This window comes from Mytilus californianus, unplaced genomic scaffold (assembly GCF_021869535.1).
Source record: "Mytilus californianus isolate M0D057914Y unplaced genomic scaffold, xbMytCali1.0.p SCAF_3, whole genome shotgun sequence".
In the NCBI taxonomy this organism is placed as follows: Eukaryota; Metazoa; Mollusca; class Bivalvia; order Mytilida; family Mytilidae; genus Mytilus; species Mytilus californianus.
The window spans coordinates 90,906,067-90,978,155 of NW_026262679.1; the positions used below are offsets into that span (position 1 = coordinate 90,906,067).

At 31.9% G+C, this 72,089-nt stretch overlaps 1 protein-coding gene across 2 annotated transcripts; it reads left to right on the forward strand.

Moving 5' to 3' along the window:
- Positions 1–11,721: 11,721 nt before the first annotated feature.
- On the forward strand, positions 11,722–47,922 carry LOC127735391 (uncharacterized). Of its 2 annotated transcripts, none has more exons than XM_052245554.1 (5): positions 11,722–11,844; positions 27,600–27,651; positions 37,916–38,183; positions 41,548–41,654; positions 45,238–47,922. In XM_052245554.1, exons 1-5 carry the CDS (start codon positions 11,825–11,827, stop codon positions 45,652–45,654), a joined length of 864 nt encoding a protein of 287 aa, XP_052101514.1. In that variant the 5' UTR covers positions 11,722–11,824; the 3' UTR covers positions 45,655–47,922. The 2 variants fall into 2 exon arrangements, with proteins under 2 accessions (XP_052101514.1, XP_052101513.1); XM_052245553.1 differs by lacking the exon at positions 11,722–11,844 and adding an exon at positions 21,843–22,474.
- Positions 47,923–72,089: the final 24,167 nt, after the last annotated feature.

The following is a 72,089-nucleotide window of genomic DNA, read 5'->3' on the forward strand; positions in this document are numbered from 1 at the left end:
TATGTCATAACAACTGTGACCTATGAATTATTTTGTAATTTTTCAACACAAATTCCCTGCAAAATGACTTAAAAGGACATACTGATATGAAACTGTATCGAAGAACAGTACGGAAACCAAGCTGGAGGAAGGGGGAAATAAAATATACTTTTTTTTCTCCAAATATCATCGAGCTGATTTTCGAGAAACACATTGATGCATGTGTGTGTGTGTGTGTGTGTGTGTGTGTATGAGCGCGGGCACGTGAAAGAGAATATAAATGAAATAGCATGCAGGTTATTGTAACTGATCAAACAAAGTTGTGTATATAGAAACGTAGATATTGTAAGCATATCCTGTCGTGCATGCATCACATTCTAGAGTCTTTATGCCCTCGTACTGCTTCTCTTAGTATAATGTGACAATGCAAGTATAAAAACTATTAAAGGGTTTAGAGGAACAATGTGTCTCGCTTGAGGTTGTTACGATCAGTGTAAAAATGATACGTTTACTAACAAAAACTAAGTCCATATTTAAAAAAAAATATTTTTCCCCCATAGATGCTATTTCTTGATCACGAAGAAGTTTCTTTCCAAGTTTCGTAACATTCCATGGAGATTTGACAAAGTTATTGATTTCTAAAAAAATTATAAATGTATGTTAATGTATATAACTGCAATATTTAAGTCCATTTGTCAGTAGAAAACTGGAAAAGGAAAAAAAATACATTTTTTTAAATTTTGCTTCCAATGAAAAAAGTCTTAGTCATTAAAAAGCTTCTGCCCGAGTTTCAGTCAATTCTAAAAAGATTTGACAAAGTAATTAATTAAAAAAAAAGTTAAAATCAGATTGTATCTAAATGGTAACTGCAAAAAATGGGTCCATTTATCAGCAAAATACGGAAAATGTAATATAAATATAATCAAAATGATGCTCTGGATACTGTCTCTTGGTATTTTTTTATTATATAAAAAAAAGTGAAGCGATGTAAAAATGAGACAAATAGTTTTTTGGGTTCAACTGCAACGTCTGTCATGCTACCATTTTATTAATGATACAAAATTTGGTATATTAAAAATCCATTGTTTGTAGAGCCACTTTTTGGTCCATTTTGGTCATATAGCTCTCCAACTGTTTCGGTTCTGTATACATCATTGGCTTCTAAATATTTGGCTCTGGGCATTCCTGATGAAGACAAATCCAGTAAAGCGCGTCGGAAGCATGAAATTTATAAAGTGTTGTTTTGTTTGTTTTTTATTTTTTCCCCTTCAAAACACCTGACATACATGTTTATCAGTACTGACATATTTCAATCGTTTCATCAAATTTAAAATTGTTATTATATAACATTCGATGTCATAAAGATATAAACAGTCCTAAATACCTACTACATGTATTATTAGTAATACAATATTTGTATTCGTATCTGATTCTTTGAATTCTATCTCAACTGGAATTTACATCTTATACGCTTTGTATCTTTTCCGTGGCACTTGACCTATTCTCTGCAGGAACAGTGACTAAACAAAAAGCATTCACATCAATACTGATAAAAAGAGCAAAGTAAGCTGGTATTTTGTAAAACAAATGCAAAATATATTACCAGATAATAAACAAAGTCACTTAGATTCCATTCACAATACGTCAAATACATTTTATTAACATTTTCTTGTACAGTAAATCAAGTTATATTACAAATTTGAAATATTTGGCAATCTTCAATGATAAAAGTCAAACAAAAGTTAATGTGATACAAAGGATCGGTATAATTGTAGTGATATCATTTATATATATTTACCACCCGAGACTTTATTACAGGAACAATGCATAGAATTTTAATTTCGACAAAGAAAAATCCATGAACTCCGATGATCTGAATTATGCTCTCGTATATGGGTTTAGATAGTTTACTTTTTAATTCTAGTGATTTTTGGAGTTACATATACAAATGGGGTTACAGGAATATGCATTTATAAGTTCTGCCTAGTATTCAAATTCCTTTCCTTAATTTACCTTTCATACAGATCCCATGAGTTGCGAAAACAATACCATGAACAGTATACATTTAATATATATTTCGTGAGCCAGGTCTAACAATTGTTGTGTTTCATAACAAGTATTAAACACGATCACATATTTCCTTTAACCGTAAACATCTTCCCATTATTTCAAATCATACAGACTCATTTGCAATAATGAAAAATATATAGATCAAAGAAAAATGCAAACCCCAAGTTTAAATTATCCTTTATTGGCCATTTCACCGTTAATCTTAAAGCAAGTCAGCTGCTTTTTCAGCCCCATTGGCTTTAATGCTTGTGGCAATTGACTGAGGCTAATTTCATTATTTAAATGTTTGTGGACACTTGAGGTGACGAAAATTACCCAAATAACAAACGTTGAGCCGACTTTTGTGATAACTTGATCCATAGATTACGGACATTTGGTACAATTAAGGTCATTTATTAAACACCTTTTATCAGCCTCTTGGGTTATCAGACGTCTCCGATAGCCACTTTCCATTTGACCTTTTGAATATGTCCAAGGAAGGTATTTATCCTATATAACTAACATTAATTGAGTTTTAAAAATCTCAGTAATGTTTTATCTTATCATTAAAATCCCATTATCATGGATAACATTCTCAGCTAAAGTGGTACAAGCTTGTTCGGTCTATGTAAATTCCAGAGACATCTTGAACCATCCAGGAGCTTTCGTCGAAGTATCGACCCGGGACACCAGGAGAAAATTTTTTGATCAATTAAAAAATCGAATGTCATTCCAATCGTCTATATGTCACGAATTCTACTTAGCTCTGTCAATTTAAAAACATAAAATGTGCCTGGCACGATTTGGTTTTGACAGAAATGGCCGATTATATGTCAACTTTCTGTCTTTTTTGTCATGTCACTGTTGCTGATTAAGTAACTTAACCAAAAATTCTGGACCGCGAATTATCGTTGTCTTCTAACTCATATTCGTCAATTTTTTTTGACTTTCCAATGTTGCTTACGTTTGAGCTATTCAATTTTGTTCATCGATTCTTAGTTGATCCTGCTACGTCATAAGAGACTTAATATAATTCGCATTTCACCCGAAGATACGTCAAAGAAAAAATGAAAAAAAAATCTAGACATACATATGTCTGTTCAGAAAAACTAACTTTATTATACTACAATACTCGTTAGATGTGACCATGAACTAAGTTTATAGATGATGTTAAACAAGGATGAATGTCCTGAAAGTCAGGTATTTTCCATTATATGCCAACGTTATTTTCCCATATTTGTTTATTTTACTGGTTACATCAGGTGATTTTTGAAATCTTGATTTCTTGAGCCCACGGACGATCTGTCTATATTTGATGTTGTTTGATTGACAGGGTAAATGTTATCATCTTATCAAGTCGTTCACGGGTAAGTGTTTACACAGAGTGATATGACTCGATGTAATGATACCCTGGTGAACATCACACTGTGGGATTCATGATAAATAATTTGTGTTCGTGCCAAAATGGAAAACTGTCTGAACATCTGTGCTTGTCGACCTGTGGGTCTGTCAATTTGATTTCAGCACAATGATCAGCGAGACTTTACGATAACTTACGAGAAATTCAATAGTCAAAAGCAAATACTGTCTTATATACAAAGAATTGTCGAAAAAGAAGTTTTAATGGCTAGCAATGTTTTAAGTGAAAGAAACATACAATTTCTATAATTGAGAAATTGAAGGTGTCGAAGGTGGCGTTTGTTTTCAAATATTAATACATAGTTTACAATTTCCTTTATAAGAGATATGATATTCTCTTTTATTTTCCGAAAATAACCCACATTCTAAAGCCTGCAGGATATTTTCGTCAACATTGTAAAAGACAAAACATTATTTTTGTATGCGCGAACAAAACAATTGAAAACGTATACAATTTCCTCCTTTGGGAGAGTGATAAAATTGAGAATGGAAATGGGGAATGTGTCAAAGAGACAACAACCCGACCAAAGAGCAGAAAACAACTGACGGCCACCAATGGGTCTTCAACACAACGAGAAAATCCCGCACCCGGAGGCGGGCTTCAGCTGACCCTATACAAAAATGTGTACTAGTTCAATGAAAATTGACATCACACTAAACTCCAAAACATATAAATGAACTAAAATTAAAAAACATACAAGATTAACAAAGGCCAGAGGTTCCTGACTTGGGACAGGCGCATAAATGCGGCGGGGATAAACATGTTTTGTGAGATCTCAACCCTCCCCTATACCTCTAGCCAACGTAGAATAAACAAACACGCAGCAATACGCACAGTAAAACTCAGTTTAACAAAAGAAACTAAGGAACATGACAATGATACATAAATTATCAAAGGACTACTAGCAGTCACTGACATGCCAGCTCCAGACCTCAATTTAACTGATAGAAAGATTATGTCTTCATAATATAAAAATCAAGCACATTCCCTCCCGTTAGGGGTTTAGTATCATACCATCATAAAATATATGAGAAGAATATAACCCGTATCATGCAAACAAATGGTTTTAGAATAAATGTGTTTATTTCCGATGCAAAGACCCTATGAGTGAATCAATATTAATACCATAATATGCCATCTTTAATGACCTGACAACAGTATCGTAACTATATCCCTTCAGAATAAGTCTGTTTAAAGGTTTGGTTAGCTTTTGAGGTGAATGTCGACATTTTTGTGCTTTGTATAGAATATTACCATAAAAGATTGGATGTGAAATACCAGAACGTATAAGATGTCTGCATGTTGATTTATATTTTTGAATGATGTCCTTGTACCGATGATAAAATTTAGTAAATTTCTTGACTAGTTTGTGATATCGAAAACCCTGGTGTAACAAAACAATTGTAAACGTATACAATTTCCTCCTTTGGGAGAGTGATAGTATGTATATCTCTACATCAGTTGACAAAATATACTTAGAGAATTTACGTTTCGGCATTGTATATAAATTTTTTGTCTACTATACCCGATAAAGAAAACTCTTTTAAGTGATCCGTAGATGACCGTTGGCAAATGTATGGTTATTCCTAATACACCCTTGTTTTCAATTGACAAGAAAAAGTATCCACTCTTTCTGCTGATTCATGTCATTTTCAGAGTCATCAATCATTTATAGAAAAAGTAAAACAACAAAAATACCGAACTCCAAGGAAAATTCAAAACTGAGCGTCCCTTACCAAATGGCAAAATTAAAAGCTCAAACACATCAAACGAATGGAAAACAACTGTCATATTCCTGACTTGGTACAGGCATTTCCTTATGTAGAAAATGGTGGATTAAACCTAGTTTTATAGCTAGCTAAACCTCTCACTTGTATGACAGTCGCAACGCAAAATACCGATTTCCATAGCTTGACAAATGTTACTGGAATGATATCATCCGGTACGAAGATTCAACATCTTTGGAACCTCCCCCCCCCCCCCCCTTTCCCTCCAAAAAAAAAACAAACAAAAAACTGAGAGGATGCAAATCGAACAAGATTCTGCATGCACACAATCATGTAACATAGGGTAAGAGAGAGAAAGGAGATTTTAAATATGGTGCACCTTTTTTTATCACTCTAAATGCATAGAAAGTCATTGCAACTCATTTTAAGCCCCGTCTACGATCGTAAGGGCATTATGTTTTTCCGAACTGTGGATCTGGATCTGTCGTTAGTCGTTCTGGTTTCTGGTAAAAATTAGTTTACCATTAAGTTATTGTAACGGCAACTTGAAACTTAGTACGTGTTAAGTAGGCTATATGACCTTATATATAGTTCATGATGCATAAAAATATGTAGTACATTTCGCTTTCTCGTAAAACCCGGATATTGGACATTATACACAAAGTATGTTTATGTTAAATAAATATTCTGATAATTCATGTCATGTAAATAATGAATGCTAAAAATACGGAAATTTTCAGTTCGTCACCAATGTATGCTTGTGAAATGATAAAGAGCTTCAAGTGAGCTTTGCTAAGTCTACATTCTGGTGAAAAAAGTCCGAGGTATTGCTGGAAAAATATTTTCAGGACATCGTGTTTAATTTTAGTTTTTAATACTTTAAGCTGACGACTCGAAACTATATATATATGTGTTATGCTTTATATAAACTCCAAAAGTTTTTATTATATTAACTCGCATAGAAATATGAATGAAAAGTGATTTTTTTTACATCATTGAATTAGGCTTCTTTAGATTTAAGTCTCTAGTAAACAAGTACCCCGGGACAAGTACCCATGCTAAGAACAAGTTCTACAACACATCGAGTTAATAAATACCAGGTCACGAACAAGTAAAATATCAATTAGTATACATGTTATATTATCATTGCTAAATGGGTTCATTCTTAAGGAAGATTATTCCTCACGAAGGAAGAAATCCGCGTATCCATGTTTATTTATCATTGCTATCATGGGGGATAGACACATCTAAAACAATTTATAAAATATGCCGAATCAATGACAGGTTGCTTTGGTAACTTTCGTGCCTTTTCCCCTGATATAGAAGGGGAAAACGTAGACATCACACATCTGCCTTAAGCACGACATGATTTATTTTGTCGGAAAACAACTAATTAAACAAACGCAGAGAGAATTTGAGGTTAACTCTTTGTTGATTGTACATGTAGTATACAAATTAATTTTCTAGCATTTATGTGGACCGCTACTTGCATTGTCCCCCGTGTGAATCAGAATTCATCAAATATAAAATAAGGAGATGTGGCATAATTGCAAATGAGACAACTAGCCACCAGAGAACATGAACAGAACATTCCTTCAACACTGAGCAAAATCAAAACCGTATAGAAAGCTATAAAAGGCACCGACATGACAAAATATAAAAAAAAATCAAACGCGAAAACAAACGGCCTGATTTATGTACAAAACAATAAACGAAAAACAAATACCAACGACATCCACAAAATTATATGCTCCTGACTTGGGACAAGTTTATTGTATTGTTGGTTTACTGTCTCTTGGTTGTGTTCACCTTTTCTGTATGGTCTATAATGCAGATTAATTGCAGCCATTTTGTATAAAATTCGTAAGGGTTCCGCAGAACCCAGAGTCTCGCCTACTTAGCTGTTGTCTATGTTTTAGTGTGATAGGGGAATGCACATACTACAGTAATAAATTTACAGTTAATGAAATAAAACGTTTGAAATGTATGAAAAAAGTTATGCTTGTAAAAAATTAATATATTCGAATACATATATCAAATCGAAAGGGGTCAGTATATTTTGAAAACCCATTATATTGTGAAAAACCATTAAACTCGAAAATTTATATATAATATATAAAAGATTTAACGTCTTGGTATCATTTTTCCAAACAAAAAAAATAGCGAAAAAATTATAACTTCGGAGAAAAAGAATTATAACTCAACCAATATACCATAATGAAAAGTACACAAATTAAATATAGGCGTATACTAGTATACATTATTTGACGTTGCAAGGATCTGAAGTGAAAACATGGGATTTGTTTACATAACATATAGTTTCCCATGCCTGTCCAAGTGCAATATATATATATGGTAATATACTACTATACGATTTTTTTATTTCATATTCAACCAAACACGTATAAACTGACAGTTTCAGTTTTTTTAAATACTAGTTACTTGATGAAGTCTATAAAAATGACCAAGGAATCATAAAAGAGTTCAAGTGTAAATGGATTTCCTATCATTTATCATTTTTATATAATCATACTGATCAAATAGTTGTGTCACTAAATGGTACCTTAGTGTAACAGGATGCGGTTTCAAGGGAACTTCCATAAACAAAATTCCTTGAATATCAATATTTACAGATAACTTTGTAAAGTTATTGCCCATATTCATAAAAAAAAAAGTGTGGCTTACAAAGATGTAAACGTGAACGATACAGCAACACAACGTCACAGTGGATTCGGTTGTTCATCTTTTGATGTTTTGGTTAGATATAACTCGAGGTTTAATATTTCAGACAATGGTTTCGTTACAAGGGCTTAAATTCCGTTGTTCAACTTCTGTTCGACCTGTTGTTAAGGTTTCATTGAATGTTCAGATTTATAAACTATTTCCCTGATTAAGGTAGATGGGGTGTCTAAACTATAATCCATAAAAAAAATTTAATAATTTGCCAAAATGTAGTTTATATCATGCTTATTTAAAAAAAATAATAAAGAGAATGGGTCACGGGGCTTATTTTCACGCTACAGGTTGTTCAAAATTGACAGATTTTGTATAGATTATGCATTGAAAACCCAATTTTCTGTCATAAAACGAAAACTACACCATAGAATTTTGAGATAAAATATGAGACGATAGCTCTAATATTATGCTTTCAGATAAGAAAAAGAAAAAATGGGGTCACGGGACCCGTTTTCTTGTTACATAATAAAATAGGTAAATTCCTAACACATTCTATTGTAAAAGTAACTTTATCTGAATGATCTGCCCTTTCATTTGAGTTGCCTCCCCTCATGTGGCAAAGTTGGAAAAAATTGAATCTAACAAAAGTATTCTGTTTTTTGTAAAATACAACCATAAATATGATAAAACATGTCATTTTCTATATTGAATTGAAAATTCTTACACATGAATTACCTACTACTCTCAAAATTGGCACATTTTATTAAAGATCTAGACCGATTGTTTTCTGGTATTTCAAAATCCAAGATGGAGGAAGACACCCTATCTACCTTAAAGAAAGCTGTTTTGTTCAGTAAATATGATTACTTGTGTTGCATCATCAATGTTGCATTCCATGAGCAATGAGGCTGTTGTCAAAATAGTTGAGTACGGTTTGTATGCTCGAACTAAGTTTACATGTGTTTTGTTTTGTGACTGTTGTTTGTCTTTCATCGTTTTTTCTTTTTTGTTATATCATCCATCCTATAGTGAATGTTTCGCCATTTCTTATGACATATTTGTAAATTATACGAACAGTTGAGTTGCAAGATTGAACTTAGATGGTTTTAGTTCTACTTTTATGTCTCTTTTGGTTAAATATAGGCCCCAAGTATTCATCTTTGACGGTCCTCAATTTGGGATTTTGAAAGTAAATCAGAAATGCATACCAAACACAAATAAACTTTTGACACAGTGTTATGTCTTAATGTTGGCATAACATTTTTGAAAAAGACAATCTGATGGACAACAACATTGCGTATTAATTCAGTCGCTGGACCATTATCTAGTGGACAGGGCCTGAAAATGGTCGATAAACTGAGATTTCCAGACAGTAATCTAATTTTATACCAAATATCGTTGTACGTAGTTCCTATCAATTTAACTTAAGCAGAAAACTTAACATTGAAAATGGCTAATTAATTCAAAGTCATTGGACCATGTCCAAGGGGGTAGTGCCTCGAAATATTCATCATACTTATATATATATGAAATGATAGTAATGCAACTTCATACAAAATATCATTGATCTATCACAAGTAGATCCTATCAAACTAACTAAGGCAGAAAACTTAACATTGAAAATTGTAATTTATTCAAAGTCTCTGGACCATGTCCAAGGGGGCAGTGCCTCAAAATAGTCGTCAAACTGATATGTACTGATAGTAATGCAACTTCATATCAAATGTCATAGATCTATCACAAGTAGTTCCTATCAAACTAACTTAAGCAGAAAACTTAACAATTGTTGACGCCGTCGCCTCATCCGTCGCCGGAAAAGCAATCCATGTCTCGCTTTCCGCAACTTTCGTCGCAGGCGAGACAAACACTACGTTTTACTTAAATTGCAGATATCAGATATGTTTCGGCAAACACTAGCTGAATTTTATTGATTAAACTTTGCTGTGTTCACTTTTCCTGATTGACTTTTATTAGGACTGCCCAGAAACACACGTCTTGGCAGCAATACAAGCATTCATGGATGTAACAGGGATCATTTGTAGTCATACGTTTTTTGCTATGGCTTTGTCAGTTTCTCTTCGATTGATGAGTTTTGGATGCCTCCCTTGTACCTCCCCCACTTATTTTCTGCCAAGGTCGTATACGATAATCAAAGTGAAAATAATCCCTTTCGCACAATAATCCGCTCATCAGCAAACTGTTCCACGATTGTATGTTGTAACTTGTAATTGAATTTCACCTATCAAACTCGTCCGGTCAGAATCTGGATGCTTCATGTAGGGAGTGTCGAGATATAAAAACATGCTTGCTTCAATTCTTTGAGGGGACCCTCGTAAAGTAAGCCTACCTATGATTTTAGATTTGTTGTAAATTTCTCATCATCGGGAATATCCACGAAATATTTGATGCTGGACTTTAAGCAAACAAAAAAACAACAATCTTATTGTTTAAACCTTTCATAAAACTACCCCCCTCCCCCCAAAAAAAACCCAAACTAAATCAAAATTTGTCCGTGAGAATAGAAACCCCAAAATAAGAACTGTTGACTGTTCCTTCAGTGGTGTCCAGTTCTATATATTTCATGGACGAGAATAAAATTATACAGTAACCTCACGTAATTATGTAGGTGCTGTTAAGTTGGTCGTACTGAAATTAGGACGAGCAATTTGGACTGTCAAATGACAAAGGGGACACTTTGAGTAGGATTAGAAATATTGCCTTCAATTTGGCACATACGGACCCATACGCGAGTTGTAACAAGGGCTCTTTAGAATTGAAAAATATTGGCCCTCCCATAATTTGTGGACATCGGATTTTTTTAGTTCCAAATCTAATCGAAAATTGAGCAATTCTATTATAGAACTGAAATTCGAGTACACAATTACTACTTTAAAATTAAAAAAAGCAAGTTTATCATCCACATTTATATCGCAGTCCTGGTGAATATTAAAAAATCTGTGCTAAAGAAAAAGATGTCCACAGTATAGAAAACAGTTCTTCCATCTTTCGTACTGTTCAATCCTTAGTGTTCTGTGTAGTGTTCTGTGTAGTGTTCTGTTAGTGTTCTTTTGTCTTTTCGTTGTTTTTTCTGTATTGACCATGGTGTTTTATATTTTTAATCGGACTTTTGGTTTATGATTGCCCCTTGATATCTTCCCACTCTCTCTCTCTTTTATAACAAATATTTTTTATTATCTTTTAACAAATGAATGTAACATCTGAAAACATGGAATCAAATTTATCTGTTTACGAAGTTAACGCACCCAGTGCTTTTAGCCTGCAATACGGATTAAATCCACTAGTTCGGAGAATTACTCCAATATTGATACCGAGAGGCTTCTAAGAAAAGCACTGCATTTAATGCAAGTATGGAATCCTTTATTTTATTTTATTTGAAGTAGACAACTTCAAACTTCAAACTTCAAACAAGTGAAAATTTATATGAAGAAAAAAAACCCCTACAAATAAAACGAGATAAAAATAGATTCGGTGATAACTAAAACACTGTTTCCGTAGCATTTGTGATATTTCTTCAATCAAGAGTTTAATAATGTGTTATGTAACCCGGTACAGGTATGAAACAGCATTTAGTGAAAGGTTATTAGCATTTAAAACAGAGTAAATACTAATCGTCCTTAGTCTATGTTTACAGCCCAACCTATGCAGGTTGAAGGGTTTTGTCAGATAAGGAGAACATACCTTTTTACCTTCGAGATTAATACAAAGTTTCAAAAATGGTAGGAATCTGAATTATTTTGTTTTTCACGTAGCTGAAACTGGACCTACGTACTATTTCATTCAAGTCATTTCCGACTTGTGACGTCATTCATACTGTACATGTATAACTGTATATAGATATATATCATCTCAGTATACTTTAGAGTGTTTTAAACGGTGGGAAGTAATATATGTCACAATAGAGGCTTATCTACTAATATGTGGAACACAAAAGACGGGTCAATTCTCAGAGTCCATGTTTATTAAATGCAAAAGGTAAGTTCTAAAGCCATTTATTTCATTGGAATGAGAAAAAAATTAGACAGTAATTGCGCAGTTATAGTGTCATAATCTTAATTCAAAAAGGTCCGCAATCTATACATATTTTTAGTTTTGTGAGCAATGAAGGAAAGGGGGAGGGTACTAGTAGATCTAAAACTAGAGCGCTTCAATAAAGAAATATATTGATGTCCGTGGCATTTGAAATATATTTATTTAATCTTTAAATGTATGGTTTTAGGTTTGTAACTTAAACGCAATAATATATATATATATAATATACATTATCCCTGATGATCGAAGGTGATCATATATTATAAAATGGACGTTATCGTTACATTTTGAAAAATTTACTTATACAACTGAGAATATTAAATAACGGCATTTTACAAAGTTTATTTTATGTTTAAGGTAACCGAATACATTGCATAGTATATTTTCATCAGCTGTATTCTATCATTCAGCTTGAATAAAAAAATGTTTCTGTCAAAAACAAGTTTTGCTTCATAAACTAAAATTTATAATAACGAATAATGTACATAGAAAAAGATAATAAATGTTCTGTGACATTTAAACATTCATAACTGTAAAAAAAATCTGTGTTAGTTTTCTTCGTATTCTATTTTATTTGCATAAAATATGGATTGCTCAAATTTAGCGATAAACACCCTGTATATTCAGGGAAATAGTGGCATAACAAGTGTTAGGGTTTGAATTTAAAATACATCAGAAGAAGACTGATTATTTTGCCTACTTGCGGAAAAAATTGTGTCCCCTTTGGAAAGGTTGCACGGGAATTGAAACGTCTAGAGCAAAGTGGCATTTTCCCTACACGTTCCTTTGAATTAATGTCGAAAACATAGAAAATTCAGACATTTTTTGTAATTTCTATAGCAGATAATTGTAATGATAACCACACCAATGTGGGAAATACATGATTTGTTTTATTTAAGACTTATCTCGTCTCGGTATAGACTTTTAGCGTTCACGCGACGTTCGATAATCAATCAGTTTAGGACTTATATCTACAGCAATCATATAATGATTTAAGTACATTCCAAAACTAGGGACCTATACATTATATGCCGTTTTTACAGAAGCTTACTTACACACAATCTTTCATTTCTTATATCCATAAGGACCTACAATCAAATAACAATACTGTGGTTTCCTGTTTGTGTATTTTTCAAGGACCAAGATAATTATATTTTTAATATAAAATGAAATAAAAAAGATAATTGCTTAAGATGTTATTTTCAGCATTATATCTGAATATTTTCAAGGCAGGTGGCATGATGAATAGCCTTGTTTTTGTTGTAGCTTAAACACATTCCTTCTTTTTATTGCTTAAAATGTAAGAGACAAAGTATACAGTATCAGCAATTGAATCTTTTGAATGAAATACATTATGATACTATAGCATAGAGAAGTTATCGATTCAATAACTCTTGGAGCACAGGGCCACGAGTTAACGTTTTGTATAAAGGCATTTCAAAAGTATTCTGTGCACGTTTTTTAAACGTTTTTCAAGAAATCATAAAATATGTTTTACTTGCAGTGAAGTGAGTTTTTTAGGTCCGTGTTGAATGCCTCACTGTGACTTTGAGACGAAGAACAACAATAAAAGCGCTGTTCCTTTGCCTTCCGTGTTTTTGCTGTACTTGAACTGATTTTGTGTCATGGGATATGCATTCGGGAAAAAGAGTAACCCACACCCTAGTCTGTTATAGTATAGTAAACACATATTAACAAAGTAAACACATCATTTGTTTTCTTCTCATATCATTCTCCTCAGTTAAAATCCGATCAAACACTAAAATATGCCTTCATTTTGACTACTTATTAATTTTTTTTCTTGCAACTAAAATAAAAGATGTCGGGTAAACGTTCATGTCGGAGCCTTTTATAGCCAACTATACGGTAGGAGTTTTTCTCATTGTTGAAGGCCGTACGATTGCCTATAATTGCTAACATCCACTTTATTGGTACTTTGGTGGATTTTTGTCTCATTGGCACTCATATTTCATCTCCTTATTTTTATAATGAGATAAAATCCCGACCAGTCTCGTTTGGTTATCCAAAAAATTTCAGAATTTTGAATTTGTGTTGGTTAACGTCCTGTTGCAAATGCTTCATGCATATTCATGAGGAGTACAAATTAAAAATAAATCCAGTTGGTTGGTGGTGGTGGACAGGGATGAAGTGGAAAATAAGACTGCTACTGTGAAAAGATGTTGGATTATAGCGGACATTTTACTTTACACTGACAGGCCACCTGCGGACCCCTCAAAGTGCTGTTTGAATTAAACTTCCTAAAAGGATTGGTAGGGTTCGTGTTGCTTAATCTTAATTTTCCATTCAGTATTTTTTTACTGTTATCTAGTTTCTTCTTTTTTTAGAGTGGGGGGGGGGGGGGGGGGACTTTCTGATGTACCAACTCCACAATCCGTAAAACATCTCTTAAGTAATGAGGGAGGTCAAATTGTGGGGAATATACATTGAAGTACAGAAACAGTTCACAAAACAAATGGTGTGAAGGGGATTATCTATAATTTCTGAATATCACAGCAATTTTGAATCACAATTTTAGCATCCCTATCCTGAAAGTGCTGAATTCCGTGAGACAACAAAATTCCAATTTTCTAAATTCGCACACAAGACATTTCGCTACATATAGTAAAAGGGAATGCAATATGAAGTTCTTGTTATACAGAATTATAACTGAGACTTAAAAAATATCTTGACATGCTGAATTATACCAGTATATATACCTTCTTCTGGATACTGCAAACATTCCATTCTTCATGTCGTACATTGTACACTTAAAGAAAACGTTTTTTTAAATAATTAGTTAGTGGAACTTTTGTTAAATTGTGGGAACCTAATTTCTTGTATTTCTAGCTGTAGGTGGTTTATTTAAGATGACCATGGTGATAATTATCTTGTATTTTTTATCAGTTTAGATTTTAACATCGATGTATTCGCTGTTTAACATGAGTGAGAAGTAATGAATGTACATTTCTGATAAATGGCTAAAATAATTAAACAGTAATTATATAATAATAGATCGTTTAATTCAAATCTGACGATTAGCTTCTGGTATTGGAGACTAATGGCGGTTATGATTGCCACTAGCAAAAACTTGTGACGAATTATTATAGATAATTTTACATCAGAAGACGAAGATCTTAGTTGCATAAATTGGATCAAACAGAGATTATAATCGTGTTGACATTCGTAGGCAATTAACATAAATTTTACTATTTACCTGTTTTCCTGGCGCAAACGAAATAATTAATATTTAAACTTGAAATGGTTTGTGGCGCAAATGAAATGCTAATTGACGCAAATGCAAAGCGCAAGTAAAAACAGTTAAGGTGTTTACTTGTAATTCTTGACTGTTGTGTTAATATACTTATTATATTTTGTGTTTTTGCTTGACCCATATGGGTGCAATTTGAAAATAAATTATAAATTGTTATATATATATATAATATATATGATATCAAACAACGTTGACCGAAATACCAAAATTTAGTTTTCTTTGGAATCAAGCTTAAAAATGTCGAAAAATCCAAAATATGATTGTTAATGTGAACTTGTCAAAACTTTTAACGCAAAAAAAGTGTTTAAGTCATATGAAACGAGTTTCTGGTGATTATAATGTTAAGGAAATCATTGAACCAAAGCATGCGTTCCTGTACTGTTATGAATCAGTTTATGGCCAAACTCAGTAAAGACCCGTCTTAATTCCATTTAATTGATAAATTCAACAACACTTACCGTTATCTTGATGATATTTTTTCGTTAAATAACTTCAAGAATTCTCTAAATATATAATACTGCAGAAATTTACCCACAGGAACTTACCTTAAATAAATCAAATATTAACAGCAATAAGTGTCCTTTCCTAGATTTAGACATTTCAGTTTTACACATGAAACTCTAAACAAAATTTACGATAAAAGGGACGATTTTCATTCCCTATTGTTAATTTTCCTTTTTTGGACGGTGATGTTCATATGGCACCATCTTACGGTGTTTATGTATCCCAACTCGTTCGTTATGCCCGTGTCTGTAGTGACGTTTTGGATTTCAATGAGCGTAATCTATGTATTACTGGTAAATTATTAAGTCAGGGATTTCGTTACCACAAATTACTTAAAACCTTTACTAAATTCGTCCATAGATACAAAGATTTGGTTTGCAAATTTGGCTTTACCTGTAAAAAACTTATTTCAAACGGAATAGCACATCCTAAATTTTACGGTGCTGTTGTTTACCGAGCCCGGACATTTATATACGATCCGGGTAAACTTATCAATCCTTTAAATAAACTTATTCTAAAAGGTTACCAATTCAACACTGTAATTAGATCTTAGAATATTGTTTTATTAGTATAAATATTGATTTTGTTCTCAGTAAATTAAAATCATACTAAATAGTTTTGTTCTACACATATGCACTTTAACGGTACTACAGTCTGTCGATACCTTTATTTTGGCATTGCACAAGGTCATGTTTTTCTCCGACTGTTAATAGATATAAGAAGATGTGGTATGAGTGCCAATGAGACAACTCTACATCCAAGTCACAATTTGTAAAAGTAAACCATTATAGGTCAAAGTACGGCCTTCAACACGGAGCCTTGGCTCACACCGAACAGCAAGCTATAAAGGGCCCCAAAAATGACGTAATGACGTCTTTACAATAAATCCATTGGATGTTGGATGTGTACTGATTGATATTTTAGTCTTAGATACATGTTTTTTTTATAAGTTGTTATTGGCTTTGAACTAGCTCTCAGTAACTGCGAGTACTCTCAGATCTATACTTATTGTCCTTTTTGTTGTTAGGGATGAGGGTTGGATAAATACCCAGCCACGTCCGATCTGTGTTTTTGTTTGATTGTTCTGCTTTGTATCGATCTGATGAGTTAAGCCTTTTTCAACTGATTTTTATATTTTGTTCTTATGCTGTGCTGTTTCACCACTGTACCAGGTTAGGGGAGGGTTGAGCGCTCACAGACATGTTTAACCCCGCCACATTCTTTATGTGCCTGTCCCAAGTCAGGAGCCTGTAGTTCTGTGGTTGTCGTGGGTTCATGTCGGTCATATTTGTTTTTCGTAAATTGTTTTGTTATAAATTTAGCCGTTAGTTTTCTCAATTGAATTGTTTAATTTTTTTTATGTCGGGGCCTTTTACAGCCGACTATACGGTATGGGTTTTTCTCATTGTTGAAGGCCGTATGGTTGCCTATAATTGCTTACATCCACTTCATCTGAACTTTGGTGAATATTTGTCTCATTGGCAATCATACCTCATCTCCTTATTTTTATATATATACTAAACTAAATATTCTGTGCACGTTTTTTATGAAATATATAATGTATAAGGAACAAAAAATAATGTACTCGGTAATTGTTGATCGAAAACCTTTACTTCTAATGATCTATCGGGGGTTTGTGTCGAAGATTACCGATTGTGACCTTGATAGACAATCAACACAGAATCATTGAACACGTGTATAATATGTGGAGATGATAGAGCGATGTTTATTTGTTTGAATTTTTTTTTATATTTTCCACGCGTTCCCGTTTGTTGATTAAACTTTGTCATAACTGTTGTTAAAAGATTCGGTGTATACTTTATTTTTCTTTCGGGATCGGTTATTGCTATTTCTTCCTCTACGTTTGTTTACTTTTTCTTCCATCAAGGTTTTCCCTTATTTCTTGCGCTGTCTGATTGTCGAATTTCTAAGGCGGTGTCGTGGTTGAAGTTATTGCATACGGAAAGGTGTCGGTGAATTAGAGAACAGGAAGATAATAATTCAATAACAGTGCATTTTTGAAGATTTTGATAAAAAGGAGTTTTTTTTTTAAATGAAAGTCTATACACGTGTTTTATAGCCATTTAAGTACTGGTATATAAAACAAATTCAGATTGTCTGATAAATTTGAAAGATCATATGACTTAAACAGTTTAAAAACAGTTTCCAGGTCTGAAAAGCGTGTGTTCTTGTTGAAAGCCGTTCGGTGACCTATAGTTGCTTACAACTACGTTTTATTATACTTCATGTCAAAATGCCAGATTTTGATTGGTTAATACGAGGGAGACAATTTACTCTATCCCATGGCAAATACTCTATTACCCTTCACGGAGACGATTGCTCAAGTGTGCGCTTTAATAAATACTGACGATTGTTATGTACAAGAAGACATAGTTTATTACTTTGAATTTGAAATTTAATAGACAGTAATAACAGAACATTCAGTATAATAAATTAAATAACACATATCTGAGAGGGTGATAGGACCGTTTGGATTGCCAACAGGACAGGGTTGTAACAAGGATTGCATTAATATTCTTAGACAATCTTAATTATTTGATAGAAATCAATCAGGGTGTCTGATTATGCATTTTCAGCTTTCAACTAAAGAAAGATTTTTTGACTACATATGTTACCATTTTTACCTATCGTATGTTTAGACGAGAATTTCCCCTAAAACTTCTAATTTTATTATGCAGTATAAACAAACAGCATTATCAACCTTGCACCTATCGTAGAAATATTTGCATGTGTAAACTAGCTTCCTCTTAAGGAAGAGTCACCTAATTTTGATAAGATAATAAGACCGAATATGTATAAATAAAGACAGATATGTCTGACTATTTCTAGTGACTAATGACTGAACACTGTACATTAGTTTATCAGTTGTCTCATACTTTTAAATATGCAACAAAAATCCCCGATTTTTATTGCAATCGTTAAGCTATCTTGATATTTTATACAGATTAAACATCAGTATTTTGTTTTTCTTCCCGGACGCATTTTACAACGACATTGTCAGTTTCAAAATTGGCTTTTAAAACGAAAAACTATGAGTTACCCGAATATATCTAAAGTAATAGGGAAACCTAGGGAGAAGATATGAAATCCTAATTTTGATATATAAAGTTCTGGTAAACCCTTTAACCGATTTATTTTCAAATTTAGGACAAAATTATATCGGACCACAACTTCTACCATCATTGCCATTACCAACATGAATTTTATCCCTATCTCTGCACAACGGGCTTTAGGGATCACTATTCGTTGATGGTCTTCTTTCTGAATTATCTTACTCGATGCTCGCCTCAAGTGCGTGAGGTCATGGGTTCGATCCCCAGCTTGATCCATGCAAAGAATTGGTATTTGCTGCTTCTTTGCCAAGGACACGGTGTTTAGGAACTAAGAACAAATATTTGTCGGCTCAGAGTCAAAATAATTTGTTTTGGTAGGGTGACTGTGGACTTTAACCATGTGAACTAGCACGTTAAAATTCAACGCAACGTGTCGATATAGATCAATCGATCATCACATCATCTTTTTGAATTATATTGAATGAACCCCATCCAGCCAATAGGGTCAATGTTCATATGAATGTACCAAATCCAGAACTTCGTCATTGAGTATTTTGCTGTTATTTACTTCCTACTTATAAGACTCTGGGCAATGCAGAGCTTGACATATTGTATAGACACTTTCTATTGTGAAATACTTGAATAATTTCAGCAGGCAATTTGCCTCGATAGATGACATGCCTTGACCATGCCGAACATCCAATATGACGACCGTTCCTAAACATATCTTTTATATATAACCTCATGCAATAGTACATTGAAACAAGTTCTAAAATATTTAGGCCTGAATCATCATTAGCGTGTATTCTAAAATTGTAAGCGAATATACAGTATGTCCCTGTGAACAGATTTACAGTACTGTTACAAAGATCAAAATTATGTATAAATATCACAAGAGCCTTTTAAGGCTCCTTGGACAATATTATATGTTTCTTGGTTAGTCGTACGTACCTTTCTTAGATATTTCGGAGCTTTGTGAGTTGATTGATCGTAACGTCCAGTGGCAAATATGTCATATGCATAAGGACAACCAACAAATTCATGATAAATCAAATAGGTAGGTTTTGAAAAGAGGTTCGACCTGGACGAAAGACGGGAAATTTAGACCTCATTACGTGGAAAATGTATGTTGGATAGGTACAGATATTTTGTCTTGAAACAGGCCACCTACGGGCCCTCACAGAGTTGTTGCAATGATTCTTTAACGTGTTGAGAGCTTAAATCCTCCCCGGGCTACACGAGCTATCGGATTTAGCGTACAAATTCCGACCAGACGTGGCTGCCTATTTATACACACAGCCGTATTGTCGCCCCTCTTGTGCATTGATTTTACTATCGAATGGGAGAAGTCAGGTGACAATATTTTTATATCACACTGGTTAACTAAATACTAGTTAATTTAATGGAAGGGAGTGTCTTACTGGAGTTAATACTATCTAACAATTGCATGAGAATGAAGATGCGTGCCGAATGCCATATTATGGAAGGAAAATCAGAAACAGCAAAGCAAGAGAGGAACAACCAGACAAATAATTCTTTAAACTTTAACTCCTTCAATCCGAGAATGAGTCACTTTATATTGTTTCATATACAGTCATAATTTGATTGTTTTGTATTGCCTATATGTAAAATTACTATGGTGTTTTGCTGGTCATTATTTAGTTAGCGTTTTCATCATTGGATATGTTCTCACAGTTCTTTCAACACTCGGGAAACCTTTGTCCTCAACATAAGCCTTCGCTTAAACGGTTATCATTTTATACAATAACGAGTTTTCCGCTGATTTTCATATCTTTTTAATTTGACAAAATCTTTTGACGACTTATACAAATTTTGTTGAACTTGGTCAGTTGTAAGACAGTTTAAAGTGCTTTGCACCTTTGAATTCTAATCAAATATGACTTCAGTTTGTTCATTTTGGTGGAATATATGCTATACTTTGCCTTCGGATCCTTGAACATTTCAAAAGATAATTATTAAAAAACACGAAAGGGGAGGTAATCGAAATTTACACACCTGACAGACATAATTGGAAAATAATTGCAACAGTGTCAAAGCGAGCAAATATTACAACCTTCGGGGTGGTCTCGGGTTTTAACATATTACCCAGGAGATTTGAGGGATTATCTGCAAAATCGAAAGTATATTACCTCCATATTTTGTTATCTGCGATCATTTTATATATAAAAAATAAATTTTAATATTGATATTTCGAACGGTTATATTAAATCTGATAAAGTTTAAATGTACATGGTCAATTTATTTGAAAAATTAAATATAATGGGATGCAATATGCGAAAATATGATTTACTATAACATGTTTTGATAATCTGAATTAAAATCTTTGCATGCAGACAAAATATAGACACAGTTTGGATTGTTCAATTTATCATTTTGTGGGGCATATTAAAAGTATCGACTGCGTATTTGCATTTGCTTTTGTCGTGTCTTTATCAAGAAAAAAATGATAAAAATGATAGAGAATTAAATGCTGGTAAATTTTGTAATAAAGATATGTGAAAGAAATGAATCAAACTTATGTAAATGATTAAAGGTGCAGTGTCGTTTAATAAATGCACTGTCTATAACTAGGTGAAACGGTAATAAAGTCCAATTTAATGTGTTGATATTTTCTAAAAATAAATTAAAAAAATATACCAAAAAATTATCACTACATGTAAGAAAAAACAAGTTATATATAAAAGTTATATTCCTTATTCTTTTCAAATTCGGTAAGCATTTAGGTGTTTCCCTTGAAAACTTTTAAGTATAAATGCAAATTTAGATTTAGAGAAAGTAGGTGTATCCTAAATTTATTTTGACATCCGTTTGAAAAAATCGATTTTGAGCGAAGATGTGAACTGCATTTTATTGGTAATTTGCTCTACCTTGAATGATTGCAAATATTCCTTGTTTAAACACTCAAAATAGAAAAAAAGATCATAAACAATCTGTAAATTTTGTACTATTTAAACCTATTTAAAGTATTTTAAAAAGACTAGTGTGTTGTTTATTCATGTTTTCTATTGTTTCCCATTGGCCAATCAAATGAGAGAGTCACGGTAAAAAGAGCACACATTCGAATCGGTGATGAACTCTAGTTTATCACTATACCAGGTGACTGTTGTGAGACTAGTTTGTGTACGCTTAGCCTCGAATATGAAATATATAAAAGTGAAATCAATTAGCGTCATAATTAGTGTTATATAATGTGCATTATAATTAAAAATATCGGAAGAACCTTAAAAGTATATCAGTTTGGATTAAATTACAACAAAAGTTTTTGATTTTTAAAAGTTAAAAAAAATCTCGACAAGATGGATATATCTTACTGCACATGTTTTAAAAGTGGTATTAGTTTATATCTAGTTCGTTTTGTAATATGTGATACTTGTCTAATGTAATCATTTGTGAAATGTAACTGGGGATTAAATGTTTTCTTTGCGCAAATTTTATTTTCAGTTTAACATGGAAGCCTACTTACAAACATAGTTTTCATTATTTTTCGGATAGAGATTTTCATATATTTTATTATTCGTAATTTTATCGCACCACTATATAGCAGTGATTACTGTGGAATAATTACCGTATGTTTTCCATGAAAGTAAACCCCTATAGATGGCCAAGTGACTTCTTAAGCATCTTAACATGGCCAAAAGCTTCCGATACCGGGGTCTTGACGCATTATGAGGAAAAGTGCTACAGGATTTAGCTATCGATGCAGGTTTGTAGATCAAAATTCCATTTATATAAAATTGTTAGTTTAATTAATTGTCTATATGACATAAATGTTATTGGATAAACACATTCCTTATGTAGCATGCAATCCAGTGTATATAAGGTATATATATAGGAACGGACAATTTGCGCCGAAATAACTTGTGAAATTGTAGTCGGTTTTTCAGACAAATTGATCTTGTCCCCTTGAACCGGAGACTAAACTTCGTGCACACTGCAATTATTCACTATGATAAATCTATACAACTTGACTTAAGTTCTCTTTTCTGTCTTAAGGTAAACATGCATATCTCTACATGTAAGATAAAATATTTGTTTTAATATTTGTTTTCGGAATAAGTTACGACTGTGCGACAATTTCATCCTGGCACTAAAATAATCTGTTCGGAAGTTTGCCTGGGAGTAGCAGCAGTCGACACCCAGTTCACGTGAACCATGTTCTTTCAAAACTTCATCTTCCCTTGAGAAGAACTATCAAAACACTTGTTATAAAATCTATTTTTGATAATCATTTGGTATTCCATAACGTGTTTTAAATTTTATACCACATTTAAAAAAAATCAAAGGCGAATTGAAAGCTTTCTGTGTTTCAGAAATTTGTCTGCCATAAGATTAAAGATTCTTGTCATTTGAAATTGAATATCTTTAAATTCAATTCAAATTCATAAGCTGAACAACTGTGAATATTTTATTTAATAAAACATGCAGGTTTTGTATATTGACCGTGTATGGATAATATTTACATTCTAAATATCACAGATAATATTTATTTGAAGATTAAATTTCACAATCAAATGAACATTTGCAGTGTTAGGATAAATATTGAGGTCAGTTTGTGCTATCAATTCACCAATGATAAACAAAATCAGATTTTAAAGATAGAACCTTATCAAGGCCAAAAATATTGTAATTTACATATATTTCAAATCAAAAGTTTCCTCAATGAAGTTTTTGATCAAAGATAAAGAACATCCAAACAGCGGAAAGGCCGATTTTTGTCAGTTCAACTTGATTTGTACGTGTATTAAAACGTCGCATACCATTACTTCCATGTCTCGAACCCGGGATACCAAAATGGTCGTTGCAATAAAAAACAGCTCTTCTTCGTGGAGGTGGACAATTTATCACGCAGCAACCATTTGCACATCATCAATTTCGAAATAGTTTGTTCACAGAGTTTATTTCAATTGAATAAAACTACTTAAAGGTTGTACGTATGGGAAAATAAGTTTTTGTGGTTTCTTTATTTAAAAGCTGTATATCACAGGCGTGTAGCAATAAAGCAAGATTGTATATATAAATCTAGCATTCAAAAAGGTTCAAATTTGGTCACCATCCCCTTGTTTCGAATGGTTGTTTCCCAGATTAACCATTGTCCGGAGAATGTGAACACCTGGGGAAGCATTTGTAGAGATGATCAAAGGTGTTACCCAAAGAGCGTTGGGACAATTAGATTATTATTTTCATTGATTTCAACGAAGTTCAATTTTACTTCTTTTTTTTTTGTGCCTGTCAAGTTTTGATCTTGGAACGTATTCACTGATTTTGTATGGCCGAATCTTATCACGATATATTGACGTTGAAAATGACAATCACCTTATTTCAAAAGAAGTCTACCTGTAGAATATAAATATTAAAGGGCTTACTGCACAATTTGAAATGTCAGGTTACACTTGTGTGGTCATCTAAGCAAAATACACATAAAAAGTATTAAAAACAAAATTTTTAAGGCCTTAATACATTCATTTGAAGATAGGGCTAGGAAAACGTCTCATTAGAAGAGATTATATATATCCTTTGAAGTTTGACTAAGATGTGTCACATGGGCCCCGGGGAAAAGGATGGTTTTTGTCCTTAAATTGTTATTTAATGTAAATATCACTTAATAGATGTAATCTATTTTGATGGTTACAAATTAGTGCGGATTTTTATAGCCAGCATGTAAAATATATCTTAATGCATACCGAGTAGTTTAAAGATCACATGTTTGACAAGAGACATGCATTTGAACTCCTCATTCCAATACGTCTGGAATCCTAGACATCTTACAAGCGAGACTTTAATACTCTCGCAGACCAATTATAAGAATGGAAAAGAGCCTTTGAAAGGACACGAGCAAAAATGATGCTTTTGAAAGTCGCAACCCCGTCCCTCTCATACTGTTATCGATATTAAATGCCAATAAAAATGATGGGAGCTAGCAAGTTTTGTTCAAAGCGTTGATTTTAAGTATTTTCTGCTCGGATGCGTCTTTTCTCCTTTTCAGTGCACATGCCTCTTGCTTTTGATTTGCCATGAACGTATATTGTCCGGGTTTCGGTATTTTGGTTCCACATACCTGTTATGCTTAATAAGCAGACAAAATATAAAATTTTACTGAATGTTGCTGCATACTGATCTCAGTATAATTCGTTTTGATGCCTGTAAATTCCCGCCAACATAGCAATATTTCTGGCAAAGAAATGTCGTAAAAAGACCAAAGCTATTTTTAACATATTCACCTTGATAAGGTAGCGAAATTTTACACCTGTTGGTGTGAAGTATGTTTAATTATTATTTTATTGTTGTGGAATTAGTTTGAATGGTCGTATAATGTCACATAATCTGTTGGTAGGAAAACATTTGCAGTAATATTTATTCAGGAAATAAATTTTCAACAACAATATTTAAACTGAAAATCGCCTTACAAAAGGACAAATAATTGAAGTATGTAAAGTAAAAAACGAAATATTTCATTTTCCTCGGGCAATATTTTGAATAAGATTCTAACAGACGACATTCGTAACAATAATTGTACGTTAACATGTATAGTATATTTTACTATGCTTTGTTTCACTTTGACAAGGTCATGAAGGGCCACAGAATGACAGTTCAGTTTTTAAGTTGGTTAAACATATGTATTTTTATATATCTGTTTTTATATTCGACCTACTCTTAAAAGTAATGTTCCTAGTTTGCGGTTACCAAACATTTTTCATAATTTAGTAGACCAAGTGTCTTTTAACATGGACAAATCAGACAAAAAATATGTCTACAGAAAGGTTAAATTTGCCCAGGTTTTACAATAAAATCCCTTCGCATCTGGTAAGGCTTAAATCTTCTTTCTAATCCTTCAAAATAATAGTGACAAACAAAAATTGAGTTTTACAAAAACGCAAGCAAGCTTAAATCTGTAAATACATGTAATATATATTTTTTACTTACTAGTATTTGAAAATTATAATGATTAAACCTGACATTATATTTGTTACTTTTTTGTCTATGCAAGCATATCAATGCACTAAGAATTCGCTTCCAATACATTTCTGTGATTCGATCAGAACTAATAAATAAACTTATTATCGATACCAGGCTTAAAATGCTGTATGCCAGACGCGCGTTTCATCTACAAACGACACATCAGTGACGCTCGAATCGAAAAAGTTAAAAAGGCCAAATAAAATAAGAATCTGAAGAGCATTGAGGACAGAAAGAGTATACTGTTGTTATTTTGATTACAGAGATATAAAATGTCGCAATGTCTGATCAAATCGTACTTCATCCATATGAACGACAAGTTTAAATCTTCTGTCAAAGACCAAGGGATATGCCAAATGAAAAATGTGATAAGTTTTGACACAGTTTATCTCGAGGTTTATATTTTATAATATTAAACCAAAATTTATAGAACAGTATATATTACGTGGCAATACTGCAATTTTAAAACCAATGACAATAAATCTTCAAAAAATTGTAATGAAAACTGTTCGTACCGAGCACGTGGTCAGAAATGGGATTGTGTGCGACAAATATTTTACCATAAATGGGAACAGTCATTTCATTATCTCTCAAAAACGTTCAGAAGTGTTGTAACAGACAGATAAAGTATCGCAGAAGTCGTGAAAGTTTTTATCTTGCTTGATAATGTAGAATTTTACTCTTATTTTGTTACTCTTAAAAGTACGCTGAGTCCCTTGTGTTTTGTTTATACACTTAGTCTTTCATCTATTACATATAAACTCCATTATTTTCCGCTAGTTTCAAAAAGCACATTTATCACCGAGATAACGTTATATGCATGATTTTAGTCTTCCTAATTATATTTTGACAAGTAATAAAGTAAAATTAGTAAGTTTATGCAAGTTATTGTCACCTTAAAGTGCATCTGGTATTTCAATCCTGTCAAATTATTTAAGAAGATCTGTTTAACAAAAGAACATGGAGATTAAGTTGTTAGATTTTGGTTATGAAACGAAACAATCTGTTTTATCTCATTTTCTCCCATTCTGGGAGGTTTGTCAATGAATCATTTAGAAATACAACTTATTTCGCTTTGTAAGGTGAAGATCAGAGAAATGATTTTTTGCATGTTTCAATGATTCGTCACGTCTTTTTTCATATTTTTTTATGCTAAATTTAAAGAATACTTTTATTGTTTCTGACATTCCTGTTTCAGTTTACTATAACATGTTATCATTACGTGTTTAGAAAGTTTGGCAAACATTTTGCCAAAGCTGGCGTGAAACAATTAAATGCCTATCCGGTTAATGGTTATTTAATAGAAGTTATGCTTTCATTCATAATTTTGCGTTGGAGTAATTAAGAGCAATGTGCATCTACATTTATGATATGATGCATATTCGAAATGATCCATCAATTTTTTCTGAATAATATGCATGCTTCATTTTTATGTGTAGATTCATTATCGATATATTTCGTAATGATACTGATATGACCAGTTATTGCATATAAAGAGTATAGATTTAAATGAATGCTGCAAGTTTAAAACCAATACGAACATGTTGGCTCTGTTAAAAAACGGCTTGTACAGAAAATGTCTAAAGTATATACAATTTTAACCATTAAATAGTACATCGGTCGTTTTTTTTAAACGTTTAAGTCACTACCTTTGTGGTTATATATGCAATTGATTATCAAACATACATATAAACTGTTCCGTACGCGACCTTTGCATTTTTGAACTGAACATATCTAGCAAACCGTACAAAATGGTAGATGTATTATCCGAGGTTCTGGGTTATCAATCTGAGAAGACAATTAACACATGTCTATTTCAATGTTTTGTAAACAATTACTGTTATTTATTGATGGGTTTTTTGTTTTATTTATAGGTTGACTACTCTGCTGCTCATTTTACAAGTGTATATTGTTGACGCTTCTAAGGTAAGTGATAATATGTAAGATAGTCTGTTTAAAACATAACCTGTGATTCGGGATCACCGCTCGAAAACCGACAGGGCAGGGAACCAGGGCTATATTTAACCTATTTTCAAGACACATTCGCAGCATTCTTTTTATTATTCAAATCAATTGAAATCCTTCAAGTCCCTGTACTATAACATCTTTCCTTGTTTCAACAGTTTGTATGTGGTACTTAAGTTCGTATTACCACACTAACATTCTTATATATGTCCAATGACATGATGCATAAATACCTATAACTTAAATCTGTCCAATGACATGATGCATAAATACCTATAACTTAAATCTGTCCAATGACATGATGCATAAATACCTATAACTAAAATCTTTCCTTTGCTCAAATCAATAAAGAAGTAGCATGTTCATTTTCAACAGTTAAAAAAAACAATGATTTTCAGAAAAATTCTTTCCGAACAGCATGTTGCCCAGACAGACCGTATACAGTACTATACAAAATTTACTTGTATCAACATTAACCAGTACTCACTTTTTTACTCGTTTATCAAAAGAAAACACGATATTCTTGGTTAAGAGAATGTTTCAAACAACGAAAATAAAATTGACACCACAGAAGAAGAAGGTACACAGCTTTGTCGATTTTTCTTAAAGTGATTGTTGAAGCTTCTAATATAGTAGACAGTATTACAAGCAAATAAGTTTCTAATGTATACTGTTATATATCGTTATTAACTAACAGCTTTTGTAATATTTCAAGTACATCTTAAGGAACTCCCTTCATAAATGAAACACAGCAGTTGATAGCTGTTCTCAGAAAAGGAGAGTAATAGATTTTTTTATCCCGCCAGAAAACGTGTAAACGTTGGGTAGGATCAAGATTCTTCAGTTGTACTGCAAATTGAGGAACATTTGATATAGTAATAATAATAATGTCCATGCTTCTCTTTTTATAAACTACTTACGTACAAGTATGAAATGCTTGTTGCTGTAACATACATTAAATGACACGAAAAAAAAACAAGATACCGTTTAAGCTGCGCATTCGACAGTTATATGGATGTATATTTACTTTGAACCCTTTCATCTTGCATGGACTTGTAATTAATAAGTTTATTTACAATACTGTTGACAACACGCCAAGGTTGTCCTTGGTTTCATTTATTATTTCAATTGCAGAAACGAGGTCTTTGACCTACTGGTCAATAAATCGACCACGTACAGCAACAATTATGCCAAAAACGTCCTCTCCTGTTCTATGTAGAATATTTTCCTTCAACTTCTACTTAAGTCTGTTTACCCTTCACGACGATGGTCCATTGTTTGTATTATTGTAATGAAGGCCATATTTAGTAAAAACGTTGTATCGTTTTTAAAAAAAATGAGGTTTGTTGATCAAGATTTTTCAGATTCAGTTTGTTTTTCATCTCTTTTAGTTTAATTTTTTGAGAATTATAAAATATAGTTTTCCATTTTTTTCATTTTTTTCATTTATATTATTATAGATCATAATTAAGGTTGAAAGCAACCATTTAATAATTGTTTTACAAAATAACTTGTCGATATATGAATATTGACTATTTTATATCTGCAACAATTTCAATAACCAGTTAGAATTTCTAAAAAATATCTAATTGTTTGTGTGAAAAATCAAGTGGGTACTTAGAAGTTATCGCTAACTCGTCCTTTATGAGTTCCGAATGCTTAACTTCCGAATATCCCATTTTCCACAAGATATTTTAAAAGTCAACAATAATACCGCGTGAAACCTTATGCAATACCATACATAATAAGATATATTCTTGTTATTAAATAGGTCCTTATTTTCAAATTTGTAATTCCCATACAAATTTATTTTTCTCATCAATCGGAGGACAGGAGCAAAATATTTCCAAACGTATGTTATTTTTTTGTCGGTGTGGTAAAAGGAATACTCAAGATAGACCTAAAACGATGTGTGTTTGCTTAATCCGCGAATGATTTAAGGTTAGGTATATATAGATAAAAATATGCATAATCATAGTTTTTATTACCATATTTTTCATTTTTTAATCATGTCACCTGCACCACTTTTACGTTTTAACATTTAATGATATCTTAAATCACTAATAAGAATTTACATACTTCAAACAAGCATGTAAAGGCCTACATTATTACAAAGTAATATGTACAGGCGATATGCATTTTCAAGTATAGTATAATTTTTGATGAAGATTTGTATAGTTATGTTATCAACATGATCAAAGGCGTGGTGTATCTCTGTAACAATCGTTCTTGTCGGCTTGTTTAGTTTACTAGTTATGGTACATTCTAACATGACAATTCACAAAGACTAAAATAAATAGGTACAAAGAAAGTAAATTTGTTATGTAATATAACACTACATCAAAAAACCAGAGTAGTAATTTTTTGTACGTCATGGATCGTGTCTTATTAAAGAAAGGCTTGAATTCAAATCTTTTGCAGACAATTTATCCAAATATGGTCATGTCGTCTGTGATGCATCTTTTACCAATGAAAAACGCCCACGCAAGTCTGAATAAGATAAATGATGCCCGATAGGTGTTAACTGTTTTAAGTGTACGAAAGATAATTAAACAAGACAAATATTCTGATTATTTTTGGCACAAAAATTACATCCTGTATAATGATCTAGCAACTTAAATTGACACCATCAAAACAGTTAATTTATGTTGAAAAGATACGACATAAAAGAAATCAAGAACCAAAACGCAACAGTTTGAATGAGAATGTCAATTTGGGGAATTTATACGTAATATTTTATTGCACCATAATCGCAAATACTCATTATCATGGGTACATGGTAAAAGGAAATGCAAATTGAAAAAAACTTCAATTATTCGTTCGTTGTTTACTTAATTTGTATTTATGAAAACAAGAATATAGACATTACATAATAAAAGATTGTAAGAATTAAGACTTTATTTAGGAAAACAATACTAGTCGAACAAGTGGTCGAATGTGGAATAACTAAAGGTGCTGATTATAGGAATTATGATTGAAGATTATCTTATGTCACAACGAATACAAAACAGTATTTTTACTAAGCGCATGCTTCAGGCAGACCCTTTCATGAGTATGACAAGGGCTATATTCTCTTGGGGAAAATGAATTACAAACTGTATATCACTTTCCATTTTGGGGAGAAGGGTTGCACTTAAACGTTCCTTACATGCACGCTGTAATCATGCTTCAACATTCAGGAAGGGTCTATTGAAACAACACAGTGCTGTATTTGGGGACTGCTGCAATCTGTACATAAAAAAGAACCCTGGCAATAACTCTTGGGATAATAAAAAAAAAAAATATACTGCAAGTAAAAGTTAATTAGCCTATCCCGGCTGTATGTCCTCTTTTTCCAGTTGTTTTCCAAATTTTGCACCTTTCATCCAGGTCTCTCCATTTCTTCGAGCCAACACGATTGATATCGCAATTGTTTTCACCCGGTATATGTCTGTAATATTTGCCACTAGACGTTAGGCAAACAACTTCTGTTAACATCATAAAATAAATGTCTCCTTATCATTTTATTAACATTTTTTTCGTGTTGAAATTGGAGATCTGTATGTGCATTTAAATTTTGTCACAGAAAACTTGCACAGATAAGCCTATTGTTTTCAATTTTGGAATCGTCTTTAGTCACCATGCAGACAAGCACTGAATGTACATGTGAGAATTTGAACTTTACATTCGTGTCAGATATATACCACCCGGACATCAAAATCGTTTTATTAGTGAATAAATTTAAGAAGGTAAACAAAAACGAACGGCATTATAAGACTTAAAAAAGGTATTAAAATCTAACAAGAAAAGAGTGAAAACTCTTAATTGATATGATTGACAGAAGCTGCAATTTCAAATGAATTGCAAAACAGTCTCATAGAGTATTCAAATAAACTGAAAGATTGAAAACTTCGTTCATTATAAATTTTGTTTACAAAGGCAAATATGTAAACATAATATTGTATTCGATTATTTAATGGAAAATATAAACATAATTGTGAAGTAAGTTAAAACAAACAAAACCCAGGTCTTTATAACTTTATGTCAAGTTAGGGTACCGCGGATTTGTGTGAACCTTAGTAGAAAATGAAATCCTCTATCAGTCAAACAAAATCATGAACAAAGTAACCAGTTAAATATTGTAATTCGAAATAAAGCTGTTTATATGGTAGTTCGAATTATGCAACTTAATCCACTTAATATCCAAAAGTATTCCGAACGATTTAGCCTACTCGAGAAGACCCTCTCAAGTCGCCATGATTTCTTCTTAAGTTTTTAATGTAAAACAGATTGCATTTTAAATCAATGTTAAAAAGAAAAGTACGAAACATGACAAGTGGACTTTATTTTTAAGGCCATAAAATTAAATTTTACAACCTACTTAAAACGTAATAAGTTGTAAGAATATTACAAGTTTATATTTTTGTAAATCAGCATTTTTACCTGAGATGGCTATCATTTTGAAAACTTCCTTTTATATATGGTTTTTATATCCGAGATAATCTATTTGTCTCATATGACACACTTACAGCTCAAAAGATTACCACAAATAATTTCAATTGTAAGTAGGTTCTCATAAAGCGTAACTTTTGATTCTAACAACTAAAACTTCTAATATTCGATTGCAGTGTTCACGCATATTTAGATCGATTGTTTGACTAATGGGCGCTTTACCTCCAGCATCAAATATTACACGCATATAATGAATACAACATGCTTTGCACTAAACAGACGAGATAAGTCTGATACAACAAGGTAACAGTGAGCACGTTAATTTGTCATCATACATGGACGCGCATTTCCGAACTGTCATTGCATTCTTACTTCTAACGGCTCGGAGACAAGCGCGGAAAATTAAAGTTTGTGGTTTGACTCTACCGGCAGTTGAAATCGGAGGACAGTTTGACTCTACCGGCAATTGACCTATCAGGACAAGAAAGAGATTGTTTATTTATAGAATCAAATCAACGAAGAGGACGAGAAACGATATCTAAACTTATTGTGACTTTGAGATGAAGAACTCTGAGCATTTCTTGTTCATTCAACTTTCGTGTCTGTTTTAAACAAAAAGTTCAAGCAGTTTAATTTGAATTGACAGTATATCTATTCGAATGTTCTGTAATTTTGAAATTTTTTCCTTATCTTTGAAGTGTAAACTTTTTATATGTTATTACTTGAATATCAATCATCGCTAAAGTAAATTCTCCAAGCTATAAATCGACTTAAAAAATGTGCAATGAAATTTGATTTACCTGTCTGATGTGCAATAATAATAATTTTAAAAAAAGTAATCATGATACATGTATAAAAATGATTATGATGCATTTTTGCTTTTGAACAGGACGTCGGCTGAAAAAGAAATGAACATTTTCTCAATGAAATATGAAGAAAAAATGTAAATTATGAACATATTTACTTGTATAATTAATCAAAACCGAGAATTAATATGATAAATGAAATATTTTAAACAATTTCAGGTAAGTGCATGCAGTTTTCAGTTGAGTGAACATGAGAACAAAAAAATATGCCATAAAAATTGAAACCTCTTTCAGAAAGAATTTGTTTTACCTGTCGTAAAGTTACTGAAAGCAGTGACGAGAATAAATAGTTTATAGTTATTACTAACATAATTAAAGTTTACAATCTCTTTCTTGAAGAGAGAAAGTTGCGCAAGAGAAGATATTTGCGGTATTTCCATCTCAATATAGTTTGCTAGGCATTTATGCACATAGACCGATGCGATTGTGAATAACAATTTTTCCTTGTCATTATTCATGCACAAAACCCTATTCAAATCAAACCCAATCATTTAGATAGGTGTTTGAACAGCTTGTGTTTGAGTATCCTGTGTTAAAAAGAAGGGTATTCAATTGCCAAAGATCATTCGATAGGAAGAAGAGATAATAATTTCAAAATAAATCCCCATGCATGGATTAATTCATCTGAATGTCTCATTGAATTGTCAATACTCTGAGGATCACATTTGACCTTTAATTCTATATTGAAATGCAGTTTGGTTCATATAGCATTGTCACAAGAGATCCTTAGAGATCGTACTACGTAAACCTTGATGGCATTTAGCTTTTTCACCCATCCATTTTTACTTATGAATTTAACCATACTAGATATTTTTCTTACAAATTGGGCATAAAACCGACTTCAAATACTTGAACAATATATGCACGGTTCATTTAAAAACAACACACATTTAATTATACGTCTCGTTGTAGGATGGAAAATAACGTAAAAAAGCAACAGTTGAATACAATTAAACATTTTCAAAGAATTTGTTGCTAGTTATTGAGCTTTTGTGTTTGCGACTCACATTTCATCGTGATACAGATTAATATTACAAAACAATAAATCAAATATCATGTCTTGCGTAAACATAATTATTGAAAAGGGAAGAATTAAGATTTAATGTGAAATTGACTTGAAATCTTAGACATATGTATCTATAGATAAATGATATGTTAAATATGAAAAACAATATCTAAAGTTGATACAGTTATAAGTATTAAAAGAGATTTAAGGATGATTCGTTGTAGATTTTTTAGGATTCCCCTCCCCCTTTTAATGTTTTTGGAAAGTCACCTATTTTGGAAGAGTGGAGAGTTGGTGTTTGGTGTGGTTTGTTGTACTGCCATGTTGGGGTTTTTTTGTGATTTTGTTATCCTTTTTTCTGTATTTCAACTTAAAATTTGAAAGAAAATTATTATTCACTTATATTAATAGAAAGACCGGGAAACTTTTGTGTATTGTTTAATTGAAGTTTTTCATTTAAATTTAAAACAATATCGTTCATACACCATGAGAGTTAAAATTCCCCAAATCGTAACTTTTTTACTAGTCCATTTTGTACGATCGCTTGAATAAAAATTCCAAGCTAGTATGAATTTGTAAAATTGTGAGTATAAACAGTATAAAAATAAGATGTGGTGTGATTGCTAATGAAACAACACTCCACCAGAGACCAATTTACCCAGAAGGTAAGAAAATAAAGGTCAACGTACGGTATGGTTTAAATGAAATCCTTGGTTTTATGGATCACAAATATTCAGCGGTCATTTTTCGCTAAAATATCCTTTCGATTTGCTAAAATTTGCACTGGCGACTTTAGGACTGATATTCACTATCTTTGTACCAGTTCGTTAATTAGAAAAGGAAGACTGTGGGGTGGATGTAGATTGGTCAATAATAATCTCGTCAAATACAACTGGAAACAATCAAAATGAAGGAAAAAATAATTTTGAATACCAAAAACAAGTGCTGTGATGTAAACTGAAATATACGACAAATCCGAAAAATCGGATAATCTGCCGATATTTATTCGCCCTTAGTCTAAAATCCTGTCTAGTCGCGTGCAGAAGAACAATCTTGAAGAAGTTCAACTAGTTCATTCGTTTTACAACCCATATTAACATGTGAATGCTACGTCTGCTGCAGAAGTAAAAACACGCGATGAACACCTTAAGAAATGTCGAGACTTTGAAGTAAAAATAAGGCTATCATGCAGCATGTGTATTTAATCAAATATTCCATTCCCGGTAAAAATTGTACCAATGATTAATTTAGGTTGTAGATTACATAACAATAGTTAATCATTGTTATTTTCAACTAGGTAGAATTTTAGAATTCTTTCCAGTGATTGGTAGGCTTTTTACTGCACGATCTATCAACGACCGGGGAAGTTCGTTTGATTAATGGCGACAAGCAAGTGCAGAATAGTTTATGCATACCGATTCTGCTTGATTAATTCGACATTTTAGAAAGAAAATTTGTTTCGGTTTCTGAATTCAGAAAACTAATTTTATGTTTGAACGAATGGTACAAATATACTGATGCTGTCTTTGCACGTGACTTCCAGAATCCTATCATGTGACTTTCGTAAAGCATTAAAGGCGTTTACCTAACTATAAATTGGCTATCAAATTAGAGTTACGTTTACGAAACTAATATGGTCATTCAATTTAATAAACCGACTAACTTGGAGGCGAAAATCGTTTTCTTACCTTTTGTATTTGGTATGTTAAATAGTATAGATAAATGAATACACTAATATGTCATCTATATTTAAATTACTTTCTTCATGAAAAGACTATAGCATCATAAACAAAGTACTATATAGTACAAAACACGTAATAAAATTAGTAATCGTGGGAACTTTTTACAACAGGTGTCGATGTACTAAAGTAAAGAAAGCACTGAAAAAATGGTAAACCATGAAAAATGTAAAATATATTGTTCATATTTTCAAATTTATGTCTTGACAGGATACTAATTAGAAATTTTAAGTTAGTCCAAAGTTTAGGAGCAAAGTGTTGAAAACAACATCAATAGATAACTTGTTTAATAGAGATTCAGATTTCACAATGAAAAGAATTTTATGCGTAACATAGGACATAACAAAGTGATTGTAATATATGTGAAAAAGTTATAAAATTATGTTAAAAGCCCATATAATGTAAGGAGAGATTTTTCATTTCAGATATATTTTTCATAATTTATTATATACCTTACAACGTCACGCCTTCAAAGGCATTTATACCTGTATAGTGGTTTGTTTTTACATTACACAATTAACGCTGCATAAAAGATGTATATTAGTAAAGATTACAAATATTCCCCTTCTCATTTCCAAGCTACCAGATACGAAAAAATAATCGAGAAGACCCTTAGCACTTCACATTTACTTTGACATGAGAGAATACCTTAAGTTCAGAGCAGTTTAGATATGTAATCAAACAGTTTTTAGATAAATACCGAGATAACGTTCTATTTTTTTGGTTGGCTAAAGCTGGGTTGGACTGTATGTAAGGAGGACCTCAAATATTTTAAAGCATTACAATATAACTTTAAAATACTTTCAATCCATGATGTCGATAAAAGACTTTGTCTATCTAAACGAGTCTGATACTAAATCAGCAAATATCATATTTAAGTCAAACGGTTTTTTTTTTACATGCCTGAATGCCTTATCAAACTTTCAAATTATTACTATTCAGAATAATATTTTCATCTCATTTATAGATCTTGTGTTTATCAACCAAATACGGCTATAAATCTTAAAATTTAAAAGCTAAAGAAACTTATAAGGATGTAATTTATTATCTTTTACTTGGCTCATACTTCAAAAACTATGAAAAAATCTTGTTACATTTCGTTATTAAACATTTAAGATGAATATAAAGAATGTAAATGTTTCAGCAAGTTTTCTGGGCTACAAGGAGGACTCTTTATCTTCTAGTTATGCAATAGCCACATGGACGAGTCCTTTAAATACTTCAAAAATACTTTAGATTCTTTAAAAGACCCTTTAAAGTGTACTTTCTTGTAAAATCATTGGTGAGAATTTTAACAATTCAAAGCATAACGAGGAGTTTAAAAGTGGTTTGATACAAATTGATTGAATACAGAAGTGAATAATCTGACCCTTGAACTAATATAATGAGGGACACAGTGCCCGATCATTTTCAGCACTGATACCACATTATCCACTTCAGAGTAATAATGTTGTGATATCTTTGGTAATCTCTATGACTGTGTACTTTTGACTATATGAAAAACTAAACATGTTATAACTACATGATAAGACAGTTTCTGAATGGAAGATTTTCTACTCGAAGAATATATTACCTTAGCTGTATTTGGCAAAACCTTTCGAAATGTTTGGTCCTCAATTATCTTCAACTCCGTACTTTATTTGGCATAACTTTATTTATTCGAGCGACACAGACGAGTCTTTTGTAGACGAAACTGGTGTCTTTGATGATTGTGTTTTATATCGTATTGCAGGACTGGAATGTACATATAAACATTGCTTTTATCAGTGTTAAATAAAGAAACGGGATACATGTGAATAGGGAAGACAACAACATAAATTTTCCTATAAAAACACAACATCGTGTAATTTGGCAATTTATAGGGAATAGAGGGATGTAGAGCTTGATAACAACATTTTTGACAACGTCGAAAACTTGTAGCTTCATTTCCCATATATTTTTTTTTAAACTTGAATTTCACCCAATCATTCACGTGAATGAATTTATAACCAAGTGAATAGAAACTTGCATCATACGTGATTTCTATGCCATTATTGTTAATGATATTCACACGCTGTTGGCGGATTAACTTTTAGCTGCCAAATATGTTTGATTTCCCTCTACAGGCAGTAGTGTTCAATGCAAATTAAAAATCATGTACGATAAATATAAGACTGACTGGTTGCATCTTTTATGTTTTTCAGATTTCTACAAAATTTAAACCCGATCTAGGTTTACAAGAAAGCACCTTTCCAAAGATAACAGACAGTCGTTTCGTATTTGCTACAGACTTTAAACCAAACTTATACATTGATGAAAACCCGATTCCCGACAAAGAGAATCAAGAACCAAGTCGAAGAAGGCGATATTGGATCGAATCTCGTTGTAGTGAGATGTTCGTCCGAATCAGACCAGGAACAAGGCGTAATTCTATTGATGCATCAGGCAAAAAGACGCCACCTGGGCGTTATAGTAAGTGCTTTACCTTATAATAATCTTATATACTGTAAACATTGTGTAGATTGCTGCTAGTATTCTATTCTTGGCATTAACATATATGTGCTTCTGTACCTTCAAACTTTCGTATTGCTTGAACAATGTTTTCACATTCTAATTGCTCTCCTTTCTTAGGTTTTTCGTAGTTTCCTATTTTTGTCCTCAATGCTCATTGACTCAGACTTTGAATTTAGCGTACCTGTGATTCTATATGCTACTTTGATCTATTAAAGTATTAGTATAAAAAATACCTGTTTTTTTTTTGTCTAAGTGTCTTTCCGTATTCTGTTCTTTATGTTATATTATTTTAGTTTGTAGTTCCTTCAAATTGTAATGTAGTTGTAGTTCTGTCATACTGTTATGTAGTTTAGAGTTATGTCATATTTTTATGCAGTTTGTGTAGTTCTGTGAAATTGTAATGAAGTTTGTAGTTCTGTCGTATTTTAATGTAGTTTGTGAAGTTCTGTCATATTGTAATGTAGTTTGCAAATTACATATCTTGTTATATTACTTTCAATGTCATATATCCTTTAACCTGAAGAGTACCGTTTGCTGAATTTTATTCGAATTCACTTTTATCATAAATGTTCTTGAATCAAATTCTTGGAAATTCATAGACACATAAAACACCGCAACTGTATTAATAGAAGGGATTGATTAGCAAAAAGGCCCAAAAACGTCGAAGGTTAACCTTCTTTTAAGTAGCTGCTTTCTTTTTTTTTAATCTTTCGACTAATAATTTATCACTATGTATGCAATTACGATATTGCGATTTCGAAATACTGAATTAAAGGTGTATACCTTTAGTACAGTGGACAAGTATGGCTGTAGACCAAACTAGATGTCATTCATATGATGCTGATCAAATATCTGATATTTTGCGTGTAAATACTTATTTCTATATCAGTTTATCATGACCAAACCTATATCTCCATCTTACCTATATAATAGATTACACAGATGAATGAAATGTTAATTAACCTCAGTTGTCATTCCCTAACCATAGTTGGTGTAAGACATGCACTGTCTGTTACTTTGAGTTTGGTTATTTAAAGGCGTGATTTGTCTAAGTTTATCTAGATTAAATTCTTGCAAGTCACCCTGGAATTAAGTGCTCCTATGAAATGAATCATGCAACTTAGATGGATAAAGGGCTAAGGGAATTATTCTTCTTTCAAAGCTCCTGAACTAACTCGATTTTATTAAACGCTTGGTAGTTGATTAATTGATTTTAGTAAAGTAAGTTTCAACCCTTTCAACAATCGGTGATCTTAGACAAGTTCTGATTTTTGACCATTTTTGGTTCTTCCCGAATCATTGTCCAAAAACACTTCTAGAATGTTCAGTCCACCAGCAACTTCTTAATGGGGTCATTATACAACATCAAGATCATATATTTGATCATGTAATATATTTCTTTTTCGAAAATGGTATGCTGGACATCAATTTCCGGCAAAAGATCACTTTGTGCTAACTTGGGAGCATGCCAAATAAGGACATCCGTGAGAAAAATGTAACATTTTCGAAATAAATTCACAGTTACATTCATTCAAATTTGACAATAAAAACATTTTCCTTGCGGAATTACTGCATGTGCTCGTTTTGAAATTTATCACAAAAGGTCCTTTTGATTTGGTTTCAAGATTATAATAAAGATCATCACTAACCATGGATTCTACATGTTCAATTCTTGTGGTCAAACTGAGGAGCAAGCTCATAAACAATGATTAGTTTTCTTTAAATTCAAATTAAGTCATGTCCATCCAAAAATGACAGATGTTTGGGTATAAAGTCATGCACAACATGCATTGAAATAAATCAAAATAAGACATCTAGTTAATTTGCGCTATGTTTCGTTTAATTCGGTATCTGACAGTGTCCATTTCTGGACAATAGATTTAATTCAGAAAGATTGTTTAACAGGCCTTTTTACTGTCAGAGCAGATGCTCTCAACCCTTTAATTGTATGTTGATTTAAGGACGACTTGTGGACCGCCTTCATGTTACAAGTCGTCTTTGAAAATGAAAAAAGAGGTAAATGAAATTGTGTCCTACTGTTTCTTTCATTGAGCGACAAGATGAGCGTCAAGTTGACTGTAAGATAAAAATGAAGAATTTCCAAGGCGAGTGATTCGATTAAAATATTATACTATAATCATTTTCTTGAATGTTCATATTCTACACACGTAGAAGTATGAATCTTTGCTAGAATGAAATTTATGGAGATTTAAATCCATGTTAATTTTTGCAGTGGTTGACTGTCACTCTATCCGTCAAACTGCATTCTTTTCATTCTAGCGTTAAAATTATTTCAATGTCCCACTGATATTAAGGCGACATCTTTTCATATTCATAAACTATATATATATTGCTTTCTTTCTATATCATTTATATTATTGCATGCATTGAGTGTATTATATAACGTACTACGGAATGATTGCTTAATAATAAATACCTTAAACTTTCTTCTTTTCATTAAATTTCTTGTAGCTTAAAATGTGTCATGTCATTAATGTTTAGAGTTTCAGTTTCAAATGGCGACAAACAATTTTTGCGCTTGTTCTCGTTTCATTTAAAAGTACTTCGCAATTAATATAAATCTAAACTGTTGGTTTGCCAGTTATGTTACTAAAAATTGCATACTAAATTCAGGCTGACGTCACGCGATTTCAACGAGATTAGGGTCAACAAGATGTGCTCAGCTTGATTAAATCTTATTTCTTAAGATTTTAGAGTAAATAATTAAAATATAAGAAGATAAAGGGATTGGGTATGATCATAATCTTTGACACAGTACCACACTTAGTGGAACTTTTTATTTGTACTTAAGCTTCATATATTTTAAACATTTTTCCTTCTTATTCTACATATATATGTAGACTATTTTTTCGGTATGCGTCTTTTGTGAATTTCATGGGTTATGAAATTTTATAAAATAGCGTTACTGACCATTTATTAATTAATTAATGTTTTCATTTAATGTTCCTATCCATGCAGAAACTGCCATTTATATATAAACAATAGTGTTGAAAAGTTTATCCAAAAATGTCTGTTAAGACACAGACCCCTAAAATTTTACTGATAACTAATAATCAGCTAAACCAACAACTCGTCATTGAATTAATCTCAGAGCAAATGATTAATGGTTTGAAAATCATTCAAAAACTAGTAATATGACAAGTAATTATAGAAATATTGATCAACTTTCGATTTCTGTAATGGTCTTCAGCAAAATGTTTTTTTTTTCTTCATATAATCTGCACATTTTAAGAGTAAAATGCACGATCTGTTGTGAATTCTTGTCCATAGTTCAAACTTTAATTTCTTTTTATATTTACAGCATCAATAATCATGGAATCTATAGGTCGTAACGGACTAGTAAGATTGCAAGGTGAAGATAGTCTTATGTACTTATGTTTCAACAATAAAGGAAGATTAAGAGCACGGGTAAGCATTAGTATTATATAAAGTACATTTGGTTTTAATGATAATCTACATTTTGTTGCTGAAAAGTATATGGAATGGAATAACGTTACTGAAAAATTTAGTCACTCTATACTTTTTAGAATCTTACTTCCTTTCATAAATTTTAAAGCTGAGCAAAGCTGTTATATCATTCTTTTGTTCAGTCTCAATTGACGTAATTAAAATGCATGATTTTCACGGACGTCATCACTAGTTGCGTTTAGGGTTAGGAGGTGCGTATCATACAATTGATCAGAAATCCTTTTATCCATACCATTTTCCATTTTTGTAAGAGGGTTGGTTTTGTGTTGATATTCATTTTTCCTTGGTTTTTGGTTGATAGCGGTCTAAGAGACAATCATATCATATTTCTTTTGTCAAAATTGATCACTACTCAAAACGACGGAAAAAACTTAAGGAATGTAATAAGCTAAGCATTGCAGAACACTCGATTCTCACTACCATTTGCAAATTCAGTTCATGATTACCTACTGTTTTCGAAGTTTCCTTAATCTAACCAGTATTTCATAGTGAAACGGTTTACGGTGCACTTGTAAACCAATTTTGATCTGAAACGGTCATTTCGATATGAACAGCTCTTAAAAGACCTAAGTTTTAGTTCATTTTCAGTCTTTCAGTCAATTTTCAGACCTATCCACTGGGGTAAATTCAGTACTGCTCGGACAATTTGCTTGTAGTCAATTAATATTTGTTCAGTCTATGTTCAGACTGTTCAGTAATTGTAATGAACCTGTCCACATCATACTTAATTGTCTGACAAGCTACTGAACAGTACTGATTGTACATGATGATGATGATGATGTTATGATCAAATGACCGTTTAGGACTAAATTCATTTACTAGTGGTGTTTTGTTATTATTCATTTTGAAAATTCGGTGCTGATGACAAATCTTCGATATTCTCTACTCACAACTTGACCTGATTTTTCTATCAAATCAATCTAATTGAATACATTTTAATCTAAATATGAATTTAAACTAATAAATATAAATAAAAATACAGACGAACAATTTTAAGCTTTACATACTGTATGTATTAGACGATTGTCTATTATTGAAGTCGACCATACGTTGACCTATAAATGTCTTTATTTTGTGTCATTCGTCCGTTGCCCGATAAACGTCTTATTTTATGTCATTCCTTTGTTGACCAATAGATGTCTTGTTTTGTGTCATTCGTCTGTTGACCAATAGATTTCTTATTTTGTGTCATTTGTATTTATGACATATATTTGTCTATTTTGTGGCATTCGAATGCTCCCTCATTGATGTTTACCCTACACCTCTTTTTATGCATAAGCCATTCGAATTGTCATTTGAAAATTTGAGAAATATAAAGTTAGCGTTCATCAGATTCCTTAGCATATATTTAACCCAGTTTGGCCAAATAAGAAAACCACGTTTATTGACATCAATCTTTCTAGATTGCTATCTAAACATTCCGGGTCGGTTTTTGGTACACGACGTCAACTGTTATGTTTTGGAGGTCTTACAATTAAAAAAACATCGTTTGTGTTTTTATTTATCTTGAACTATAAATGCAGTTTCTAATTGAATTTAAACCATCGACACTTTCGGCTAAATCTTTGAACTTTTCATAACTACACTGTTATTCTACGCTGTGCATTATACGTGAGCATTGATTTATAGACTAATTTTAAACAAATGTGAAAATAACATATTGATTCTTTAGCTCAATCTTGATAGGTTAAAACCACAGGGGGTACACAATCTTGTCTCTTTGTCACATGTAAGTGAAATGAGGATTTAATCAAGAAACTCTTTTTGACCTTGCAAAATCAACCTGTTTAATAACAAGAGAATTTCAAATCCTATTTTTTTTACAAATTACGTAAGGTTGACATCGGAAGAACAGTGTAATGTGTTCTCAGGATTACCTAACTTTTAAATCGAAATGACAGAGGGAACAACGACAATCACCCGAACATCAGGGTCTTGGGTATTAATTTTAAAACCGACAACCATACTTTGGCATTCGCGGTGTTATAATAAATGACAAATTTGCATGGTGAAATACACATGTATGCGTTCTACAATCGATGGCATGCTGAACTCGTTAGTATTTCATAAATATTATTCAATACAGCTTTGAATGTATTAAATAAAAAGAGATTATTCTTTGTGATTTCATAACACGTCTTTTTATTTAAATTACTTGAGGAACACCTGATTTTTCTATCCAAGCAATCTAACTGAATACATTTTAATCCAAATATGAATTTAAATTGGGTTCATCCAAAATATTTAACATTGTAGAATGAAAATTTCTGTTTTGAAAGGAACATCATATCTGATGTAATGAAGTGGAAGGTGCATATTTTAAAACTTGAGCGAACCCTACTTATTTCATAACAGACATATTGAATAATCCTTATTTAATTTTCATTCGTAAAGCAGAATTCCTGTTCCTAAGTAAATACAGTTATCAACCTACTGTTAAGTATAAGAGCTAATATGCGAAATTGATAAACTTTGCACTAAATATATCACGACACAAATTATATCATTGACGAAAAGTACATTTAAATTAAAAAGGAACCCTTGTCTTTTTTCTGTTAAACACATGTGAGTAAATACAAAACAAATTGCTATATGCAGGTGCTCATAAAACCATTAGAACAAGACAAATAATACAAAATACTTATCAGGGTTGTAACATGAGTATTTATTGAACACTACACTATAAATCATATTTTCAATTTCATGAGGGTCTCGAGAAAACGACAACCATAAAAAAAATTTGGACAAATGAAGTTCAGCATGTACTGACAGTCGTCTTTAAATAAACACGGTCGTTTATTTGTAACGTATAGTTTATTGTTCGATGTCAGTCACTCGTTTTAAGATTTACGTAAAACTGTAATAGCACACCTTATTTTTATAAAGACCCTCAGCAAAGGTTTTTCTTAATATGGTTTGAGGTTAAAAACTGTCGAAAACGATAGGAATGCCTGATATAGATAGCAATTTAAACAATTGTACAATTAATATGCAGGTGCTCGTCATGTAATTAGTGGAAATATAATCCCTTGGTATGGAAAGTAACTGTCAATCTTTAAAATATTTGAAATCAAAGGCAAAGTACAACACACCTGAAATTACTCGAAAAAAACCCTCTTCGATTTGAGACCTACATTCGTATGTCTATTAATTTCAAATTCAACTATGAACAAAGGCAAAACCACAATCTGTGGAATATTTCATATTAGTAAATACAAGATCCATACTCTCACAACTAAATGTTAACTAATATATTTAGATCTATTTACGATACAACTATTAAGTGCTAGGGTTGTCACACATCTATTAATAAATTACGGTCAAAACGATGTCCAGTGTGTTTAAAAGTGAGTGATCCTATTTTAAGGGTTTGTTATATAGATGCATTTAACTATTCATTGCAGAGGTCAGCCTACTTCCATGGCCGTCTTTGTAATGTTTCACTGGAATTTCAGTTCTATCTTTTCGTACGAATATTTATTGTAGTTTTCTGAACATAATACAATTTTGTTTTCATTTTCAGCATCATCCACTTGATAGTTGTAATCTTGTTTACAACATTACACATGACAAATATTATCAGTTCCGTTTAGCGGACGAAGATCATAAATGGTTCATAGGATTCAAGAAGAAAAAGTTAAGAAATTCTGTTCGAGGTAAAGCATTACCAGGCTATAAAAAGAAGCCAAACACTCGTTTAGAAAGGTGCTATGACTTCACTTTAATAGCGATAGATCAACATAATACAACGCCGTCACCGTATAGTCCAGTAAATTTTCATGAATATAGTGATAATTGGGACCCACAAAAGAAATTTCATAAATTAAGACGTATGAAAAAATATAAAGGAATGTTAAGAAAAGGACATAGAAAAATGGACAGACGGCGGCAGAAAAAGAAAAGACAAAAATCGAAGAAGCGAAAACCACCTGGTAGATGAATATAGAAAACTTAGCATTGTTTTCAATTATTTAACATATGCATTCCGAATGAGATCGAGCTGTGATGGGATAGAGGCTGTGATTTGTGTAGCACGTGACAGAAGATAATTCTGGTAAATCATTCGAATGCAACTCTACGGGCTTTCATTTATTTGTAAAATGAGCAGTGACAGAGGGACTGTTACGGAGGTTAATTTATTCATAACGGATGGAAACTTCGTATTCGTGTAATCTTACAATGAATTTAACCTTTTTCGTTTACGACACGAGATTATAGCTTTATGCATGAACACATAAGTAAATGTATAGTGTTGTACAAACTAGGATGACTACCTCCTACGTAAATATTGACCATTAAGGCATTGTAAAATATAAGAAATCCTTGAGCAAAAACCAATAAATTTCCAGAGACCTAAAATGTGCATTTATTACCAGTGAAACATTGGTCGGAAACACGGGTAAAATTACGCATTACGTATGCAATCACACTATAGAGAGACCATAGCATTGCTATTACAGATCTCCGAAACAATGACTAATGTGTCTTTTGTCTGATAAATAGAATTAAGTTTCGAAACTAAGGTTTCCATGATTTCGATTTTCTTCACTTTCATATTTATGGGTCGACCTAATATTTTTCAATAGCAATATGAGAGTGGAAGGTTTTTTTTATGCTGAACTAATGTAATGACGTAAAAAAGATATCTAAATCCACTGTTTCGGAGATCGCGTCATCTATTGTTTTTACACACCTTCTTGTGATATTTTTTAAGTAATTTTTTGTTAAACGAACATATATAGTGTAATAAATGTTGTCATACATAGCTAATCTGCATAGCAGTATGTTCTATCCTAATTTTGTCTTATGCCTGTATATTACGTCATAATATTATTATTACATTACACATTCCAATTCAGGTATTTCATCTATATCATACAATAAATACATGATAAATATGTGACTGTTTTCTTCTGCAATAAATTATTATTATTTAAAATTCCGATATTTTTGCAGGAGTATGTGCGATAGGACATTATTTGTGCACAAAAAATTTAAAAAAAAGGACTTATGTTATCTTTTGCTCGGTTGATATGTGTGCAAGTAAAAATACAGTAGCTTTTTGGGAAATGTAGTTAAATGTGAGTCTATTAGCCGGACAAAATGCATCTTTGAAACACATTTATCAAATATAAACAAAGTGCTAACCAACTTAATCTTTACAACTGATATCAGCCTGGAAAACTATGTTTTAGTTTAGTTTGTATTCTTGTATTTTCAAATAAAAACCTTCATGACGTCATTACTAAAACAAGTTATAACATTGATATAGTTTAACAGTATATCCTTATTTATTTCCTGCTAATATAGTGTATCAAATAAGTGACTTGTCGCATATACTCCTTAGTAGTACTATGAAAAAAGTAAACGAATACGAGCTATGAGTTCTGTAATTTTATATCTAGTCATGAACATGGCATTTTGTTTCATTACATGCATGCCTTCTTTCAAAAGTGAATTGCATGAAATAATTTTTTTCACTTCTTTGTAGCAATAGCGATAAAGAAATTTTCTTTCCTTTTCACAAATCAACATCATTCTTTTGCTAGATTAAAATATAATAATATTTTCAGTGTTCAGTACAAATGTAAAATTTTCCTTTAAAACCGGTTGAGGTTTTTCAAGATAATTCGCAAAACTAAACAAATCAATGCAAAAAAAAAATATAATTCTCAATTGAATATGTGGCCGTCGCCACATAAAGTTAACCCACAATGTGTTCAACAAAATTGAATAATATTTTAAAAAATGAAGCTTTTAGGTATTTTCAGTTACTATTAAAAAACACAAAAATTTAATTGACTTGCATTAACAAAAACATATTGTACAATAATTTTTCGTATAATTTTTCTCCTAATTAAAATCATACTGTAATCAAATTATTACACGAGACGGTAAGATTTGAAATCAAAACCATATTTTAATAGAGAACTCTAGGCATGTGTATAATGCGGATTTTTTTCCTTTCCGACTTTGGTTTGACCTTTACTGGAAGAACTTGGCCAGTAAAGATATTATGATGGTGCCTATATATGCTTTATTGTTATTGTTTTGTATGTAAATATTGACTGTAGTATATTGTTATATATGCCAAAGATATATTTATTATTAAATATTGCAATTTTTTGTTATAAATGTCCCATCAAATTTGTATTTATGCACATAGTGCAGTAGATACAATCGCAGAAATAAAAAAATATAAATATTACATTGTTGCTGTTTATGCCAAAAGTGGTAGTTTATACAATTTATACATGGAAAAAATAAGTTCTATTAATCAAGGCCTTAACGCTAGTCAATAATGAGGACATCATGTAAGGTGCTTACCGTGTTTACACTGTTTCATGTCTCTCGTGTAGGAATAAATCATTCGCTTTGCTTGAATGACCTCATAGAGCACAGGAAGACAGTATCTTGGCCAAAGGCTATATACAGACGTTCTTTTCTGTGTCTATACCAGACTCGAAATATGATTGTTAGGAATTGAAGGGTTTACATCAATGAAACAGAAACCAGATTACATTGAAAATAGACATTTAGTGGTCAATACAAGGTTGACAGTTTTTTTTTATACAGGGTGTGTATGCCATTCTGCAATATTCAGTAGTATTCAAATAAATTGTAATGCCTATTTTCAGGATTGTCAATAAACTTTGATTTATAGAATCACATTTGATTACGTGGATAAACGTTTGGTGTCTAAAATGGCCACGGTGGTTTCGTGGTAGCGTGTTCTCGATACCTTGTTGGTCAATGTTTCACTCAGCCGTCGTGTCAAACAAACGACATTATGGGATTCTTATTTCATTCCTTCCCTCAAACCATGTGGCACATAGAAATAAGAGCAAAGGCTGGACGTCTCGAATTCAGAATTATGTAAAGATTCGAATTATATCCATTCGTTTGATGTGTTTGAGCTTTTGATTTTGCCATTTGATTAGGGACTTTCCTTTTTGAATTTTCCTCGGAGTTCGGTATTTTTGTGGTTTTACTTTTTTCTCATATTTTAGTGCGAACTGCTATCTTATGAGCTAGGACATAAAAATCCGATTCGTCGGGGTTTTTCTAAAACAAAAACAATTTATACAGATCATTTCAACATTAATCGTCTTGAATATGCAGGTATTTGCTGTTGAACTAAAAATCAGCCGTCAATTATTTATCCGGTACGGGACGATTTCAGACTGTACTCATTCTTTTTAAGTTTTTTGTTTCAATGCATCACCTTTTTAGAAAAAAAAGTAATGTTTCTGGATAAAGTAAGATTTCCTTGAAAAATTAACACCTTTTAAGTATTACATGCTAATAGGAATGTGCATTATACTATTGGAAGAAAATGCAATCACTTTCCAGATCACATGATATAATCGCTGGCTTAAATGGAGTCTTTATGTCCATGGTTTCCTTCCACAGACAATACGGCACATGCAAAACATAAACATCAAAGATAAAAAATCAAATGTGCTTTGTTGGATGGGCATTTTTAGATTAACTTTCATCACTGACGCCAAAAGTCAAAGCTACATTAATATATAGCTAGAAAACAAGTGCGTGCCCTGAAGAGCATGAACTCATTATGCACTAACTCTTACTGTCATACACTGAAATTGTAATTTATTTTAAAGTAAATATTCATGTGCATTTTATGCATGAAACACAATTGTTTCAAATGGCTATTAATTTACTTGGTCAACTAAATGCACGAGTATTTTAAGTATGACAGATGACAAATATAAGGTCAAACAAGTTGTTTATAAAACAGCTCTGGTTATTTGAACAATTTGGTTATTCATTCCATTTCTACTATAACTATACATAATGTCAAAGCAAAAACCATATATGGAACTAACTTCATGCAAAATGTTTTTATTTCAATGAAAAATGACAGACTGATACATATGTATTTTAAAGCCGTTCTACAGCATAACACGTCCAGGTTGTCATTGTAGGAACATATGATGAGAAGAAATTGGAAAAAACGAATTCAGCAAAACTCTGTTAAACGCCTGATTAACTTTTCAGCAAATATCTGAACAATAACACAGGTTATTTGAAGTACAAGTTTGTACTTCAGATCTTCAATCCTCGTAATAACACACCCCAAGATTATTAATACTTTTTAAAACTTTTGCTGCAAATCCAGAACAGAAGAAAAATGCGTTTGGCCATGTCGTTACCTACCGTGACTTTTTTCTAATATATATATATATAATTTGTTTCCGGCAGTAAGCATATTTTGCTGCATGTTGAACTGTTGTCAGAAGATGGAACTTAATCCTCACCATAATGACAATATTGATCTTTTATTATAAAATGTATTTTACAAGTATAAAGTGACGATATACTGTTCATTGTTATTTTCTTCATCAGAGGTTACATAGTCAACTGGAATGTACATGAATATCAGTTGGTGATATTAATAATGGTTTCTGTTATTAATATTAATATATATTATCTTTCTCATATAAAACTACATAATGCTATGTTTATCATTTGTCATTTTCTATATGATAATAAATATAACATACATTTTATGCTTCGGTCTACTGATCAATGTGTATTTCAAATAATACACAAAAAAACTAACGAACTTGATTTCAGTTATTCGTGTTTTAGCTTTTGATATGCATGAATTAAACACATACCGTTTTTGCTTTCATTTATCAAATGAAATATAATATCTGAAGCAGATACGTTTCAGTATTCAGGTAAAGAACCATTAATTTGGATGCTCGGTTGGAGAAAATATCTAAAAACAGTGCCTTTTTCATAGTTCCTTCATTTCAGTGAAAATTTTCAACAATGAAGGATATTTAAGCAAACTTTGAATCGCATAAAAAGCTGTACATGCGTGATAATGATCTTTTATTGAATAATTTGCATACGTTTATAATTTTGATGTACAGTAGAAACTTCTACTAAATCCGATTAAATGTATGCTGATTTTTATAATACTAGTTCAGCAAGGGTGCAGTTTCAATCATATATAGTTGCATTTGGCTCGAACATAATATGAAAAGAACATAAAAACTTTATATTACAGAATTAAGCATAAGAATGAAGTGGTTTGTGAATTATTTGTTTAATAAACAAATAACCTGTTAATACGATATCGAACATGCATCATCAATATTATAGAACGATTTGGTAGAATTTGAATATATAAGTACAATTGATAATAATCCTAATGTTCTATGTTAGGGCTTATTTCATTGGAGGTCATCATGGGAACTAAAAGTTTATGCAGGTATATAAACCCGTTTCATGACGTCACGAGTATGAATTCAAACATAGGCAAAATACTTAATGTTGAATAATGTTTTTTTTTTTTTTTTATCAGGACATAAATTTTAATGCATTTAATTGATAAAATAGGTAAAGGTCATTCTTGTTATTTTTCGGAGATTGTTTTTAAAGTAAACTCAGCCTTTCAGATCCTTCCCGAAGGTATTACCAGCCCGGTAGTCAGCACTTTTGTGTTGACATGAACTATCATTGATATGTTCATATTTATAAATAAATTTACAAAACTGTTCGAAATACTAAGGATTTTCTACCCAAGAAATTGATTACGTTAGCTGTGTTTGGCAAAACCTTTCGACATTTTGGGTAGTCAATGCTCTTAAACTTCGTTCTTTACTTGACCATTTCATTTTTTATTCGAGCGCCACTAATTAGTTTTTTGTAGATGAAACGCGCGTCTGGCGTACAACATTATAAACCAAGTATCTTCGCCGATACGATGCCACTGCTGATAGAGGTTTCCTCCCCGAGGGTATTACCAGCTTAGTAGTCAGTACTTTTGTTTTGACATAAATTATCATTGATAGGGTCATTTTTAAATTAACTGTTTACAAAAATTTGAATTGTTCGAAATACTAAGGATTTTCTACCTCAGAAATAAATTACGTTAGTTGTGTTTGGCAAAACTTTTCAGCATTTTGGGTATTCAATGCTCTTCAACTTCGTACTTAGTTGGCCTTTCAACTGTTTTAATCGAGACTTTTTGTAGACGAAACGCGCGTTATGCGTTCACAATTATATGCTTGGTTTCTTTGATGAGTTTTTGTACAACTAGCGGGTCGATGCCACTGCTCACCCGCGGGTATTGACAGCCTAGTTGTTAGAAATTCCGTGTTGACAAGAATTAACATTGATATGGTCATGTTTATAAATTAACTGTTTACAAAACTTTGAATTGTTTGAAATACTCATGATTTTCTACCCCAGAAATATATATATATATTAGCTGTATTTGGTTAAACCTTTCGGCATTTTGGGTATTCACTGATCTTCAATTTCATACTTTATTTGGCCTTTTATCTTTTTTGATTTGAACTCCACTGATGAGTGTTTTGTAGACAAAAACGCGCGTCTGGCGTACAAATCATAAGCCTGATATTTTTAATGAGATTTGTTTCACTTACCTTACATGAAGTCCTTTGAATTAACCTTTATAACTATAATAAATCGTTATTAACATTGCGAATATACGTGGCTTCAGCCAGTGGTTATCATTTGCACTAGAAAAAGAAAAGAATGCACTATAAAGAACATTATGTTAATTTGCAATCGCAAAGTTCTATATATTTAACTGTTAACGGTTTCATGAACTTACATTTCTGTTAAGGGAATCTATTTTAAATCAAGACATCAAATAGAATACCAATCACCCCATCTATTTAAAATTAACAAAATCGTTGAAATGGTATCGTTTTTTTGTACTGTACGTGGTAAGGAGTAAAAAAAATGTTTAGAATGACAAAAATAAAAATGAAGAGGTTATTGTTGGACATCCATTTCTCTCTTTTAGGGGACATTTAACAACGTGGTAAGGAGAAAAAATGTTTAGAATGACAAAAATAAAAGTGTAGAGGTTATTGTTGTACATCCATTTCTCTCTTTAGGGGACATTTAACAACGTGGCTGAATAATGAAAGTCGGACATGGTCAGTAAAACACACAACTTAAACGTTATTTATGATTTCATGGATGCTACGGAACCAACCATTTTTTAAATAATACCTCGAAGTTCGGGTTTAACCTTTGTCTTGTCATTCAAACTATGTCCAAGTCGTACCAATATTTTTATTTATTAGACAATAATATTTCATAGACCACAAACTCAGGGGATTAAATTGTTTGGTCAGCTTTAAAAACCACATGACATACCATAATGTTTGCAATAAAGGGTCAAGTTCAACACAAACAATAAAAGTAAATATCTTGGAAATAATGTGAAAGGGTACATGATGAATAGTCGTTAATATTTTTTCCATTTGATAATATATTTGAAATTTAACACCTCCATCAATGTCTTCATATTTTATATATGCAAAATACCACCCATAATTTGTTTACTAAATATTAAGTATATTCAAAATATTTCCAATATTAAAAAAGTGAGATAACATCAAATAACGAAAGAAGATAAAATTTTAATAATGGCCATCGTTTAAATGCTTTGTTCGAAGCGATGAGGTCACAAATCGCATTTATACATCATTGTAAGGACACTTTTATTGTATTTCTTGTTCGGTTGTTGAACCAAATTACCATCTCATATAGACACGTCACCCCTATCAAACTAGCTTTCCAAACAACCTTAACATATTGAAATTTTATGGAAAACATTTAGAATATTTTTCGTCAAAACTTTTATTTTATCAATTTGGTTTAGAAATTACACATTACCATACTTCTGCATTACATATTCTTATTTTTACTTTCGTAATCACTTTACTTTTTCGTTTTTCATTTTTACAGCTAGTCCTTTTCTGTGTATTTAATATCCTGAATAGACAGAGCACATCCCATCCCATAATGATCATGATGATCTGATACATCAAAATTTCTAGTTTTTTTATGAACTTGATCGTCGTTGAAAACCTTAGGTGTTGAACTGTCGAGTAAGTTTTCTGAGAATTATCACTTAAGAATATCCTTACACAATTCTCATTATCAAACATTTCTCTATAATTAGAATGGATTTGGAAACAGGATTTGCTTTTATTCAATTAAATTTAAATGCATGTTTACTTTGATGTCATATAAAAATAAATACAATGTATATTGGTGTATCATCTGCCTTTTCAAATATTTGGTTTATATTTATGGTATTTGAATTCAATATGGAAAAATGAAATTCCCAAGGCCTTTATTATATAATCTTGTTTTGTAATTGAAAACAAATATGCAAGAGTACATGTAAATAATTATACAACGTATATGATTGTATTTTTCGTGCAAGGCATACTTAAGATACACTGCATTAAGAAAAGATTCGTGCAAAAACTATTGAAAAGACTTCCTTCAAATGAATGGGGATAGTAATTCACTGAAGACACACTGTCGTCATTTTTTTAAATATTGTTAATTGTAATAGTGCAAGAAACCAATTTTTGTTTATTTAGATCTCGAAAAACAAAATTTTAACTGTTACACATTTCATAACACATTCATACCAAAAAAATCAGATAAGCTCATGTAACATAATTCGTCCATCAACGCTCTGCTCTCTGAATAAATACTTATGCAATATAACTGTTTTGTATTGTTTAACGTATTGAATTAATTTAATAGTGGTAATGTATTGGTTGAGAGAACTTAAGACATCAATAAATTATAGACCTCCAAATTTTTGAGAGGTAATGCAAACCCTGCAAATTCTTTCGGTAGTTACGTATTCAATCATTTATAACCCTTGCATTGTCATACGGTGACATCTTCAACAGGAAATGCACTTTCTGTACATTAACATCTCAAGTTGCGTGAAGGCGTGCAAATATTTCGCCCGTTAAATGTATGTTTGTTTAGTTGTCAAGTTCTTAAGTATTTTAATAATGTAGCTGGAGAGTTTTTGTATACAATCAATTGTGTAGCTCACATCTAATTTCCATGATATGAAAATGTTTACATGGAATTTTTTTGCCTGTCGCTAGCTTTTTCCCAAAACGGGGTTTTTCTTTTAAGTCTAATCGAGTGCACCTAACCATTTAAGCTCAAGAGACAAATTTGTTTTTGTCTGATAACGACGAGTTATCTGTTCTTTAGCAAAGTGCCTAAAGAGACTCATTGACTGTAAATGGTGATAAGTATTCCTTGGTAATATTTAGCCACGCGAGTATTTAAGTTCTGAATAGAATGCACAAACAAGGGCCCTGTTCACTTACTCCTCGAGTTCTTCATCCTGTACATTTGTTTTCTCTAGGAATATACTCAGTCACGTTAAAAACCCTAAATGTTACATTATTCTTTCCTCTTAAAACAAATAACATTTTATTCTTTGGTCTTTCCATATCTGGATAAGCGGATATTCTTTTCAAGATAATAACTGTTAATGACAACCGAAGAAAAACATCTTGCTTCCAAAGAAGGTGTCTTATTCTGGTTAAGAATGTTTCTAAAGGTCTAGTGCAGAAACTATTTTTTGGCACTCTTGCAAGTTTAATTGTTTTGTACAGATACATACATGTGTGACTATTTATTCTAATGAGGTTGAATGCTTCCCATTTGATACTTATATACTTTGGGCTTGTACGTTTCACCGAAATTTGAATTTCAACCATACGCAAGTTTGTCCAATTTCAAACTTACGTATGTAATCTAAATACTAATAATTCAATATTGTTCACCCGTTTGAAGATTTCGGTACGTCCGCCAATGCGCAATTTTCCAGATTCGGTTTGTGAGCTTTCCGATTTGACTTGGTTTTTTTTAAGATAAATATATAAATATATATATCTTTGAATTATGGCACAGTTAACATAAAACCAGCATGTTATCCTAAATTGAAGCCCCCTAATTAATCTACCAAAATAACGCTTTATAAATTCCATGCGTCCGAAGCCGAAGCGCAATTTTGAAACTGTTTGTTATAATTCATGTCAGTACCGAAGTACTGAATTTTGAGCTGATCATGCCGTCGGGGACTGATACTCTACCAGTAGTGGTATCGACCCAGTGGTGTAAAAAAATGAAAATAACAATATATAAATGTCATGCGTCCGAAGCACTTTTCTGAGAATTTACCTTCTTGCTATCGTATACGTACCGAGATGTAAAAAGTCCTTTAATTTGAAGTATTTTCAAAGGTTATTTATCAAACTTTAAAATTCCATGAAATTGTTTGTTTATCTGAAATGCATATATTGGAAGATTATCTAAGTTAATGGTCTAAATTCGATTTTCAATTTTAACCAAGAAGTGAATAACACGACCCTGTTTATAGTCGTAACAGAATTTCTCTCTTAAATACCGTGACTTCTCTCAGAAAAAAAACAGGACTACACATATGTGATTGAAATTGAAAGACTGTAAAATTAAGGAAATAAAAATTCTGCCCTGTCAGTATGATAAAATTATAAGGAACAACATGAGTAAATAACTGTGTTCCCATTCGACTCAACCACCAACGTCCCATACACATATTTCAAGTAGTGATTATCATATTAACACTGTATCATTTTCCTTAATATGAACTTTCTTTTCTTCTTAAACGTTTAAGATTTAGTGTGAATACTTCAATTTGATTTGAATGTTCTTGGCAGTTGTACCAAACTAACATTAAACACAATCCTATTCTAACAATAATACCATTTAAAGCTTATTTTATGCATGACATTAACATTATTTGCATCAAAAGAAATTAAAAACCTTATATATAACATATTTACATTATTCATTGAAAAGTCCTGAATATCTTTTTATTGTGTAATAACTTTGACAAGATTTTATCGTTCACTACGAGACTATAAATCCGCTTTTGAATTGTACTGTTGCTTTCATTTACTATTTGAGTATAGACATTACCCTGACTTCCATGTTGAAATATGCTATGATTTGAGCTGAATTTTATTTCAAGTGTATATCTACGCTTCTGGAGCACCAGAGATCACCCCTAGTTTTGGTGGGGTCCGTGTTGCTGAATCTTTAGTTTTCTAAGTGTTCTTTGGACTTTTGTGCGTCTTTTCGTCGATTTTTTTTCTTTGGTCATGATTTTCGTTCGTCTTGCCCCCTTGTTTGTATCTTCTCATTTCCTTTCTGAAAGAGAAGCAAATGCAACTGAACAAACCTTTTTATATCAATATATGTAATACAAATATATATGAATATATTCAGAAACAGCATAAAAACTCTAGACACAATATCAAGCATATTTACTTGAAGTGTTTATAACTTTTTATTAAAACTACTAGTACTTGTTGGTATGGAATGGAACAAAAAATGAAAACAACACGTTACAAATTTCATGCGTCCGAAGTGCTTTTCTGGATTTACCTTCATCAGGAATGCTCAAAGCCGAACAAGCTGTTTGTTATCAAAGGACATAATTATACTATTTAAAAAAAATGGTTGCGAGGGAAAAGTTACGAATAATGTTTTGTATGCAATGAAACGACAGTCAGCAACCTTAAGTATCGTGTATTCAATGAAACGACAATCAGCAACCTTGAGGTATCGTGTATTCAATGAAATAACAATCAGCAACCTTGAGGTATCGTGTATTCAATGAAACGACAGTCAGCAACCTTGAGGTATCGTGTATTCAATGAAACGACAATCAGCAACCTTGAGGTATCGTTTTTCAATGAAACGACAGTCAGCAACCTTGAGGTATCGTGTATTCAATGAAACGACAATCAGCAACCTTGAGGTATCGTGTATTCAATGAAATAACAATCAGCAACCTTGAGGTATCGTGTATTCAATGAAACGACAATCAGCAACCTTGAGGTATCGTGTATTCAATGAAACGACAGTCAGCAACCTTGAGGTATCGTGTATTCAATGAAACGACAATCAGCAACCTTGAGGTATCGTGTATTCAATGAAACGACAATCAGCAACCTTGAGGTATCGTGTACTCAATGAAATAACAATCAGCAACCTTGAGGTATCGTGTATTCAATGAAACGACAATCAGCAACCTTGAGGTATCGTGTATTCATTGAAATAAAAATCAGTAACCTCGAAGAAGTTTATGTTTAAACTGCATGTTCTAAATCAATGTTTGAAAATAATGTCTAGTAAAAGCTCTAGTCAAAATTTTGTTCCTTAGTTCTCGTTTGTTATTCTTTTGTACAATATTAATATGCTGTGTATATAGAATATATTTATTGAACATCTTCGGTTAATTGTATGTGTGTTTTCAAATATTGTCAAATTAAATGTCCGTCAGAATAGAATGGGAAACCATTTCGAGATTGCCAAACACATAATGCATTCAAATATGCAATTTGAATATTCAGTTTAATGAGTCCGTGCATGGCTGGTAGGCATATTCAGATCCTGCCAACTTGCATCCCCTTTAGCAATTAAAATTAACCGATAAATCACAAAATCTAACGAACTATTTCACAACAGATTGTGTTTTATTTCCTTTAAAGCGCACTTTTAATTGTTCAAATACTAGAAATATAAAATGAAAATTGAATGATAAATGAAAGTTGTCGATACCAGATGTATTTTCATCTTTTACTCGAATGTGACCTATTGAATTAGACTGGGTTTGAACTTACATTAGCAACACGACGGATGCCACATGTGGAACAGGATCTGCTTACCCTTCCAAAGCACTTGAGTTCACCCCCGGTTTTTGGTGGTGTTCATGTTGCTCAGTCATTAGTTTTCTATGTTGTGTTTTGTATACTGTTGTTTGCCGTTTAGTCCGACTTATGAGTTTGAATGTATCTTGGTATCTTTCGCCTCTCTTTTTCATCTACATTATTTGTGCTTAAACAATTTTCATTAGGACATAGAGAGTTCTTGGGAAGATTTTAAGTGTTAAAATCTATTTTCATAATGCTGTTTTTATCCAGTATTTCTGTTACTTGGCAAATTTTCGTTTGACTAGAAATGGTTAAAATTTAGAAGAAGAAAAACAACAACGAAAACTGCTGTAACCTATTCTAGAGGTTGTAAATGAAACCAATAAGAAAAAATAATACAAAATTGCATTAAATTATGGTAAAAATATAATGGCGTCGTTAGTACCGCAATATGAGAGGTGCCGCATGCAAAACAGGATTATATTTACCCATACAAATATTATTTCCCATGTTCTCTGCACACTAAAGGACCCTTGCAACAACTCTCTTCTGTAGGTTGTGTGTTACAGGGCAAAATCCCTACCTTTATCCAACATATCCTCATTTTCTTGTCGCATTCCACATTTCCCGCCATTCAAACCAAGTCAAACCCTTGCAGAACCCATTTATCATTAACATTATGTTTATTCTTTGTGCAGCAGTCATTTCGGTGTTCACGTCATATAAGAAAATCTGTATACTCGTATAGCTTTAAAGTCTTAAAAGGAAAAAGATTTGTCTGTTTAAGTGCAAGAACCATCTTAATTTTTTTTTGGATCAAATTGGATCAATTAAAATTCGCCTTGTCACTTCTCTCATTATATTATAACTCGCGTCACGATAATTTTCAACAATATGCTAAATACTTTCATTGTATTTTTATATTTTTATGTAAAAATAATTTAAATGTATATCTATCAATCAATGGTGTTTTCTTCAAATAAAATTCAAATTTAAAATATGGTTTACATGTATAATTAATAATAGTTAAGTATGGAATTTCCGGTTATCAATTTTTGACTGTTTTTTGGAAGCAGTTACGTGAAAATTTGTTACATAGAAACGTCACAAACTGCAACATGAAACGAACCAGATAATGGTTTACGTGTTACAAAATTCTATTAATGTCTATTGTAAGATTTACAAAATTTTATTAATGTATATTGTTAGAATTACTAAACTGTTAAAAATCAAAGACACCATAAACAACTGTATTTGATATAATTTACATTTTTCTGCACACCAAATAAAATTCATATTTAAATTTATTCATTATCATGTCAGCTTTAACTTATGCACAATGTATGGGTTTGATTTTATCAAACAACTTGTCTTTCATAATTATTACCGAAAAGTAACTGTAAAGTGCCCGTATCAACATAAAAACACTTTGATAAAGTGTATTTTCATTCACACATGTCTTGAATTCGATAATGTTACAAATTGGTTTCTGTGATTAAACGAATGATATGATCAGATATAAATTTTGCACTTTACCATTATAATTGTGCATGTTTTGCATAGACAGAGGGTGTTGTGCGTACACAAGTGTTACATAGAAAGGGGTTGTTTGAAGTACGTATTTGTTACAAAGACAGGGCTTGTTATGAGTACAGAAGTGTTGCATAGAAAGGGATTGTTTGGAGTACGTATTTGTTAATTAGACAGGGGCTGTTGTGAGTAAGAAAGTGTTACATAGAAAGGGATTGTTTGGAGTACGTATTTATTGCATAGACAGGGCTTGTTGTGAGTATGAAAGTGTTACAAAGAGAGGGGTTGTTTGAAGTACATATTTGTTACATAGACAGGGCTTGTTGTGATTACGAAAGTGATACATAGAAAGGGATTGTTTGGAGTACGCATTTGTTGCATAGACAGGGACTGTTGAGATTACGTAATTGTTAGATAAAAAGGGGTTGTTTGGAGTACGTACTTATTGCATAGACGACGTTTGTTAAGAGCACGCATATTTTACATAGGCAAGAATTGTAAAGTGTTTAACTTCGATAGGTCGATAGGGGTTGTTAGAAGTACGCACGTGTTGTATTACAGGGGTTGTTGGGTTTACGCATGTGTTACATAAACAGGGGTTGTTGGGTTTACGCATGTGTTACATAAACAGGGGTTGTTGGGAGTACGCATGTGTTACATAGATAGGGGTTGTTGGGAGTACTCGTGAAAGTGTTATATATAGATCAGGGTCGTTGAGAGTATTCATGAATATGTTATATATATATAGAATGGATTGTTGGGAGTGCGTATGTGTTACATAGACGGGGGTTGTTGAGTTTACGCATGTGTTACATAAACAGGGGTTGTTGGGAGTACGCATATGTTACATAGATAGGGGTTGTTGGGTGTACTCGTGAAAGTGTTATATATAGATCGGGGTTGTTGGGAGTACGCATGTGTTACATATATAGAGGTTGTTGGGAGTATTCATGAATATGTTATATATATATAATGAATTGTTGGGAGTGCGAATGTGTTACATAGACGGGGGTTGTTGGAAGAACGCATGTGTTACATAAACAGGGGTTGTTGGGAGAACGCATGTGTTACATAGATAGGGTTGTTGGAAGTACACACGCACTAAGTCGTTGAAACAAGACAAGTTCGAAGTTTTGGGAAATATTGCGGATGATGGGTTTGTCCCATTAATAATAAGTGGCCACATAAATGTATAAACTAATATACGATAACTATCTTTAAAATAGAAGAATATGTTATATGAAAATGGAAGGTAAAAGCAAGAGCAAAGACATCTATACCTGTAATTATTGTATTTGAAGTAGTTATTATCATAATGATAATATCAGCAGTTGTATCAGTTTGTGGTCATTCAAATTATAATATTAGTGGTAATCACTGAAGCAGTAGAGAAATAATATTAACATATAAACGGAGTAGTAGTGCGAACTGGCTATCTATTTTTCAGATAGAAAAATGTATCATTTTAGCAAAAAGTGGATTGGATTGGGGTTCTGTGATTTGCATACTAATTCTATTTTTCCCTTCGCCCTTGGAAAAAAAATTGGGGTATTTTCCGACCCATTTGGCTTACCAAAAACTATATGTTTATATAAATATAATAAAAACTATTAAGACTCGACTATTATGGTATGTCCAAAATTACTTTCTATCAAAGCCAAATACCATTCCAGACGAACGCCCACTCAGCATAGATTTTACTGTCAACAAGAAAAAACTCAGAACAACAATATTTGTTTACTCTAGTATACAATTGGGTTCAATCTACATTATGTTAAATATTATACTACATTTCAATTTCAAATCTCACGGGTTCAAACGTTCAATTGTAATGTTGTTTGAACATTGAAACGTCATTACTAGTATCTTGAAATTCTCCCATTGGAAAATGCGTAAATGACAAACTGAAACGCTGAGATTGTCACATACAATTTGGGAGTCGGATTGCCAATTTCCCTTGAGATATTAATCATTGTTTAAACAACTGTTCACAGTCAAAGAGAATTCAAAATTGAAAAAAAAAAAACATTAAAACAACGATTGGAGCCAGTGGTTAATTCCAAATATCTGAATTCTAATTGCAAGTCATGTGTATAGGCTCGTCTTAGTTCTAAACTATGGGTTTCATACATGATACAAGGTCATGGATTCCAATCCGCGAAGTCTCTCTCCAAAGTCGTTTACGTGAACTAATATAATGCAGGGGCGATTCATGGGAATGGTGGACAATTCATTTCGTAACAGAAAAAGTCAATCCTCTTCCGGTGCAGCATGACAACATTGTCTATTGTCTAGAAGTTTTCGATCGGAAGCAGCTTCAAATGACTAAACAACATATTGATAAAGATGAACGTTTGAATTGTTTTGAAGTATTGAATTTTATCTAAAGTGACGCAATCTTTACCTAGTAGCGTTTTTGTATGCACGTGGTAATGATTTGAACGGTTTGATTGGGATAAACTTCAAAGTACCACAACAGATAAAATATTGTTTGATGCATCCCTTTATGCTATAGATCAAGAACTAAAGATAACCTGCCGTCCATACATGTACTCCTCGTCTAGAAAATGTTTCAAACGTGTACAATAGTAGTTCCTTATGTAAAATATGCTTCACAAGGACACATATTATAATATTTATAATTATAGATCTTATTATTACTACTAGTTTTTTGTCCTATTTTCAACTTACTCAACTGATGCATAAGAAATTGATTAGGCGTTAATAAATAGTTTAATAAGTTGTTAAACATTCATACGAACGCGGTACTATGATATATAGCAGTACAGTGCTATATTTATCAGAACGTAAGAGAAAAACGTACCAGCACTTATCATCGTTATAAAGAAAGAATTCGTGCGTAATCCTACACACTGACATCAATACAGATAACGATATCTCAAGTCAAATTCATTGAAAAAAGTCCTACCGCGGAGGGTCCTCCTATTTTGTACAATTTCACGTTAATGGACGAAAATGAATAATTTATCAATACTTAATAATCGAAAATTAGACAAGATTTTACGTTAAAATAGAGCTACTATAATGGGACTCACATGAAGTTTGACATTGAGGGTAAAACATTATGTATCCTTCGTTGACTCCACGTAAAGCTAGTCTATTGTGCAGCCTGATAATTTGGCGGAAATTTTTAATCGTGTAAATCGCCCTTGTATGCTGAAAACATAGAAGAATTTATTTGTGATTGTGATCAATATGAAAATTTAACCTCTATTGAGTGTATAAGAACTATTATGGTAATTTATCAATATTTTAAAGTGATCTAGTTAAAAAGTACCCTATATCATGTGACGAAAAAGACTTTCTCGTATTATTATAAATGCTAAAACATAATGGTTTTGAAACATCATAAATGTGATCTAAGGCCTTTATCAAATTTAAGACACAAAGCTAAAATTTAACGTACAATATTGTCAGGGCAAAGTTTGGACAATTTGGTCTCATTTTACATATATTAGGTATATCCTTAAGGAAATTTATTTAACTGTCATGTGAAAGCGCAATAAATAAAAATAGAGGATAAACATTACGTCAAAGAAAAGAAAGGTTTCCGGAATCTATTAACATAGAAACTTAGATATAGCTTAAACGTTTTAAAAATCATTTCTATTGATGGGATAAAAATTGTTGGTTGTGTATAACCGCACTCTCTGTAGATCGAAAAAAGATGGGCTAGAATTTCAATGAAAATGAATATTAAATGTATTTGAAATTTAAGTTGCATATAATTTCAAATAAGGTCAAACGTAAAATGCGATAAGTCTGAGGTAAAATACGTGCAAAATGATCAATTTAGATAATTATCAAATCCTGAAATCAATGGATGAATCAAAAAGTGCTTCATGGGAATGGAAAGTTTACTGGTTTCTAAAGGTTACGACGAACTTTTACCTTTTACCTGAGAACTATCCATTCAACTCTGATGCATTAAAACATGCTGTTTTGAAGTCTTCATAGATAAAAACAAATTATTGTAATAAAACTGTTGTGGATTTTTTTCAAAAGTAAAATGTAGTAAATTATACCAAAATATCACATTTTATGTAAATGAAGAGTGTAGCCTAAACGCGTTGAAATTCAGCTCTCAAAGAAACTCGATCAAACTGAACAGTTTACTTTTGCGCCTCAGCTATTTCTCCGATATAACTCTCAATGAAAAAAAAATCTATTGTCTTTAATATTACTAAATAAGTGACATTGATCACCATTGGATTGTGTAGACGTTCACATGTAGATATCCTTTTTGCTTAATCTCAGAGTAAATGAATTCAGATTAACAGTTGTTGTCGGAAGATAAACCTCATCTTTCAATTCTTATATTCTGGTAGGGGTCCGTCTTTCAATACTTACATTCTGGTAGGGGTCTGCCTTTCAATACTTACATTCTGGTAGGGCCTATCTTTCAATACTTACATTCTGGTAGGGGCCTGTCTTTCAATACTTACATTCTGGTAGGGGCCTGTCTTTCAATACTTACATTCTGGTAGGGGCCTGTCTTTCAATACTTACATTCTGGTAGGGGTCTGCCTTTCAATACTTACATTCTAGTACGGGTCTGTCTTTCAATACTTACATTCTGGTAGGGGTTCGTCTCTAAATATATACTAGTATATAAAGTGTCGAACATAAACCAACTGTTCATTGTATTATTGACACTATTTTTCCTACAAGGTATATTCTGTATTCGTTTTTAATTTTATAAGTTTATGTTTTAGGTTTAACGTTTGCAAGAATTTTAAAGAAAATTATAGATAATAAAAATCTTGACCAAAAGTTTTATCTTTTAAAATACGGGATCCCCGACACCGTTTTGTTTTGTTCAAGGTATTTCAATTAAATGTTCAGGTTAAAGATTTTCGAATGAAATATTACATGTAAATATTAAGTACGATTATTAGTGCTCCTTCTTTGTATGAAATATTAGACAGTGCTAACGAGGTATTAAAGGTGTATATACTGACTACTTCATTTAATTTTACATCCATCTTAGTAATTTTTCATTCCTTGTGTCTAGGTTTACTTAGGTAAGCTTTAGTGGCGACGACTAGTAGTTACAATACTTGCTTGGGGACAGAAACGGTCAAAACTGCACCGTCAAATGTCAGTCCCACAGCCTTGAGATAAGGATAAAACAAGTCTGTCACTTTGTAATTGTTTTATTTATGGATATAAAGCAAACAGCATATTGGCGTCGATTTCCATAGGGAAAGCCCAGGTTTGCTAACGATTAAATATAAATATACTTAGTACGAGACAATACCTTTCATATGTTGGCCAGCAATGTAATTTAAGCTTGTTATTTTTCAACAAGGTATCATAATTTCTATATCCAGTATTGATTTAATCTTTCAAACAAACATTTTTACAGACTTTAAAACAAAAAGATGCGTCACATGGTACAGCGGCTGCGTACTAACATAATCCTCGGTACAAAATATCAAGACGCTCTGATTTGTAGATGCTTAGAAATAATATGTTTAAACGGACGGACAGACAGATGTAAATCAGTTTACTCTCCTCTGAGCTGGTTTCTAAAATTACGTTTAGAGAACCTTCAAAATCAGAATCAGATGTACTTTGGATTTTCAGGGTATTGTTTATTCAGAACGTTAGTCCTTAAATATTTTTTCTTTGATTTAAGTAATATATCATCTTAATACACTCCAGCTTTATAAACACGAAGACTGTACTTTCCTATAACATTTAAAACTTTAAAAACTTAATTTGAATAACTGTAAAAAAGCATCTTTGGATTTTGAATGGAGATACTAAAATGTTCGTCAATTAGACAGCAACCAAACGACACAATAAACTAGATAAGACATTCATAGGTCAATACACGGTCTTCAACAATGATTATATGAACGTTTATAAACGGATTTTATTATGTTTTAAAATATATTTATACTGATGCTATTTCATCTTATTCTAAGTATCAAGAAAAAACAAGAACTAGTATACATATTTGTTTAGGGGCCAGCTGAAGGACGCCTTCGGGTGCGGGAGTTTCTCGCTGCATTGAAGACCCATTGGTGGCCTCCGGCTGTTGTCTGCTCTATGGTCGGGTTGTTGTCTCTTTGATTCATTCCCCATTTCCATTCTCAATTTTATCGTTAATATTGACAGAATTACAGAAAGCTGAAAATGCTACACCAGCATTTATATCTCTCTATCTATGTCTGTACGCGGTGAATAATGGATACTTAAACGGAAGTTGATAATTATTAAGTGCATGCGCACGTTCTGAATCGTCCGAAAGGTATGCGATATTTATTGGGTTATTTGAAGTTGTAACATTGCGTATATTTATAATGAAGCGAACGAAATACTGTATATATCTCTTGTATCCTTTCATACTAGTGTAAAACTATTTGTCTTCCTGGTGCAAATATGTATTTCATTTAATGTAATTGATGGATAAAAAGCCGCCGACTAACGACAAAAAGCCGCAAGGATATACTGTTACTGTATGTAACTAGCACACACTTGACTGGACTGGATACGCAGAAACACGCGATATAAAAATACTATATAAACACTTTAACCTTAAATAAAATTACAAGCCTTTGGCTTACATTAAAAGAACAAAGATGAAATAATGCATTTTGCCATCACGCTTATTAAAGGGAGCAAGTGTGTCTAATCACGAAATGTGTATATCAAAGGAAAACTGTTTAAAAAGAACTAATGAATAATTAGCAACGATGCACTGAAAGTGTACGAACCGTTAATAATCAAATTACTTGGTATTTGTACAATGTCCTCAGTCTTGTAAAATTGTGATACCAAGACGCCAAATCCTGTAAACTGGATTTTTGCTGTACAAGAATTGTTGCTTGAATAGATTGAGAAAAGAGAGAATATGGGGTTAAATAAAACCATAGGAAATGTCCAATATACCAAAAAGAAGAGTGCTCTTATAAAGCTTATACTGTTCTTCAAAAATTTCAGAATAGTCATCTGTAATATGACTTAAATTAAGGAATTTATCTCCCTCATGCAAAGCTCTGATTCCTTGCCCGTCTTTGGCTATACTTTTTTGTCCTTTTTTGGTTTATAGCTCTTCATCTTTTAAATAAGCTTTGGATTTTCAAATAGTTTGGCCTCGAGCATCACTGAAGAGACATTGATTGTCGAAATGCGCATCTGGTGCAGAAACATTGGTACCGTTTATATTATTACAAAGATTTCGAGATGAATAAATTGAATAAATTCCTGTACGAGTCATAAGGGTAAGTAATATTTACTGCACTTAGCATATATGCATGCACATCGTGAATATTAGGAAGGTAGGTTTACTAATTATTTTCAAACATTCGGGTTCTGTGTTAAAAGCAGTTTTAGTATAAGAACTTATTTATACTTTTAAACAAAATATAAAAACATATGGTATCACTTATATGACTAACTACAGTTACTTTAAAATAATTTTAGAGAGCCTTGCATTCTCTAACACATGTATTTTATTCAACGTCATAACCGAACGTGGTGATTTCATAATATGTGAATCCCGTTTAAGCAAAGTGATGCCTGTTCGAGCTTTTTGTTGCAACAGCTCTTTAACGCGAGCAACACGCATTGACTTTATCGTACAAAATAATGAAGGGGCGACTGTGTAAATTTCTCGTTGATGTATTCACGTATTACATTACTTGAATGCATCCACCAATGTGAAGAATCTTGAAATGTAGGTAATTTCAAAATTGAATTAAATGCATACAAATAGGAAATAGTGCCAGTGTGTAACTACGTTTATATAATGAAAATTCATAGTTAAATTCTGACATAACCTCAAATCTTTAAGTTGTAACATCAGATACAGTTCTACACGATACAATTCAATTAAGTGACAAAGTAAATAAAAAAATAATTAATTTCAAATTAGAGACATTGCAATGCACCTTCACGATAATTTTGCAAATCAGCTTACATGTGTGCGCTAGTCTCCGACCATATTTTCCCCGCAATTAGAGTTGAGTATACGTTACCGTACTGTTACAAAGGGAAATTGGCTTAAAACATGGAATTTGGAGCGAATGAGGAAAATAATATTAATATCACAAATCATGTAGTTTTTAAAGTTTAAAGGTCATAAATTGGCATACACCGGCATTTTTGCAGCCGTCTAATAATGATTTATTTACTTAAAAAAGATTTTTTTTTACTTTGCATTATTTCCATGTATATGACAGTATACATCCGTAAAATGTATCGTACAGAGGAGTTAAGACTGAAGGTTAGTTAACTTTTTGCGTAAGATAAACCATTTTAAAATGAATGGGAAAGCAAATATTAGATGACATTTTAATTTATCAACTGAATGAGCTTAGAATTTAAGATGCATTTTTTGTCTTATTTGATATCATTTCGCACGATGTCATCCGCAATACCCTCCATTGCATGAATTTAATTCACTATTTTGTTATATTTATTGCCTTCCTAACATCATAATAAATAGTCAGATGATACCGTGGACATAAAAAAAATGTAATAACTGTAATTGTACCTCTCATGTTAAAAATTAACGGGTACAAATTGGGTAAATATACTTAAATGTGAACATTTCATGTCTTAGTTGTTATAGTGGGAATAATAAAAATGATCCGACTCTGCAGGAACCTTCTTTAGGACCCCTTTTTTGTAAAATATTCAGTATCTACCAATTATTTGATTTGACAATATCAGTTTTGTTTTGGGATATTTTGTATCTTATCGCGTGATTTATGATAAAACTTAAAGTAAATTATCTACTAATTATACTCATCACAATAGTCTCAAATGGAATGTATTCTTATTAAAATATTCGAGTAAGTAAATAAAAGAACAACTGAATACATTTATAACTTTTTAAAGTTATTCATTCCCCTTTTTGTCATAGAAAAACATATACCACAGATTTATAAACAATTATTTAGTGTGACAAAGAGGAAGTTCAACTGTTCAAAAATAAGACTGATGATAATTCTATCTCTGAAGATTATAATATATCAACCATGTGGGATCTAAAAAAGAAAAAAAAAACATTCTAATATGTATTGCAAACTAACAATTTTTCTGAGAGAATTTTAAAAAAAAATCTCTTGACTCGGTTTTCTTCTTTTTTTTTTCGTTTGAGTCTGACAAATACCACGGCTGAAAAAGAGGAATAAATTAAACAGATAATAATATGTATAACATCATGCTTTTTCTATATTACTTTTCGTCAATTTATCAACAGCCAATTCGCTATATACACTACAAATGGCCTCATTTATTGCATGTAAAATATTTGAAAAAAAAATATCCTTTAACAGCCTTCGAAATGACAGACGACACATTATTTACCAAACGTGATGGACTTTTGTTAAAACTAGTTGTCAGTTCTCGACCTACATACCTTTCTATCTTTGAAAATTAGAGTAAAATCTCGTGTATACTTTGAACTAATTGAAATACTTAAATATGTGCCACTATGTACTTCTGCATTTTACGGTGCTTTGTCATATCTGTGTTAGTAATGCATGCTCGTATTGTCAATTATTTAATCTTGTAAAATTATTACGGTTCATATTCTATGAAAGTGTGCGTTTTGATTCAGCACTCGCCTGATACAAACTTTATCATGTTAATTTGACATTAATTAAAAAACACGTATTTAACAATTTATCAGAAGTTTCTTGAAAACCTTGACACAATTACAACCATCGACCCTTGAGTAGAAGATGAATGTAAAATCATTTTATATGTTTTATATGTACGTTTGTATGTTGCCTTTGCATATTACAAATTAATCACAAATATTGTGTTAAATTCCACTGACAGTACATTTGTTCTTATGTCACGCTTAACCATACATGTATATTTTTTTCAACAAAATGTCGGCTGATGGTAAAATTTTAAAATTAACATCAAAATTTCGTTACTTAAATATTGAAAAGGTGAACACAATTGAAATCCCATCTGCTGAGAAATTGAGAAGGTGTGAAAATCAAGACAAACAACGAAAATATTCAAAACTGCTCACTACTAATTGCTGCCACGGAATATTAAAGTTTTCTCCATCACCAGTTACTTCAACATTGAACAAAACCCATACCTTATAATAAGCTGTAAAAAGGATCTGGAATGACAAAATTAAACCCAAAAGAGAGAACCATCGGCCTGAATATTGCTTAAAACAATAAATTAAAAACACAGATATCGTAAACAGCAACCTTCAATAACAACTGTATAACAGGTTTCTGACTTGAGACATGCACTTAAAGAACATCTCAGTGTTAAACATGTTTGTGAGCGCTCATACCTCCCATAAACCGTGAAAGTGATGTATCAGCAAAACATAGAAACACACTTTGGAAAGTGCAAGACTGATCAGATCAGAAGCACAAAACAAAACAGTACTCGCAGATACACATCTGACGGATTGAGGGCACAGGAATACATATTTAGTTATGTTTTAATTCTTAAAACAAACATCAATGTTAGTACCGAAAAGAAAATATACAAAGATCGTTTAAAGTGTTAATTGATAACTTTGAAGAATAAATTAATTCGAATAAAAAATAAGTTTACATGGATCATATCTAAATTTACGGGCTCTATAAACAGCATCAGCGTAAAAATTATGTAGAAATGTCGACACCAAAAAATATAAGCAATACACATTTTGTATATATAAATACGAACGTTTAAAACCGGGGTATTTTAGGTTAATTCTTATATCATCCTACCAAATGAATGTATACTTTTTAATATATAAACCGTATTGCATTTGAGATTTCGCAATCATTGACTGATGCGTATGCATGATGAATGCACTAACTTAACTTTCATTAAAATTTGCGGAATTTCAATATGCACATTACAACCTTTAAGTATTAGGGTTGGATAAATGCAATGGACCGTTCTTTGTTAGCTCAACGAATCTTATTAATCACTCCTTTTAGCAATACATATTTGTCTTAATTAATGCGTTATCTCTTAAATCGGAGATAACAATTTTCAGCTGTATTTCACAAAAATAAGTATACAATGTCTGATTTAAATAGCTTGAATTCAGCACATTTAAAGATCAAAGAAACTTTTAGTATAGCATATTACGAGTTGATTTGCTCGTAATAATACGGTTCGGGAGGGTTTAGATGAAATATTTTGATATTGTCGGTACAAAACCATAATTAACCATTAAAGTTCTGATACATGAAGCAAGACAGACGTCAGTTAAGAAGATAAATGAGGATTAAGAATGTAGCAATATATGTCTTTAGATTATTCATTTACATTTCGAATCATCTGGGTGAAATAAATTAAAGTTACCCCGTACTTGGGAAACTTATGGTAAATTCATTACAATAAAAACATACATGTTTTGGTTTTTATCCACAAAAAAGAATACAAAAGACAAACAGACAAACAAGCTTGTATATTTTGAAATGAATTTGACAACTCAAAACTGAATTACAACGAAAATAAAAATTTTGAATAGAAACCTTTACTTTCATGAAAAGACTAGAATGTGGGATTTTGCATGCATTTATATGACAAGTATTACTATCCAGCTGTTAACACTAGCTTTCTGTAACTTCGAGCACTTTTGAATATGCACTATGTGTCTTTTGACTTCTTATTTTCTGTTTTGTGTGTAGAACCGATTAGATGAGTCTAGCCCTTCAAACTGATTTTTACAGTTCTGTTTTATTTTATAGTAAACTTTTTTAAAGCATGGAAATTATCGATAAATTATACAAAACTTTTGATGAGAAAAATATTTAAGTAGTTATAGCATCCGAACTATTTTTTATATGATATCAGATGCTCTGAAAGAATAACCTGCTCCAACAGAGACATCCGTCGTGATGCCCATGGCAAGGGGAACTAAAAATTCTGTTATTAGTCTCATTCGGTGATGAGAACTGAATACCGACAATTAGAAAAGGCCCGTGTTGTGATACAGATATTCCATAACGGTCATAACCGACCCATGATGGCGTCCGTAAACGCAGCAAACCTCTGTCAAGAAAATCGTGAAAGGAAACGAAAGCTCTGGAATATCGTATCGATTGGAAAATATAACCTCTATATGCCGGCGCTGTTGGAATGCTGCTACATGGAAAGTTAAAGATATGAAAGCTGAAATCTTCTCTTATATCGCAAAACTTAGTTCTCAACCGACCAACATTGTTAATTTCTAGATGCAAGTCAAGAAATGAAGCAGTCATTGCCATATCTGTAGTACATTTTTATTTAATTTATTCACATTGAATTAATTTAATAGGGGTTTCCAAAAATAAATTTT

Excerpts from the sequence above, each read along its gene's own strand:
- LOC127735391 (XM_052245553.1), top strand. The coding sequence starts at position 22,437 with ATGAGGAAAAGTGCTACAGGATTTAGCTATCGATGCAG. Across the intron at positions 38,184-41,547 it reads GACGCCACCTGGGCGTTATA|CATCAATAATCATGGAATCT; the intron begins GTAAGTGCTTTA and ends TTATATTTACAG. Across the intron at positions 41,655-45,237 it reads AAGGAAGATTAAGAGCACGG|CATCATCCACTTGATAGTTG; the intron begins GTAAGCATTAGT and ends TTTCATTTTCAG.